This window comes from Pipra filicauda, unplaced genomic scaffold (genome assembly GCF_003945595.2).
Source record: "Pipra filicauda isolate LSUMZ 115617 unplaced genomic scaffold, ASM394559v2 scaffold111_size4109106_pilon, whole genome shotgun sequence".
NCBI classification, from domain to species: Eukaryota; Metazoa; Chordata; class Aves; order Passeriformes; family Pipridae; genus Pipra; species Pipra filicauda.
The window spans coordinates 3,317,192-3,382,404 of record NW_024103563.1 but is presented as its reverse complement, the minus strand read 5'-3'; the positions used below and the strand labels follow the sequence as shown (position 1 = coordinate 3,382,404).

At 41.7% G+C, this 65,213-nt stretch overlaps 1 protein-coding gene across 2 annotated transcripts; it reads left to right on the top strand.

Moving 5' to 3' along the window:
* The first annotated feature begins 25,099 nt into the window (after window positions 1–25,099).
* CDK1 (cyclin dependent kinase 1) lies at window positions 25,100–33,790 on the top strand. 2 transcript variants are annotated; one of them, XM_027714407.2, is made up of 8 exons: window positions 25,100–25,154; window positions 26,020–26,070; window positions 27,530–27,686; window positions 28,767–28,890; window positions 29,282–29,452; window positions 29,989–30,152; window positions 30,280–30,421; window positions 33,443–33,790. In XM_027714407.2, the coding sequence occupies exons 2-8, from the start codon at window positions 26,034–26,036 to the stop codon at window positions 33,554–33,556; spliced, it is 909 nt and encodes a 302-aa protein (XP_027570208.1). In that variant the 5' UTR covers window positions 25,100–25,154; window positions 26,020–26,033; the 3' UTR covers window positions 33,557–33,790. The 2 variants fall into 2 exon arrangements, with proteins under 2 accessions (XP_027570208.1, XP_027570209.1); XM_027714408.2 differs by lacking the exon at window positions 25,100–25,154 and adding an exon at window positions 25,201–25,399.
* Window positions 33,791–65,213: the final 31,423 nt, after the last annotated feature.

The following is a 65,213-nucleotide window of genomic DNA, read 5'->3' as shown; positions in this document are numbered from 1 at the left end:
CAAACATCTTAAATCCAAAGTCTTAAATTTGAGATAAAATAGCTGTTGTCATCTTTGCAGTTTTTTATCAAAATACTTCCCATTTCTGAATTAAAGGACCTTCTCTCACTGATAAACAGTAAGTATTTCACACTTCTTAGCTTCTGTGGCCTCTGGAGCAAGCCAGTTTCTGGTTTCATTTTATTCTCAGGGTGGGGACAACTCCTTTCACAAAAGAAAACCAAAACAAATTAAGAAATACCTACAGCTGTTCTAAAGACAAAAGGCCACATTTCGCCTCTCACGGTCAAGTTATAAAGTACAAATTGAGTATATGTCAAAACTTATGTCAAAACTTAGGGATTACACCTTCTTCTCTGGCAAGAAGATCAAGATGTTTTTAGCTTTTTCTTTTCTTTTCTTTAAAAGCTGGCATCCCACAGTGAATGATCCGAGTTTTTATCGCTAATTCAAACAGTCATACTCTATTTCCTACAGTAAATTTCTTCAGATTCTCTTTCCAGAGTTCTTCCTTATCTATTTATTCACCAAGAAAATGCTTGAGATTTGCCAAAACCAACATGATTGGTGTTGTTCTTTTTGGTAACACTACCAAAATGTTAAGAAGAGACAAGCAACCCTTTTATTTTGTTTCTCCTATCCTGGTGGCATAGAATAAAGCCACTCATTTTGAGCAAAGGAAACAGTTTTGGATATTCTATAAAAATAGTGTGAAGGGCAAGAAGTCTCAGGAAAAAAAATCAAATTATTTAGGTGTGCATACAGAAGGTCAGTTTGTGAAAAGAGGTAAAACCTGCCTTCTTCCTAGAAGAAAGCCCACCTTCAATAAAAGTCATTAAATACCTGACCACATAGAACAATTTAGGATTCCTAAAATTGAATCTGAATGGCCATTTACAACTCAGTAACAGTTTGGATCAGTGCATGTTTGCACACTTAAATGCACACTTTTGCTTAGTTGTGTCCAGGGATGTCCAGAGCCCCGGGGCAAAGAGAATGGAGAGAACTTCCATCACAGGACCTTATTTCCAACTTCTACCCTACATGCCCTGTCTCAGTCTGGCTCTCAGTACACAGCAGAATTTTTTTTTCTCTGCTGGTTCACTTTGGGCTGCCTGAATTCAAACTGACTGTTGAGATAAAGGGAGAAAGAAAGATGCAAGCCCCCCTCCCTACCCTCAGCTCTGGGATTTTCCTACTTCTTTTGGGTTGCAGTTACCTAGAAGGTTCCTCAGCTGCATCACATCCACTGTGTTTGTCACTTATGGGGCAGTGAAAGCACCCCACGATTGTCAGACCCATTTACATTTGCTTCAGACACGAGTTAAACATAATGAGCAAAGCAAGTCTGTTCTTGCCATGTGGAAGTTAAAGTTCTTTAGGGTTTGCAATAGGCTTCCCAAACACACAAAAACCAGGGCTGTATCTGACACCAGTTTCTTTGAAGGCATCTCTCAGAATACTCTGTCCAGGGAGTGGAAAACTATCACAATGTGCAGGTAAAATCTCCCACCTTACTTTCCACATTCTCCTTATCACTGAAACTCCTTGAGTTTTACATTTCAAATAAATCTGAGTGTTAGGTTAAATGATGTAGAACAGCTCTCTGAAAACAGCACCTCGTTCTCTGATGGAGAAACTCCAGGGTTCCTTTACACCTAGAACAGCTGGATGGGCATAGGGAGGGAAGGATGAAAGAAGAACAAACATACTCAGGTGATATGGTTTGAAGCTGGCTCCCTGCCAAGTCTCCAAACCTTACCACCAGAAGTCGTGTGTGTCCCCCCCCCCCAAACCTCAGGGAGAAAAAAAAATTAAGAAAACCTGAAACGAGAGAGACAACCAAAGTGAGATATATAAATATATTTACACTTATATACAATTAAAATATGCAATTTCACAAGGGAAAAGGGAAGGGGGAAGGGAAAGGGAACAAAAACTAAACTAAAATATATATATATCTCCCAATTAGTGACCCAATATCTAACAACTAAAAGAGTTAGCAAAGAAAATAGCTCACTACTCTCCTGGGACAACCGAGAGTCGCTCCGGAACGATCGCCGGCAACCTCTGTCTCCCAAGGTCGGCAAGGCCCAACCAGGCCTCGCTCCCCAACACGGCAACTCAACAGCAGGGAACCTGCACCTCCAAGCCACCAGAAGGAAAGAGAGCGAAGGCCTCTCCTCCTTTCTTCTTATAATCTGGTTTATGTAAAAATCGTAGGGAATACTGGGTAAATGTGGGCACTTCCTTGGTTACAAACTGGTCACCAAGGAAGGCCTAGCCCATACCACCACATCAGGTCTGGTTGGAGAAAAGATATCAAACCAAAACAATCCACAGTGTTCAGCTTTGCAATGACTTCACTGCATCTTCCATGTGATACACTCTAAGCATCAACTTTACAACAGTTCTGATGGTTTGGCACTTTCCAACACATTGCAGTCGGTGATTATGTATACCAATATGGCTTTCAGAAGCAAAACATTTATCACTCATTGAGAAAAAATGGGAAGCAAAACTTATTTTCCTCCTGTTCTCAATTTTCCATCTATTTCTAACTTACAGTGCTTTGACCTGAGTTTTCATTAGCAGCAGGAAATAGATTGTTTAGTCAAATGTGATGCTTCCTTCCCCCTTCTCATTGCTTCAGGATAGCTGTTACACAGCTAGTTCTGAAGCTAATAATCATATGTGTATCTGGCTTATGTACATGTGCTGCACTGACAGTTCTCCAGGGTCACACCATTTTTAAAAATTCAAGTTTTTGAGGACTAAAAAAAAATATTCTGTTCCCTCCCCTAAAACCCCAACCTTTCTCAATCAAAAACAAAGCCCATCTGCTAATTCTGAAATGGTCCGACGTGGCTGACAACACATCCCAAAACTCAACCAGCTGCATTTTAAGTTTTGTAGGGCAAGAAAGAATGTGTAAAAAAAAAAAAAAAAAAATACTCTGCATCACATTTTCATAGGCAGTGGCATTTAGAACTGCCTTACATTGCAAGATGCTTGCTTGGGGGAAAAGCATTGCTATTGCCACTATTGCACGTGATCAAAAATTAAAAAGTAATCTAAGCATCTTGTTTCAACAACAACATATCACAATGAATAGATCTACAGCAAAAGATCATTAAATTAAGTCTCATCTCACACACATGTTAGCTACTGTTTTAAACTTATGACAAACAGAAGAAAATCCCATTATGTCACAAATGTTAAGAGACCAAGTCACACCTAAAAATAGCATAATGTCTTTAAAGGGCTCAAAAGACTGTGACAAGTCCCTAAAGATCCAGTGAAGGGTGAGGGTGACCAGATGCCATCTGGACAATGTGGCCATGGTCAAACACATGTCAGGAGACCAAGGCCCAGCACATGAGCAGGACCTAACATGAGAGACTGTCTTCAGCTACACTTGTGCTCACAAGTCTGACCTTTTCCCTGCCTGCTCTAGTTCTCCACCTTCCTCACATGAGCCAAACCCTGCTTGCTTCCCCTGCACCCTGTTTTATGATACCAACTTTGCAATTTCCCAGTCTTCAGCTCTGTTTCTAACCATGCTCTTGCCTGACCATTTAACAGGTGCAATTCCTTCAGCACTCCATTTCCTTCCCTACACCCTCCCATGCCTGTGGAGGGCTCTTCCCAGCCCTAACCAGTTTGGCATGAGCAGCCACACACCAGTCAAAGCTCTCTGTAGGCACCTAAAGAGACATTGCTAGAGATGACAGGCCCTCAGTTACAGAAATCAGTTGAATGCAGAGACCCACAGGCTGTCCCTGGGAACACCTTGGCTTTGAGAAGTGTTGGTACCTCTATGACAGCACAGAACACCAGTTGTTAAGTCAGTTCAAAACTGGTCTCTTCCTAAATGCCACATGTTAAGACAACCCCTGATCAGAGGAATGCACGGTGCACAGACACCACCTGAGCTCACTCTCAGCTATCAGGCCAGGCAGAGTGATGAGCTTAGCAGTAAGAATAAGGCCTGCACTAACCGCAATAATCTTCAAAATCCTTCTGAGGAATCAATACAAGAATATGTGACCCAAACATCCAGTGTTCTGTGAAACAAGCAGCCCAGACTGCCCTGTAATTGTAACAGAGTGAACATTAGAGGATGAACACGGGCTCTTTGCAACCATAAACATTATTGTCTTCAGGCTGGGGTAATTTGTGCTCTAAAGCACTCTGAAGTCATTTGTTTAGAACATAACTGATGCTCAGCATGTCTTAAGACCAGTAGAAAATCTGAGAAAATTAGTGCCGTCCTGGATAGTTTCTAATTCCTACCTAAACTATAAAGGTTCTAAAAAGGATCCTGAAAGGACTGGGAAAACACATAACATGCCAAAAGCATTTGTTTAAATCTGATAAATAAGTGTTGGTGTGTGAGGAGATAAGCAGTAAGAAGGGCGAGAATACCTAGGACATTTGAAGTTTATACATTTAAAAGATTTCCAAACCAGGAACTGAGTAGAAGTCCCCAGACGTTATAAATGTTCTTAATGTAAAGATTTATTTTTACTTGTTCACTTAAATAAGCACGGGAGGAAAAAGCTATTTGTATACAAATGCAAATTAGAGAACTTTCTGCTAGTACTAAAATACATCACGAAATACACGTTTCTTCAATTTCAAAGTGTTGTACTACAATTAAGAGAAGAATAATATAACAATGTTACCCTCTTCAATTTATTTTTTGTACTGAGCATGCAATTTTCTACTTGGCTAATCATTTAGACATGATTATGAAACAAGAATATACACATCACTGAGTCTCAATTGAAGAGCACAAAGCTCATTTATTACAAGTTAGCCGTGTCAAAAAAATGAAAGCAGATAAATGGAGTTTTATAGCTAACTAGCATCAAAACAAGATCACTTTTCACACAGGGTTTTTTTCCCCCTCCAAGCTGTGGCAGGGGATAGGGAAAGGAAAAAAGAGAAAAATTACTGCAGCCCATTATTTATTTAACAATTGTTATTTAGATTTATTGTTGTTTACAGTAATTGTTATTTAAAAATAAACTACAATATTTTATAATTAATAGCAACCTATGAGTTTGAATACAGATTAAAAACTCCTTATAGCACATTAAGATATACACTAAAAAAGATTAAGCAATGTATTGCTACCTAATTTCTTTGCTCTTAACTGATTTAACGAGTAGTGAAATGAAACAAATCTCTGGGTCCATTTTCAAATTAAACTCATTTTTTACAACTAGCAGGTGTGCAATCTAGTGGCCTTCTCATCTTTAATAAAAGCATCTGCTTTCATTGGATATTCCAATGAGTTTTTCCTCCCAAACTACCATGTATCAGCATACAAAGACCTGTTTAGTGGCACAACTGAAACAGTACAGACCCTGATACTTGGTATAAGGTAAATTAATCATTCACTGGAAGAGTTACTAAAAATAGGAAAGAATACAGTCTTCAAAATGGAAGAGCTTTTATGTTTACCATGATCAGAGCATCACGAAAGTCCAGCCAGTGCTTCAAAGAGATCACTAGTTCAGATGGACAAAGGCCCTACCAGCATTCAACAAGCTTTCTGACCCAGACCTATCAGCCACAGGGCAGGTGGGAGCATCTGCCAGGAGAGCAGAGCAGAACAGTGTGACGAGTGACAAACACCCACCCACCCTTGACAGAGGACAGAGCACAAACCCAGCGGCTGCCACGGGGGCAGCTCCAGTGACAAACCCAAATAAAACAGCACTCTCCTCCGGGGAAGTGCAAGACACCTATGTACAGAGGAGGTTTTTGGAGGAACCACAAGTCCTAGAGGCACTGTTCAGTGTCTGGCAATAAAAATTCAGCCTCCACTTTTGCTCACCTGGCCCCATGCACTAACTGTGCCAAGAGATGTGCTGGGCATTTCTCCATCATAAATTCTATCTCCTCATGTCAGGTTGGGTTGCCTCGTTGGTTACACAGGACACGATATTAAATACCAAAAAATGCAGAGACAGACATTTTTGTTGACAAGTGCCAAGAGACAGTCACAGTTAAGAACAGACACGAAGAAATAAATTTCAGATGAGGGATTGACAGCATTACTGCAACTCGCAAAGAGCAGAAAATGTTTTTTCAACACAGATTTTTAAGAAAAATTTTAGGATTTGGGCAAAATCCAATATCAATGCTGTGGATAGTCCTCTTTGGTTTAGCATTCAGAGCAAGACTTCAGAGCACACAGCAGTCTCAGAAAGCACAGAGTTCACTGATGGTAGGAGTCGGGAGTTCCCTATAACACTAATGGGGAAGAGGATCAATATCTCAGAAGAAAAAGGAAACATTCCTTTTCACTGGTACAGTTTCGGTTTTTTCCTTGGAAGGCAATTCAGTGGGCTTGGGAAAGTAAGACTGCAGCTTACTGCACTAGGACACAAGTATTGCATTTCACTAGAAATTGGGAAATTCCTAGTAAAATAAGTTCTTGGATAGCCTTTCTCCTCCAGGCTTTTTATGAACAGACATTTGAACCTCACAAAATTAGTTTTCAAATGTGTTTTTACACAGAGGAGAACAACATCAAGCAGTGCAAGCTTGTACCATTATCTACCTAATCACTATGAAAAAGAACAATAAATTGATGTTGAAGTAGAAAAGGTTACTGTAGTATCAGTTACCAAGAGACCCACTCCCACACCCATAATCAGCTTTAAAATTTCTATCACTGTCAGCAGGGTTCTGTGCTCCAGCTTTGTTTGGCATGGCTCACTAAATAAAAGACTATTTCTCAACGACTGGTTTTCTGTTCCAGATGAATTGCAGTCACAGCCAAAGGCACTCACAGAAGGAACAGCAACACCTGCATCACAAGCAAAACAGAGCAATAAAGATTCCATGCAACAGCATTTGTATGGGATGGACCTTGACAACACCACAGCTGAGCACCTGGGCCCTGACAGAAGTGCTAGCAGAGGACATACTCAGAACTGCTGGAGGTACCACTGATGGACAGGAAAGACTCAGATTAATTCATTTTCTGCCGAGCCTCTCATCTTCCACAGGCCATGCCCCGTGGCAGCCCCCTCCTTCCTTCATCTACACTCCCCAGTATTCCAGGTTGAAACTCCTGCAAGGTGGTTGCCAAAAACACAAGTCAGCAGGACAGAAATGAGCAGCTGGAGCCTAAATTTCAGGAGCCGACATCATTGTGGTAGAAATAATTTGGGTGCTAAGACTTCCTACCAGTGTTACTGCCCTGGCAGTCTGGCCACTTATACTGACTAGTTATCTGCTCCCCACATTTCATGTTTTGGTGACATCTTCTTTCCCAGTTATTATTATGCAAATGTAGAATATTAACTTAATGTGTATGTCTATATAAATCACTTGTTCTTCTAATTATTTTAACTCTAGAAGTTCCATCAGCTCTGTAGAGTTCTCCTACATTTCAATCTTTTCTCTAATCAGATCTCGAAAAATAGGCACGGCCTTAAAAAAAGTAATAATTATTTCAACCTTTGATACTTCTATCTCTACTTTCCCTGGTCATTATATCACCTAAATTAATATTCCACATTAGAATCATACAATCACAGCAGGATTGCATTGTTTTGTTTCAGCCAATGAAGTGACATAGAGCAGCAGTCACACATTTTCTTTTCATCTTTTATCACAGTCATAGTAACATTTATTACTATTTCTTAGGTGTCACACTATCATTATTTTAACAGTATCTGCTACATGCAACTCATTATAATGTGTGAATACATTTCCAGGAGGGTCAAATTTGTTTGTACATTTTACTTAAAAACACACAGCTTATAGTCAGTGCTTTCCAAGCTGCTTAAAGTTTGGAGTTCTGCTGAAAACTACTGTATGTAATTTTAACTGACAAAAAGCCTAGCAAGGACTTGGAGTGACTGGTACAGCTGGATGTGCTAAACTTCCATTAGTAACAACTAGCACAGACAAGAACTAAGGGGTTTTATATAATAAAGCACAAAACAGTTGAGTGGGTTATTTACAGTAGTATAGAATTTTTTTTCAGATACCAGTGTCCTTCATGCAGAAGGCTTAACATGCTTATTGTGCTAAACTGCCAAAATCATCTGCAGTGTGGGGAATTGGCAAAAAAAATAAGGAGATGATGAAATTACAGGTGTCCAAGACAATTACTTCTCCTTCCATGGAGCAATCTGAATGGTATTCCTTTTTTGTTGCTTAAATGTCACAATCCAGTTAAACATACCATGTTGCTGACTAAACAAAATTATCACATTTTAGCACCATCCATTACAATATTACTGTGTTTATTAACTATAGGGAAAGCAGGGCATAAAAGAAACATTAACCATAAAATGCACAAGCTTTATGTGTACCTTTTTACACATATTCCTCTTCAGTAAAGATTATCTATACTGAATACGTAAAATGGGTTCTAAGCTTTTTTCTCCCCAGTATCAAACCTTTGTAATAACCGTATTTTGTATATTCCCTCCCAACAGGGAATATATCTGAGCTCAGTATGAGGTTAATGATCTTTTTACATTCCCTTTTTAAGCTATAGATCACTACTGAACATTATATTTTCTTTTGTTCCTGTTTGATCAAGGGAATATTGTTCGACAACACCACATTCTTTGACAAGTTCTTTAGGAAGATGGACACATTAAAGACAAGAGAAAGAGACTGCAAGAAAGATACATGCATTTCATTAGAATTATGGTGATTGGAACAAATACAACATAAAATGAAAAGCCCTTAATCACTTCAGAGGCAAGTTGTTACATACTTGTATCCTGTAACAAGCCATTCTAAACTGCTTATAACAATCCAGTATAATTCTTTTCCAGCACAAAGAACAGTTCACTGGGAAAGCAGTTTAAATTTGGCCAAAAGACATGGTTATTTCTATCCTGTAAAACCAAAGCTGTCACAGTGAAACTACACCAGTATGAAAGCAAATACAGCACGATCGTTAAAGTGGGGAGAAAGAGTCACATAAACAATAGTATTAAAAGTGCCAGTCAGGGACAAGACAGCTTTTAAAAGGCAACTACGTAGAACAATATCTAGAATTATGGGTTCTTGGAGAAGAATTGTTTCTTTAGTTCTACCGTAGAATTCCTGATGGGCACATGAATGTAAATAAAATACAAAAATACTAATATGCCAGCAATGCAATTAATAAATCATAGTTCATAATAATCCTCCAAAATGGGAGCTGGGTTATTGTCCAGATGAGGGACAGAAATATTTGGAAGCACAGTTACAAGCAGCGCAAAATTCCGCTGTCCCCTCCCACACGAGCCCAAAGGACTGATATCCACAGAGCTGCTGATGGTGATGGAGAGGGGCAGGAGGAATGTTAACAATCTTCCCCTTTTGACCCACATCAGACTAAGATCACAAAGCGACTTTGCAGGGATGGAGTCCACGAAAAGAAACACAGGCCACACACAGAAAGTATGCTGAACTGACACAGACTGATGCATCTGCATTCTTCTCCCCTCCTTTTTTTTTTTGGACTTGTTTGATTTATGGTTCAATTACAACAGTAGACTGTATATCCCATCTTCATATTGAAACTGTTGCTGTTTTTCAGGGGACTTGATAAAACAGCCTCATTTAGGACTTACTGACCTTTTTATTGCTAGTCCCAGGCTTTTCCAATTACTAACTCAGATGCAGGTAAACACATCACTGTTTTTTCATACCCTTCCAGAAAGATGCTGTTTCCTTTGAATTTCCCTAGAATGCAGGATTAGCTTCTACATGAGGATGGCTGGAAAAGTATACTACTCTTCAGTTGTCACAGTTTCTTAACGTTTGGCTTGCTACCTCTGACACCTGGGTTTTAAACACCACAGTGCTTATTTATGAAACATTATATCACAGAAATCAGAGGCAAGTCCCAATCTATTTACATAACACCTTCTGCAGCAGTGAAACCAGGTAGCAAAGCACTTGCCCTACTCTCTTAGTGCTCCCTGCCACAACATTCCTACAGCCCATCTCTCTTGCTATAGCAACAAAACACTTCCCAGAACCATGCTGTGAGCCACACCAAAATGACTAAAGGCTGGAAAAAGTTCAACCTGTATCAGTAAAAGGATAAACCAAAAACTTCAAGAACAAGAGTACCTTACTGAATAAAAGCCTTCACAGAGTGATAGGAGGAGGGAAGACAATAAACAGGTTTCTTTAGCAAGGGATTGCGAGGATCACCAGAGTACAACAGATTTGACGCACCAAGGGAGGGACAGAAAAAAAAAAAACTAAACCGACAAAACAAAAACCAAAGAAAACAAACAAAAACATGGAAGTGAAAGTTTTCTGCTCTGTTTGGGTATTTGGAACTAAGGCATTGGAAGGAGACATTGAAGGTCCAGGTTGAGTTCCCAGCTGAGGACGCAAGCACTAAACCTAAGCCTCAGGTGGAGCCTTGTGAGCTCCATATGCTGCCAATTGTAAAAGCTGAGCCCCTGCACTGACTGCTGCTGCTCTGCATGGCAAATGTTTAAGAGGTAGACACCATTTAGGAAGTTCTGGCCTTTTCCTTATTCACTCTAACTAGTTTCAAGCAGAGACTCCTATCCCAGAGCAAGGCTGCCTCATGCATTTGCAGAGTCATGACCTGTGAAATTATTTACCTTCTCAGACACATGCATACATGCTCTCCCTGCAACATTCTGTGAAGAGGAGCAAGCAGAATCAAGATGTAGAGAGGAATACAGAAGGAAAATGGTTTTGCCATCAGAGATTTAAAACATTGAATCATGCATTGTTCACCTGCATAGTGGCACAAGAAGTCACTACTTTTACTAATTTAAAGCCCAATGAAATTCAGACACAACCTCTTAGTAGCTATTATGCCTAAAATTTTCCACAGCTTCAAGAGGGCAAGTCTGGGTGCATGTAATGTTCTCAGGTGAAGTGTTGTAAGAGGCTATTAAGAGTATCTTCCATCTTTGACTTCCTTTACCTTACCACACCTTAAAGACAACTTGCTCCACAGTTCTGGGTGATACATGTACCAGTTTATGTACCTCAGATATTACACAAAGGAGTCGTATGAGTAGAGATATGGGGCAATAACACCATTACTGTGCCTTAACTCTAATCTCTGATGATAGTCAATTAGAATTGGCCTATGATACCTACAAAAACAAGTGAAAACCAAACTCACCAAAATTAAACACACCATGTAGTTTATCTTTTTAACTAAAATACAAAACTCATACTGAGTTCCTTGTTTTTACAGTTGACAATATTTTTTTTGCCTTTACAGAAGAGTACTGAGGTCACTGGAGGATAAGTAATGAATTATTTATAAGTTTTGAAAAAGTTACTAAATTTATTCATTCCTATCGCTTTTTCCTTGAAAGGTTATTGTAAAGTCACTACAGTTCTTTCTGGTTTGGCCATGTTCATTAACACCCATCACATGATTACTACTATATGTTACTACTGTTACTTTTTAATACTGTGGAATACTTATGCCTATAATTGGATGACTCACCTTTAGAAGCCTTTTTTCTCACCCTGAATGCAGCATTGATTGTCAGAACAGACGACCAGCTGACTCACCTTTTCTGTTAAGTTTCTAGTCTTCTATTATACCACAAAGATAAAATTTAAAGAGCATATCACATCACTTGACCTTGCATACATCCCCCTTCCCATGCACAACTCATTCTTTACCTCTTCACCCAACTGCCTCAACAAACGCTACACATCAATCCCTAAAACACCTCCAATAAAAGGGTCAGTCCTGCACTACATTTTTTGGGATTCTTCCACTGCTGAAACAGAAAGCTCCCAAATAAGGGGAAACTTGTTAAGAAACAAGGAAAATCTAAGGACTCAAATTAACTGTCCTCAATAAGCAATACCTGCAGCAGCTGCCCAGGGAAGTGGTGGATTCTCCATCCCTGGAGGTTTTTAAGATGAGACTGGATGTGGCACTTAGTGCCATGGTCTGGTAACCACAGTGGTGGTGGATCAAGGGTTGGACTTGATGATCTCAGAGGTCCTTTCCAACCCAGCTGATTCTATGATTCTGCTGCTGACCTCTCCCACAGGCAGAGTGTTGCTTTTCCATTACAAAAGCCTGACTTTAGTGCTTTCAAAACCACCGTGGGTTCACATACAGACCAAATTATCTCAGTGAGAAAAGCTTAAAACTAATTATAATTTTTCAGCATTATCAGATCTGTTCTGTGGTGTGACTGGGAATTCTTTGCACAGTAAGTGCAGCAAATTCAGGATGAATTTTCTTTGACCTAAAGCTGAACAGGTGTTTTGAGGAAACAGAAACTGCTCTGTTGCCCAAGGCTGCACTAAACCATTAGAGTGAGAGAAAAAAAGTCTGAAATTACAGGGTGGAAAAGAGAAATTAAATAAAATCCCTCTCACGTACACACACCAAAAAAAAAAAAAAAAATGAGGACAAGAAACAGAAAAGCAGATAATCTTTTAAGATAAGACACATGCAACAAAAAACCACAGATTAGTAAGCTAAGGCAAAAACAAGTTAGAGTCATTTGAATACTGTTTCTAATGAAAATGGAGGTTTCCCACCACAGAGGACTTCAGACTTCTGAATTTCAAATTCAGAAGAAAAATGGAGACAGCTGCTTGAACATCTTCCTAGTGTTAAGTAATTCCTCACCACCTACATCATCACCATCATATATGAGCAGGCAGAAATTCTGACTCCACAAAAATAATAGCAGAAAAACTTCTCCCCTCCAACTCAGAATATTCTGTGCTCTGTTCTGCTGGTTGTTAGGCCAGCGTGTGGTCACTGATAACCTTGCTGATTTCTGCTTTTTCACAGAGGAAACTAATTGTCATGGGTGCTAGAAAATCCATTTTCCTTTCTTTGAAACACACACACAATATAGTACTAGTAACAACAGCATGCAAAAATCATAGAACTAGCTTACACCAGCATGTCATCTGAAAAAATACCTTCATTGATATTGCTTTAAAAGTATTTTCCAAAACAGATACTGTATCACAGTGGTTACAAAACCTGAAATCAAGTCTCCATGAAGACTCTGGTAAGAAACCAGCTCTCATACGATTTTCATACGCTATCAACTCCTGTCATTGCAGAATGCTACTTAAGTCTCTCCTACTAAAAGGAGCTGTCATCACAACCTGTTTAAGGTACTAACAGCAGGCCAGTGCAGAAACTCAGCCAGGTCTTGCTTTAGCACTTGCACACAGGGCAAAAGGAAACCCTCACATTGCAGCTATGCAGGACTCCTTCCATTAGCTCATAACATTTTCTAAGTTGTGATCAGATGGAATCAATAGCACCTACTGATAAAGTCATGATGCATACTTCAGATACTATATGGAAAGTCTGAACAGCTTCTCTCCTGAAGGGCACCAACCTCAGTATGCCCTTGGAGGAGAATAACTTGCTGAATTTTCAGAAGCAACTAAAGGAAATAAGGTACCTTTTGCTCTTCAACAAGTCAGTGGGAACTGAAGTTTAAAATTGATTTAATTGAAGAAATTACAATCTAATGAAGTAGCTAATGCTAGACTCATTTTTATAGGATATTCCAGGGCAGTGTAGATGGAAGAGCAGCCACTACTCCAAGACTAAACAGAACAGGTTTTGCTCAAGAACCTACTAAAACTGGGCAAGACTCTAAAAGTACACAACCACTACACGAACAATGAGGCAATGACTGGCACAAGCAGAGCAAGGTGTCTCAGAATTTCACAATCACAGTACTAAATATTTTATTGAAGCACTTTTCTTTGCTGTCCTCTTCTTTCTCTTTGGAGTTAAGAGCCTGTCACTGTCTCCACAGCCAGACTGCATCCTGTGGCAAGGGCAGCAGAAACACACAGTGTAAGCTGCTATTATTTTCTCTGTGTTTTATGTGCACACTGATGTAATTGAACAGCTGAGAGCAAGAGCTATCAGCACCAACCATCAGGCAGTACATGCAAGTTATCAAGAGAGGAGCAGAGTTTTGACATTTCTTAACTCCTAAAGATGGGAGTAACAGTTCTGAGTTACTCTTTTTCCCTCTCCTCCCTAGATTAAAAAAAAAAATAAAAAGAGAAAGCAACATTTTCTTTCCCACTTTTGTCCAATTTCCCAAGTTTTTCAGCAAAGAAAGGAATGGAATCCAAACTAGCTTTATCACATAAAAGAGAAAGTATGTTTAAAACTATTTCAAAGGATTTGTTTCAGAAAATTCAAATTTCAAAACTCTCCTTCTTAGACACATCAGCATTGTAAACAGCTATTTAATGCTACCCATGTCAGAACTCAAGCATAAAACCCACAGAAGTACAAAATATTAGCCTCATGCCCCTAGTTCTACATCACTCTGCTTCTCTATTAAAAGCTAACAAGTGCTCCCAGTTGTAAAAAAAAAAAATAAGAAAAGCTTCTTTGGGCCAAGTCATTGGAGCTAATGAAACTTTGCCTGACTAAAGATTGTAAAACCATGCTTTTCTCACAATTAATGCAACGTGCCAGGTCTTATTTTGTCATTCCAAGAGCCATGCCAGCAGGATCACAAGTCCCATTGTCAACAGCTTATCACAAAACCTAATATATATGGGAAATACACTCCAGACAACATAAAGGGGCCAAAGTAACTTTTAATGGGTAATCAACCACTGGATTAGTACCTCAACAGTTTTTACATGATGTCAAGAGCACTCAATTTTGAGAGTAAGAAGAGAACTCCAAGGACTTGGAGGGGAAGGGGAAAAAAAAAAAAAAAAACAAAACAAAAGTTAAGTTGATAAAAATATAGGATAAAATTAGAACAAACAGCAGGGGCAGGAATTTGCCCATACTGAACAACTGGCTAGAACTGAGACTCAGATAGTGTGATCTGAGTGTGATCTGCCTGTTACACAGGCAGAGGACTGGGGAGGGGGGTTCTTAGGAGTTTTTAAACTGCAGAACTGCCATTTTCCCCAAAGTTTTCAATGACTGAAGAAAATTTACTTTTATTATTGTTTTTCAGAGCAGCTGTGATTGGACTTGTGGTCTTACAGATCACACTTAAAAGCTTATTCAGTGAAATAAGTTTTCTACTTTGACAGTAAATTATTTTTGTTATGTGATAACAACATGGCTTTCATATTTGAACACAGTTTGGGGGTTTTTTTCTTCCCTGTACAACAAGACCAGTCTCCTCTCTTCCCACAAACACTCCAGTTTTAATTTAAGTGTCAAGAAGTATAAAAGTCTCTCATTTCTGAAATTCAAAGTCAGATCTCTTACAAGCCATAGACAATCCCCATATTTTCAGTACCTTAAACTGACCAAATATAAACACTCCAGAACAAAACACAGCACTGTCAGTGACCTACAAGCATAATTAACTTCTAGGCATTGACTTTAATAGTACTCATGGTGTTGAGGCCAAGACCTGTCTCAACTAAAGAACTAAAACAAGAAAGTGCATTCTACTCTTCCTGTCACTTTTTAAAAGACAAAAACTTGTGAACAAAACATTTTAGAAAACACTGAAGTGAAATAAAGAGCAAACAGCCATCCTAATAATCAACAGCAAAGTAGTATAGGAATATAAAAAACCTTGATTAAGTTATTTTCGTTCTCACGTCAGTAACAATTTTGACTCCTTCTGCAAAGCTTGGAAGTTATCTTAGGAAAAATTGTAAATAAAATTTTTTTCTAAGAAAGGAATCAATTAGCCACACACAGTTATTCACATGAATTTGCAAATTACTGCATTATAACAGATATCATTATCTCCTAAACCAAGCACATAGCCAATAAGTTAGTATCTTGAAAAGCTGAAAGAGGTGATAGTTTTTTCAGTAATAAAAATCCCCAACATCCTCCTCTGGCAAGAGAGCAAAAGTGTACAACAGCACAGTATCAACTGTAACAGAATCAAGCAATGAGCATTAGTAAATTCCCACAGAAATCAGAGCGAGATTTATGGTGGCAGAAGAGATTTTTGAAAGGAACTCACTAAAAACACTGAACGTTAACAGTATGTCACAAGCCGAGCATCTTACACACCACCACACAAAAACACACTCTGAAAGTTTAGAGCTTGACCCAACACTCTTCCCAAAGCAATGGGAAATTCTCTACTCTTAACTGAAGGATCAGAGTCCAGAGAGGACAAATTTGAGCCTCCCCACTAGTTCTAAGGTTACTCCAAGCCTAAGATGTAACATGCACAACTTGGAGATTTAGAAAATCACCTTCCCTAAGAACTCAGCAATTCCAACCCAGGTAGGTTCCAAACCTTTCAGAGGATAGGTCTGCAAGCTGCCCACTTTGTGGACACACGAGGTAACATTGTCTCCCTTTATCCTTGAGATGACTGTTGAAAGAAAGGCAAAAATGCCCGGAGCACTGACACCACAGCAAGAAGTGCAGTGCAGCCTTCATGTTCTAGGAGCTCTCCTTCAAACACAGGGCTCATGAAATGAAGAAGTGCTTGGCAGGGGAACAGCAGGCTGCTGGGCCAGAACTTAGAGGGCCTGACTGCCAGAGCAGTGATTTATTTCTAGCTGATCAGTCCTCCTGGGGTGTTAATTTACATTCCATTTCAAAGCATGAACACTGGACAGATTTGAGGGAGAAATATGAGAAACAACAATCTACAGTGAGAGAGATAATATTCCGTCTTCTCTGTCCAGTTAAGTGTTTCAAGTAGTAGCAAAACTAGTGTTAAAAGCAGGAAAATTTCATGATTCGAAAAATACCAACTTCACAAAAAAAAAAAAAAAAAAAAAAAAGGATAAAGCTTATTCAGCCTTGATTAATTATAGCTTTAATCTTAAGAGTTTTCAGTTTTAGTTTCAGAAATTCTGGGCATATAGCCCAAAAAAAAAAAAAAAAAAAGAAGAAAAAAAAAAGTAATTCAGTTATCATACTTTCCCAATCCCTATTCCCAAAACTTACTTCTACTGAGAGAAGTGTCATTTTGCTGGTCGGGCATTGTGTAATAGACCAAAATGTGCTCTTTCTTTGCCCTGAGAACACAAGTCTTCACAGTTAAAATGGATTATACCATTTGTGTTCAGCGGGAAGAATGCCGGATCAGTCGGCTCCCTCCTCACACAAGGCAGCATTTGTGAGAGCAACAAACAGAGAGGTCACATCAAATACCTACGGGACACAGACCATGGCAGCAAAGCTCCTTCACCTGACCCTGTGGCCTAGGTCTAACCACGGCAGGGGAGGGAAGACCAGGGAGAAAAACAACTCCTGTGGCCGCTTGTGCCGTGGTGAAATGAAGCCTTCAACAGCATCTTCTCCGTATCCCCCTGCTGCAGGCGAAAGCGACGCCGAAGGTGGTTTGCTGCGGACGCCCCTTCGCAGCCCCAGAAGTACCCAGGTGTGAGCCCTCACCGCGCCCAGCACCGACCCGCACACCCGGGTGCGGTGCCAGGCAGGCACGGCGGAGCCTCAGCCTCCGTCCCGCGAGCACATCGCTGCTTCCCGACCGAGGTGTGAAACACCCGCAAGGCAGACACGCGAAGCGCATGCCACGCACCAGCGCCTCGAACCGCATCATTCCCGGCACGGAGGGGAGGTGTTAGCGTGGGGTCGCGTGTTGTTTTGGGAGACGTTTCTGCCACCGGGAGGGGCAGAGCAGCGCGGCTCTCCCGGCCGAGCAGGGGCTGGGAAAGGCGCTCCTGGCTCCAGCCCTGGGGCCGGGGGGCAGAACCGCCCCGCTCCCCTCCAGCCGGGCCGCCGTCGGGGCCGCCGCTCGCAGCTCAGGAGCGGCGAGGAGGAGGAGGGAGAGAAAAGGAAGAAAAGCAGAAGGAGCTGCCGGCACCGCGCCCCCGCTGTCCCCCCCCCCGAGGGCTGCGCACTCACCTGGTCCCTGCCGGCCCGGCCCGCGGGACGCGAGGAGGAGGAGGAGGCCATGTTGCAGCGCTCCCGGGCTCCGCTCCTCACCTCTCCCAGCCGTCCCGGGCTCGCCCCCACCGGCGGGCGGTCCTGTCCCGCTCCGCCGCCGCCCCCGCAGGTGGAGCCGATCCCAGCGGGGCCGCTCCTCCCGCGGCGGCCCGGGCGCGCTCGGCCCCGTCCCGCCCTGCGGCTGGAGCCGGGAGCTCCGGAGGTGCCACAAGGCGGGGGCAGCGCCTCGAGGTCCGCCCCGCTGGAAAACCGGGAGGGTGGCTGCTACCGGAGGGATCCAGAGGGCCGGGGAGCCCCCCCCCAGACACCTGCCCCGCGGCTCACCTGGACACGGCGGGCTACGGGCGGCCGCTCCGCTCTGCCCGCGGAGGATGCGGGGCGGGGAGCGCAGCTGAAGTTTGTTAAACAAAACTAGAGAAGCCGACCCAGTCCTCTCACTGGGCGCCTGAGAATTCCGTGCCGCAGTTAAAGGCTTCCCGCTGGCCTTGCATCATGAGTACTACAGGTGTAGTGTGTTTACTGTAATGCAAATTCAAAATCGCTCACACGTGTGGAGCAGCGGGAGGATGAACATAGGGAGCTGCTCCCGTGGATAGCGATTAGCTGATACTCCCTGAGCCTGGGCGTCAGTCAGTGCCCGATTTTCTCTCCCAGCCCCAGCTGAGGGCTGTGCAAACATCACACGTTAAGTGCTGTGTTGGCCAAACCAGCAATTAATTCTGATTGTACTTTTCCTTAGTTTAAAAACCACTTTAATCAATCTCAGTAAAGGGTGTTTTATCACAGCGCTTGAAATTGTGAAAGTATTGTAAAACCAATTAAGATGGGTTAGTTTTGACTTAAATTACTTTATCCCATCACCTTACTTTTCCTTCCCTCTCACAGATCTGTTTTGGTGCATCAGCCTATTTTCCTGTTTTAATTAGAACTTGATTTGCCCATTAGCAGTGGTGAAACACACACAAAAATGCTATTAAGCACTAATTTACCTAGAAATATTGCTGATAACAGCTTAATCCAGTTACTTATCCTGTCATAGGCCTTAGTGCTGTACTTGCAATTTACAAAGCACCTACCCAGCTGTATAAACTGTCTATAGGTGTTTATACATCCTTAGATACTGTGTAACTAATTGCTTATCATTCCCTCTCTAATGTGTAAACTTTTTTCTTTGTGTATAGAGCCAAATAAAAATATTTAACCAAAGGCCTTGGCTGTATGGAGAAGGTAATTCCTCAAAATGTTTTTATCCCTCTTGTTTTGGATATGACTCATTTCCTCAGCCCACTCAGGGAAAAAAGGATCACGATAGCAAAAAGCAAGCGTGAAGCAAGGCTGATCGTGTTCACTGATGAGCAGTGGCAATTAGCAGCTCTGTGGCTGGGTCACACACTATTTTTATACAACTCCTGTACCACGCCATCGCTGCATACCACCTTCCATCACTCTTTGGGGAGGAAAATTCTGAAGACTTAAATGGAATTTGAAGATTGTAAAAGAAAATAGCACCTTAAGGAAAAAAAATTAATTTTTTACTTGAAACGAAAAGTGTGTTTTAAGTCTACTCTTACAATTAATGGGAAGAGGAATTTTTAAACAAATTCAAGTGTAATGTGTACATGTAAATCCAGATTTCATTTCCACAGGCTTACATACCTCACTTGTCTCATTTACACTCCCACCTGAAAGACTATAGCTTCTCTTTTGGCAGCTGGAATGATACCTGGAGGGAAGGAAAAATTAACTTCCCTTACTTCAGGAAAGGTTTCAATTCAGGCTTTCCTGACAGAAGTTTAGAATTTAAATGTGCTGTTGCAGTGCATTTGATCTGATCAAGCACAGTAACAGGTGGTTGTTGTAAGACAAAAAAGGATAAACAGGTAAAACCTGAGGCAAGTGGAAAATAAGAGTATAGTTGCATAGAAATGAAACAGCTATACCACGAAACAGATTTTTGGTGTAACTGTATCCATGTGAGGAAGGTTGCTGATAGAGTTATATTGCCATTACTGACAGGGCCTGACATTTGTACTCGGCCTTGGGGATTGGGGCTTGTGGTTGCCACGTTCCCTGCAGGGATATGCTATCCAGCCCTCCACACCTACCTCAAAAACCACCTCCTCCAGCCACTAGGAATTTCTCACCTGTATCCGGGCTGAGGGAGCTCCAAATGTAACTCTGAATGCACTTCTGCTCTCATGCATCCAAACACCAGTTCAAAAGCAGTTTATTTGGTTCTGCCATTTTTCTTCTTGGATTGTAAGCCAAATGAAATGCAAAAACTTATATAAGGAACCAGCCACCTTTTCCTACAGTTAGTTTTGCCGGGGTCAGGAGTGAAAGCTTTGCCCAACTGAAGTTCATGGGAGTTTTGCCAATGACTTTGGTGGAGCCTGGCTTTTTGCCCAGATGTTCTAGAGAAACAAAAGGCACTTCCCCCCCCTTTTTACTTTCTCCCTGTTTTGATATATGTGCCCTGTTCACCTTGCTTGTTTAATTACAATTATTAAAATCAAATCTAGGTTGGGTATTTGTAGGTATTTCTCTAGAGGTTTGTATGAAACCTGCTGTGAGTCCCACGGTGAAGGAAGATCTGCAGTGACAGTGAAGTGTTCCCTACTGTGGGACAGGAGTTTGGCAAAGTCAGAGCTAGGGGGAGGTTTCAGTCTTTACATCCAGCAGTCACACACGTTTCAACCACTGGAAGCCACCTCCAATTAGCTCAGCAGGGACTCTGTGCGTCCCTCCACTCCTTCCCACAAGGTCCTTGCCGCTCCACACCCTCTGCTCGTTCTGCTTTGGGTGCTGCTGCAAAGTTCATGGTAACACTTCCCCTGACTGCAAATTCAGTCGAGCTTTCCTCCAGGAAGATACAAATCCATTAATAACCACCACAGTGACAGCTCCTTCTATCTACAATCTTATTGCTTGAAATGAAGGGGTGGTTTATGATATTTTCATTATTGCAATCATATCAATATTTGGGGGTTTTAGATAAAGTGGTTTGGTGCATATTAGAAAAAAAATACTTAAAGATAATTTCAACCTAAATTCAAGTGCTTTAAATGCATTTAAAATATTTATATTCATGCTTTCAGGAGACATTGATAATTTAATTCTTTTTTCTTAGCAACTTCCATTCTTTTGCTCTATTTTCAAACAGTTCTCAGGAGCTTTTTGCCTTCTGGCATCTTGTCAAAATACTACTACAGAACAAGAGCAGCAGAGGAGCTCTCTGTGTTTCATGATGGTGGGAACTGTCCTGCATAACAAGAGTTTTAATGGGTTAAATGTATCACCTGAGATATACATTAAAGACTATTATCCCTCTGACATTATCTTGCATTCCTAAAAGCTATTACATTTTTCCTACAGTACTTTTGCTTTTGCCATACTAACAAAAGCATCTTTGGTTTTTAATAAACGTTAAAAGAAGACAATCAATGTTTGTATGTATCTGCTTTTGAGCACAGTGAACACAACCCATTTTAGATACCCTCATTAGAATTCACCAACCAGTTGACCTTTTTTTAGTCACATCATTATGTAAAAGACAGAATACACTTTCTCTCTTCCTTACAGTGATTTTGTTGCTGAGGAGAATATAATTAAAATACAAAAGACAAGACGATATTGACTCTTGCAGCTGCCCTCTGCTCAGCAGAGAAGGAGTTGTTCAGAGTATTACACTGGGTTCTTAGCCATGAATACAACTGTAATACTATAATCCGAGCTCGGCATTGTCGGTCTGATCCTGTGTGCCTTGTACAAGCAGCGCTGCAGTTCAAGCAAGGGGAAGTTCTGGATGCCAAATAGGTTTCAATACATGTACCCCTTGGTCATTTATATCAAGAAAATTAATTTAACATCCTGTTGTCAAGGTAGACCTAGATTCCTTTGCTTGTTCACCTCGTTCACCAGTTTTTCCTTGTTTTTGTGCTTGGATGACCCAGGTTTGTGCTGTAAAGAGGAGCAGCAGTCCTAGGGATTCCCACATCCATCTACCTCCATCCGTGTCAGCAGGTTCACTGCTACTGTTCCTTCAAGCAGAACAGCAAATCCCTTCCAACACAAAAGTCACTACAAATGTAGTTGTATGGCTTGTCTCAAGCAGTATCATCAGCTCCTGCCACGTCCAAAGCAATGATCAAGAGGGATAAGCACTATCCAGTTGGAAAGGAGACGTGGTTTGTATCCTAAAGATACACAGAGAGCAGCGGGAGGGAGGAAAATGCAGAGTAAGCAGAACTGTCAGACTGATATTTGACAAATTAATGCCATGACAGGTTTGTACTTACATGCACTCTGCCTCATAAGCAAGGTAGCTTGGAGTCTCCTCACGTGTGAAATAGAAGTAAGGTTATCAGGCTCCTCAGTAAGAGAGCTGTTCTCCTTCAGCCAGCTTTCCTTCTGGTGCCCCCTGGTCTTCCCCACTCAGAGCTCAACAGAAACAGCAGTCTGAGTACAACTAAGAAACATCTGCATATATTTAAACTGAAGCTGGTTAAAAATAGAAAAAAGATGTCACTTTCAAGGAAATTCAGATCAGTGTATTCAGGACTTTCAGGTACAGTTTGTTTCACATATAAATAGAATCTGTATATATCTTAATATAACATACCAATTTATAGTACTGAATATTCATGATACTGCAACACCACCATGATCCCACCAAATTAACTAGGGTTACCATATGTCTGGGATTTCCCAGACATGGTTTTTTTTTTCTCTGAAGGAAAAGGTGGACTTTAGTCACCTTCCTAAGGTCCCTGGACAAGGACTAGTCCAGCAGCAGTAGCTCCAGTCCTGTGCTGGCTATAGAAAGCAATTCCCCCAAAGCTGCAGAGCACCCTGATGGCACTGCTGGGTGCAGAGCCAGGCCTGAGGGACATGTCCCACACTCTGCCTGAGCTGTGCAGATGATACACGTGCACTGCTGATCCCAGCCTGTCCTGGCTGCACTGGACTTGTTACACACAGAGGGAAGAGATTATCTGTGACTGTACAGGGCAGAGCATGTTGGGCCCTTTCTCTACAAACTGCATGAGATGTGAGGCCGTGTTTCCATATGGAATTTGCCAGAGATACAAAAGCCCTGTTCTAGGCAGGTAAAATCCCCAGCAAGTGGTGGGAATACATGATTCAAAGTAAACAGAAACATGCAAGCGTGGGCACCATATGAGGCAAAAATTTGCAGAAGGGAAGGGAAAGTGGAGGGGCTTTACCCCAAAACATGGTCAGGAGGAGGAGCTGGACAAGCTGCCTCTCGCCTTTGCCATGGGGTAGGGGTGAGAAGTAGGAAGTGTACTATAAACAGAATATAAACTATATTCCTGCCTGCTGGAATCACCCTCTCAAAGAAATGCTTTAAGGGAGAAGCTGAACATTTTTTGCAGCAGCAGCCTGCCCTGCTTACATTTAAGACAAGCAACAAAGCCATCTTTCAAGAAGGATGTAAACGAGTGCAATGAAGTAATTAAAAAATGCAGATACATTAGCAGTGTGGAGTGGTGCCTGTGTCTCACTCCTGCAGGGACTGCAGGTTTCCACAGGAGAGTATTGGCCCAGGACTGTCAGTGCTGATGGGAACCGGGTGCCAGAGTGGGTCAGCAGCATCACAGAATCCACAGTGCAACTGTCCTGTAGGGAAAGACCTATAAAACTAGAAGCACATTAACTTTGCTAATCTATTTAGCGTTTAAGTTTCTCAGTAACACAATTTTGTAATGTTTGGAATAGTATTTTCCCCGGCTTTTCTTTAATACATATGTCATCATCATGGCTGGGCTTCGCGAACAAAGATTTGGGAAGGCTCTATCCACGTTTGCTACAGGCACGCTGGTGGTTTATGAGGCCAATACGTGACAGACATATCCGATTGCAAAAGGCACAGCAGAAAGACTCCTTAGATGGTGTATTCTGCAAGACACGGTTCTTTCTGCGTTGCCTTTTTTCCTCGAGGGTGATCCTGCGTGTGTTCTCAAAGGAGACATATGTAGTGCAGTACTATTTCCCTGGGTACCAGTGGAGGGAGGTCACAGCTGGCAGAGCACTCCCTGAGCAGAACCCCCAGGTGCCTCTCCCGTTATGTCCCCGACCCTTCTTTCAGAAGCTGTGATAGCACAGGGACTAATTGTCCTTAATCAGGGAGCAGGGATACAGAACTTTAATTTCCCTACAGACATATGTCCCGGCTTTTGGGGAATTAAGTTATCCAGTGACCTTTTATTAGTGTCTATGCTTTAAAAGCAGCTTCAAAGGCCACAGCAGCACTTCACAGATCAGCACCCATGCAGCCAGAAATAATGAATTTATGCTCTGGCCGGCCATGGCATCCAAATGTAACAGACTTGATTAAAAGGAGCAGCTGCAGCCAGAGCTTAGCCTGGTCCAAACACGATTATGCTCCCCAGACCATGCCAACAGCCCAACGCGTTATTCCAGCAGCAATCAGGGTCCAGCAGGGAGCTACAAAGTTGATCAAGGGACTGGAGAATCTCTCTCGAGAAAAAAGACTGAGGGAGCTGGGCCTGTTCAGCCTCAAGAAGAGACAACTGAGAGGGGACCTCATCAACTGTATCAGTGTATGAAGATGGGATGCTTGGAGGATGGAACTGGGAGGATGGAGCAGGCTCTGCTTGGTGGTTCCCAGCAACAGGACACGAAGCAACGGCAGAAACTGATGTCCCACCTGAACACGAGGAAGAACTTCCTTACTGTGCAGTGACCAAGCACTGGAGCAGATTGCCCAGAGAGGCTGTGGAGTCTCTCTCCCTGGAGATACTCCAGAACTGGCTGGACACAATCCTGCGCTGTGTGCTCTGGAATGACCCTGCTAGAGCAGGGAGGTGGGACCAGATGACCCACGCGGTCCCTCCCAGCCTGCCCCATGCTTGTAATTGTGTGACTGGGACCAGTCCGACCCTTCGCGCCGTCCCAGCTCCCCCGTGTCCCCGCCCGGGGGGCAACGGGGCTTCGGCCTACTTTGAACCGCCCGCCCGCGCCATCAGCTGTGCCTCGCAAACCAAGAGAACGCCCGACGCATCCTTAGTTTGCCGCGCCCGGCCGCGCCCGACTTTTCTTCTTCTCCCCCCAGCGGCGGCCGAAAGCCGCCCTTGCGACCTCGCTTTGGCGCGGGGCGCGCCGATTGGTCGGTTTGAACGGTGGCGGCGCGGCGCCATTGGCGGAGCGCGGCGGGCGGACGGTTCGAATGCGGCGCGGCTCCGCCCCCCGCCCGCTCGCGTCCGTCCCTGTGCGGCGGCTCGTGCAGCGCGCGGCGGCTCCGCAGGTGAGGGGAGAGGAGGGGACGGGACGGGACGGGGCTGCGCGCTCCCGACCCGGCCGGGGCAACCCCGGGCTCACACCGCGGACACCCGCTCCCGATCCGGCCGGGGCAACCCCGGGCTCACACCGCGGACACCCGCTCCCGATCCGGCCGGGGCAACCCCGGGCTCACACCGCGGACACCCGCGCCTTCCTGGCCCAGGGCAGCCGGGCAGGCAGCGGCGGAGCGCCCCGGGGCTGCTGGGCCCGGTGAGAGCGGGGCGGGGGTTGGGTCGGACCGGGGAGGGGGGGCCCTGAGCGGCGAGCGGGCGCTGCTCGCCCCAGCCGGAGCTCGGCGGCCTCCCGCAGCCGTAGGTGACTCGGCCAGTACCTCGTAACCCCTCTGACCTCGGTGCCGAAGCCCCGCCGTGCCTGGCGGAGCGGGTCCGGAGCAGCGCGGGAGGTGTGAAGGGCAGGCCCCGGCTGGGCTCTGCACTTACCCCCTGACACACGGGACCGGTGTTCCCTGGCATGGCTGAAACAGAACCCCGCGATTTTTACATAGTAGGGTTCCTGCGAGTGAGTAACCACGTAAAACTGGTGGGCGGCGCGTGTTTTTTTCAATTCCGTGCAGGAGTTTTCTTCTTCACACACACACAAAAATATCTTTCTCCTTTGAGTTGGTGCCCGCTCGCATTTCGGGATGTAGGTTTTCTAGTTTGAACTCAAAACCCTGGTGTTTGTTTGAGGAGAACGGTGTTTCACATCACACCTTAATTAGTAAGAACTAACGAGCTTCTAAAGACCTGGCACAGTTCCAGCGACTTGGCTGTGGTCAGAACAGCAACTGTTCACCCTCATTTGCTGTTTCCTTTTCCTGTTCGTTTCAGGGATATCCACAGCAATGGACGATTACACAAAAATAGAGAAGATTGGGGAAGGTAAGTATGGGGAACAGTGAGACTTCTAATGCTCCACAATTTGAGCTATTGGGTGTCATGGAAGCTCTGTGCACTTTGGCTATTAAAGAAACCACTGAGATTCAACTATCTGGCTAAATAAGGCTGTGGCTTTCTATGGTAATTATTTCTATATGTAAAAGCTTTCAGCCAGCCCTTCTTTTGAAAATTACATGGTCTCTGGAAACAACTGACCAGTGCAAGAAAGTGCCTGCCTTCACGCTGATGGTGTAATTAATATTCTTCCGGGGGCGGGAGGGGGTGAATATGTTCTGAGTCCTGAAACCAGCTTTACAATTCAGGAAGCTCCCCTGTTCCTGCATATATGAACTTACCAGTTGTTCCTGAAGTTATGCTACATGGCATACTTTTGCTTGGAGCTGCTGGTAGGGAGTAGGTTTTGTGGATTATCCCGCTTTGATTATATCCAAGCACTGTGGTTGTCAAGGGAAAGTGCAGCGTGTAAACCTCTGTGAAGAAGTGAATTTTAACAGTTAATTTACTGTGAGGCACTAAGAAAATGGCTTCAATGCAGATGTTAGTCATAGCCCCCTTTTACTGGAAATCCAACCTATGTTAACTGTGGAAGTCGGGGTGTTTTATAATGCTTTAATCCTATGTAGACTTGAGAATTTGAAGTATGTTGCTCTTAGAATGTGTTCTGAGGTAATTGCAAAACGTGTGTGCTTAGATCTTGCAAACAAAGCTTTGTAACCGAAGCCTTGTGCATGAATCTTTGAAAGAAACTAGTCTGAGCTTCATGTGAGGGATTAATGCTTCAAGAAGAGTAAAAAGAGAAGGTTTACACTGTCTTGGTTTGAGGGTTCTACTTCTGTGAACACTGATGATTAAAATGGATTGATTTGAGATTTAACAGTGGTTCCAGTTTTAGCTTCTGCTGAGACCCACAGCACTACCTTCTCCCCTACATGGAGGATTGAGCCAGAGGTATTTCTATAGATCAGACCCATGGATGGTTTGATCTTAGATTGCAGAAGGAGCAGTACTTTTATTTGCAGCTAAACCTTCAGTGTTTTAATATGATCTATCATTGGCAAAATCATAACCCCTTGGGGATGAGGCAGTATTGTGATCTTGCCTGGAAGTTATTCAACACAAAACTCAAATAGTATTTGATTTTACAACTGCATCTTCCAAATATTCACCTTTCATGCTCAGGCTACTAAGTACCCTGACAGTTAGTGGGTGGCATGCTTTAAACAAACAGAACTATTGCTTGGTAAACTGCCAGAGTTAAACAGTAGGTCATAATCAAATCAGGGCTAAGAGCTGGACTTGATGGTCCTTGTGGGTCCCTTTCAACTCAGTATATTCTGTGATTTGCAAGGACTTTGCCTATGTTAGCAGTTCATATTTGCAATGACTTATCTGTACCTGAAGCTGGTACTTCCTATATGTGTTTCACTGTCTTTTTGTTCAGGTACCTATGGTGTTGTGTATAAAGGTCGTCACAAAACCACAGGCCAGGTGGTTGCAATGAAGAAAATACGTCTAGAAAGTGAGGAGGAAGGTGTTCCAAGTACTGCTATCCGAGAAATTTCTTTATTAAAAGAGCTGAATCATCCCAATATAGTCTGGTATGCATATACTGGTATTTAGCTAAACTTTGAAGGGCACTAGGTCCCTTCAGATAATAAATTATTTTCCCACTGTTTTAGTGAGGTGAGAACCACTTTGCTTAATACAGTATCTGTTTTGCAGCAAACTGTTAAATTCCCAAATCCCATTATTACACCAGTTTTTTAATTAAGCCTTCCTCATGCTGCCTCTCACCATTCAAGGAATCTAACAAATTTTTGCTGATTTAGAAATTTATGTAAATTCTATCTTTAGGGAGGTTATTGTGAGAATGGATGCAGCATCCTTCACAAAAACTGGCTGAAGCTGTTACTTTAGGCAGTCTCAAAATTTAATTTGCTGCCTTGGAATAGAGCATTTGACTTGAGTGTTCTTAAGTGAGCCCCTGTCATCAATCTCCTCCCTGCTGTTCTGTAGCAGGAATTTATGTGTTGTGTATGGTGCTGTCATAGCTGGCACATCTGAGCTACAAGTGAAACTTCCATCAGTGACTACTTGACATGTGGAAATTAATTGCAGCTATTGTCTTCCGCACAAAATATTTGCTTGCTCTTTGATGTAGCAAAATACTTGATCTTGACTGTGCATTAAAACTGGCCAAGTTGCAGCCAGGTAGTGTCTCAATGTATGTATGCTTGGGTTTAGGAAACCTTAAACTCTAATAAGGATGAAGGAGATACTTAGAAATGTGTGCAAATCCTGCTGTGTCTACTAGGTTCCTACTGTAATGTTCCCTTAAACCCTCCTAGTAATCAGGCTCTGCTGTAATAAGCCAGCTTCAAAGAGAAGTCAGGCATCAACACCCACAGGTGTTTGTTTGTTTTTAAAGGCAACAGTATTTTTTCCTCAGGCTTCCTGTGTCTGATATGAGGAAACATAAGTTTAAGAGGAAGCATATAGGTTTTTATCTCAGTGATACTCTTTCAGATAACAGTATAACTCACTAAGTCTGCTGATGTTTGAAAACTTTTAAGACTTCCATAATGAAGACCTGGAAATGTTTGTATCCCTGTTGAGAGGGGAAATGTAATTGAGTCCATGCATTTTGCAGTGGAGTTAATTGTATACTCAATTTTTAGTCTTCAGGATGTTCTTATGCAGGATTCAAGACTGTACCTTGTCTTTGAATTCCTTTCCATGGATCTGAAGAAGTATTTGGATAGTATTCCATCTGGCCAATATTTGGAGCGTTCCCGTGTTAAGGTAATGAGGACAATTTCTTAATATAGGAGGGAAATTAATCTAAGGATAACCTAGTAAGCTATAAGCAGCTCTTATTTTCAGTATAATTAACTCCTTGAGGAGAAATGAAAGGTTAAATAAGCAGCTGTGGATAATAAGATGAAATGTGAGTTTTGCTCTCAAATGCCACTTCAAATTCTTTTAATTACTGAGATTAAACTGCCTTAAACTAATCTTAAAAAATAAATTGTGTGGCTTTTTGGTTGATATTAACTCTATCTGCAATGCTTTGGATCTCCATTTCCTAATACTGTGGGGTGAGCTAATGTAAGGGAACACCTTTGTGTTGCAGACACTGAGGTATACTAAAGGTAACTCCTTTGGTTTTTTCCTCCCACTTCATCCTTTCTAGAGTTACCTGTACCAAATCTTGCAAGGTATTGTCTTTTGCCACTCAAGGAGAGTTCTGCACAGAGACCTGAAACCTCAGAATCTCTTAATAGATGACAAGGGGGTGATTAAACTGGCGGACTTCGGATTGGCTCGAGCCTTTGGAATTCCAGTGCGGGTCTACACTCATGAAGTGAGTTGGAACATACTTTTGGTGGTTTGCACAGTGCTCACTAGATTACTACTAAAAAAGAATTTGAAGTCGTAAACTAACAAAACAATCAAAAAGTTGTATTTTGGTTTTCCAAAACAGTTTTCCACCTCTTTGACTGTGGTTTTATTCTGAAGTTCCAAAGCATCTTACAAATCCCACTATTACCTTGATAGTGATTTAGATGGGCTGGAACTTGTTGCTCACTGTCTCATAAGGGCATTTTTGCTTCACAAAGCACTCAAGTCTGAGGGTTTTACTGGATGGGTGCTAAAGGCTTCCTGCCCTTTGGGAAGTAGTGTAGGCAACTGCTTGGATTGCAGCAGAAACTACTGCAATGGAACTTGTTTGTCTACAAATTCAGTTTTAAACTAGTATTTTCACTAAAACTTCTAGCACCAGCTATTATTTTAACCAAAGAAACTGAGAATGCTGCTTAGTAACAGATGAACTGTTGTGCTTGCTGTCAAGGAGGAGACCTGATTTTACAAACTTAAACAACTTGCCTTGTTCAATAGGTAGTGACACTGTGGTACCGGTCTCCAGAGGTGTTGCTGGGATCTGTTCGTTACTCTACTCCTGTAGATATATGGAGCATAGGTACCATATTTGCTGAGCTAGCAACTAAAAAGCCACTTTTCCATGGGGATTCAGAGATTGACCAGATCTTCAGAATCTTCAGGTATGTTAGGCTGAACCTTCCCTGCTACCTGTGTGGCACCACACGACAGTTGTGTGCTCATTAAAAGCATAGTCATGCATACACATTTCAGACTAAACTGCTTAATGTTCTGCTTATGCCTGCACAGAGCTTTAGGGACCCCCAACAATGAGGTATGGCCTGATGTGGAATCCCTGCAAGACTATAAGAACACATTCCCAAAATGGAAACCTGTCAGCCTTGAAACACATGTCAAAAACTTGGATAAAGATGGACTTGATCTGCTGGCTGTAAGTATTCTTTCTTAAACTGCTGAACCGAAAGGGGCTGTTTCACATACTCCAGAATACAGAAAGCTACACTAATCAGCTGTGGCCAGAAGGGAGATACGGAGATCTTCAAATTATCAGCAGTGGGGTGAGCTTTCATTCTTGTAGAACTGACACCTTGTGTGACATTCACTCCTTTCATAAATAATACCAGACTACTTTTCACATTAACAAGTTATGCCTCAGCTTTTTTTACACTAATAGGCCAGGTACAACTTGACAGTGAGGATGAGCTTTTACAACCAGATCTAAAGTGAAGGCTCCTGCCCATAAACTATCACCTTGCTGCTGCCAGCACTAACTGTGATGTGGCTGTATGTCTGCTGATCCAGTTGGAAATGTTTTTTATGGTAGCATATGGATTCATCTTGGTGGGCTTATCTTGATTTAACTTCTGTGATGGTCTTAACTGAATAAACAGTGATGGAAACAGCTGAATGTATTAATTAGCTGTGAGACCAGAGACTTAGTTTGTCTGTCTGTAATGTCTGTCTCAATTGCCTTTAAATTTTGAGTTAAAGATTTTTGGCTGTGGTGTATTAACTTCTAATTGATATATTTTGTGTCAAGTGTGAGTTTCCTTTAGTTCTGTGGCCATGCAGTTAAACTACCACACCAGGCTTTTAATTGATAAGCTCTTCATCAGATTTTTCCATTTCGTGCTCTCCCAGCTGCTGCTGTGGACTAATTTAGGTCACAACTTAGGTGTGCTCTTGGATATACTGAAGTGTAATAATGTATCTTGGTTGTCCTTTGGCTGTTCTAAAGCTGCATTTACACAGTGCAGTCTTACCTGTGGGTTGTGGGGTGGGTGCTCTGTGTGTAAGATAAGCTGACACTTCAGAACCACCTTGGTACAGGGGCAGCCTTGTACAGCCATTACCTGTGCATGTGGCTCATGGTTTTAAGCAGTCACAAATCACTTTTTAACCACATTGGTATGGCTGTGGCAAAAGTACTCTGAATGAAGGAGTGTTGTCCAAGAGGCTCAAATGACCACAGTTTCTCAGTTCTGGTTTTTTTTGTTGTTTTTGTTTTTTGGTTTGGTGTTTTTTTGGGGGGTGTGTGAACAGAGCCACAATTTACATTGACAACCTGAACATTTGTTAAAGATGTAGTTGTCTTGGGAAGCTCTAAATGTTGCAGCAGAATTGTCTTATACAGATAGGTGACTTAGGCTGACACATTTCCCCCATGACCACTGACAGCATCATTATTAAATCAGTTTGAAATAGAATTGTTACTGATTGTATTTACAAACTAAAATAAATTGTTTGATTGGCAAGAGAATCTCTTGTCCATACACTTAAACTGACCTGCTAAGCACTCATCTGAGCTTAGGTGTGGCTTCACTATGTAAAACCAATGTTTTGGGTTGCTGTGAGTAAAGGCAAAAAACCTCAATGCTAGTCTCAAAGCATATAAAATTCTCTAAGATCTTGTACAGTTTTGCCTTAATTCAATAAGTGTTGATATTTTAGTTTGCTAATAATGCTTGGTGACAGTGGTATTCCTGATGGGAATCCCTTTGTTTCCTATGGCACTTTTAAGCCTGAAGCAGTAACAGAACACATGTAAATAATTAGTGTGTAAAGTAGCTGTCTTTGAAAATGTCTTAACACAAAAATGTGTAATTCAAGTTGCTCGAGTGAGGTTGTAAATTTAAGACCTTCATAAGCTAAATGATTTCTGTGGCCAGCATTTGAAGGTACTTAATTGCTGTCATCAAAAGCTTTGAACAGACAATAGATTCCAGAAAAAACTACGTTCCAGACTGCTCACGGAAGAAATTGTCACTTAAACCAGCAGCTGAAGTGCTGTAGTCTCAGTGTCACACCATCCCTTTTACAGAGAAATTTGCCTCTTTGAGTCGATTTTAAGGGACCCTTTGATATCAGTATTTACTATAGGACACTGTTCTGGGTTACAGCTAATGGGAACCTGTCACAAGGTAAAACTGGACCTGCAAGGTTAAATCTAGAGGCAGAGTGGTATTTGGCAGAGGTTCAGAGAATATAAATGCAAATTCAGAGGCTTAAATCGACTTGGAAGGGTCCCTGTAGGAAGAAGTCTAAAGATAGTTAATTGTTAAGACTGGATACTGGGCAGAGTAATACTGGTTTTGTTCTGGAAGACAAATTTGTGGGGATGAGGGAGAGGCAGCTGGTAGAATCCTGATTACTTAAATTTTTGAAATGGGCTGTCCTTTATTAAGGAGACAAAGACTTTGCAGAGACTTTGCTAGTTTTGGGTCTAGTAGAAAAGTGCTGAATGCTTCATTCCTTTTTTGACCCCTTGTATGATATAAACTGTAGATGCCTTTTTTTTTTTTAACTGCTAGCAAAACAAAGTTTTTGCCTGAATTAGAAAGTTCTGGGGCTATGAAACCCCTTCTTTGTGCTCTCATCCCCTTTACTGAAGTATTCAGTTGAAATAACTTATTGCAAAGAAACTCAAGTTTTAACTCTTCTTTTCAGTTCTATGTGCTTGTAATCTACTTTCCTGTTTGAATTTTGAAACTGTGATCACTCTCTTGTATTTTAACTGTAAAGTTCTTCACCAAGCTGAGTAAAAGCAATTTGACAGCACTTTCTTCAGTGTCAGTAATGAAACAAATATAAGATGTTTGGGGCTTTAACAACCTAAAGCTTATTAATTTCCCTTAGTAAGAAGGTGAGACAAATAATTATTGCCACTTGATGCTGGTTCTGGATTTAGTCAGTGCATGTGGAACCCAGATCCAGGGAAGGGCTTGGTCACTGAACAGGGAGGGTATGTGTGATTCTGTTATGCACTGCTACTGCCCTACCACTGACTTGTAGGTGCAAATAACCTCTCCAACTGTGAGAAATCATGGAACAAAGAGGGAAAATGTCTTTATGGTTACTTGATGATTATTATTATGGTAATACCTACCTGTTTGACATGATTTTAGTTCACATTTCATGAAGGAGTGTTTCTTTTTTTTTTTTTTTCTTTCAGAAAATGTTAATTTATGATCCTGCAAAAAGAATTTCTGGCAAAATGGCTTTGAACCATCCATATTTTGATGACTTGGACAAATCCACTCTTCCTGCTAGTCTGATTAAGAAATAACAGACCTTTGGACTAAATCATTCACAATGAAAAAATTGTGATTACTTTCACTCTTAAGTCTGTAATCTTTGTCTGTCTTTCTGCTCTAAAACTGTGGCTGTTTTCAGTTTGTTTTGTTTTAAGTGTTATCTAAATGTAAATATTAACCTTTTAGTGCTGAGTTCAAATACAATGCAAATATTGCTGCAATTAATGCAGTCATCTTTCTATAAATAAAGCTTTAAACCCAGTGAAGGACTGAATTCATTTCCAGACTATGGTTGCTCTGCAAGAGGACTCGTGTTTTCTTTGGAATGCGCTTGTAAGGTTCCACTTGGCTAAGAAAAGCTGCTAACACTACATTGTTGTTCTTGATAGGATAGGAAATTCTTGTCAAGTTTGAGTTGTTTGTGTGTGATTTCAGCTCCAATTTGACCTGAGCATGGCAACTGATGTGCCAAGGGATGTGTACTTTGAGATGTTGAAGAATTGCAGCTTACTACAGTTAAGTAAATGGCCACAAACTAATTTTAGGGTTTGAGTTTTTGAAGGCAGCTGCAAGTCTGTATTTAAGAAAAATCCCTTGCTTTTCTGGAAGGCCCAAGAATGTACCTAGATGATGGCATGCGAACTAGTGAATTGGCATATTTCCAACTCCTAGACCATTTAAGGTATGTTATCTTAAATTTTACATGGACTATCTATACAAATGTATAACTGCCCAGCAGGGCCCCTTCCACCTGCTACTAGTAATGCAGTTCTACTTTAATGAGAATCAGAGAATCCCCTGGATTATACTTGAATTTGGAAACTAGTCTGTCTTCATATAGGAATAGTCAAGTAAATGTTGACTTAACGTGACTGCAAGCAATTGCAATCAAAGACTCAGATACTACAATGGCTATAGACTTTCCCATAATTACAACAGGAGCTTTTTAAAGCTCCCCAGCATTTAACTGAACAGGTGAGAGTACTGTAAAAAGTTCAAATATGTATGTGCTAATAGTTGATTGTATTTTACTTTAAAAAGTTGCTTAATTGAAGGCAGGGGGAAGAAAATTGTGATGGCTGACTTTTTTTTTTTTTTTCCTGTTAACACCAGTGATAGGATGCAATTTTAAGGCCAAGTATTAGGGACCTAATTGGTCTGCTTTTGAATTTAATGACTTGATATGGGCTTTACAGGTCAAGGGATTGTGTTGCTGGTGCTAATTAGTTACCTTGGTGTGTGGAAAAGAGGGGAACCTGCCAGTGCTCTAAAAACCAGAAGTTAATGGACAGGCAAACTAATTTTTTTGTTTGCAATACTGGTTAAGCCTGATTTTTCTTCTGTATGTAGCTGGTGCCTGTCTCAATTTCATGTCATATGGTGAACTTTAGTACTTTGGTTTGTTAGACAGGCTAAAGTTTCTAAAGAAAGCTGCTTTTTAAACAATAATTTGAAGAGTCTGCAATCCTTGTCTACCCAGGCACTGTTACAACTGGTGGTGTAACATCATTGTAGCTCTGAATGAACTGTTATAGTGCTCCAAGCAAATAGGAAGGGGGAAGGAACATAAGTGTCCATCTGTGCCTGAGGTCAGATCAGGTGGCAAATGCCATACTCAGAGACATGATTCCCTGTAACAGCTCCACTCTAAAACATTATCAAAGTTGTCAATGAGGCAGATCACTCCCTTTAGGGAAAAATACATCATTGACTCTGTAACTGCCCTGCTGCTGGACCTGGCATGTGGAAGGTTTGTGATGTTCAAGTTTTGGCCATTTAAGATTCCATTTTATGCTGGTAAAAACTGGTGGTGCCTTGCACATTGAGGGGGAGTGGTGGGGTTTAACCCCCTGGGTGATCATCAGCAAACCTATTTATTGCTACCTATTGCAGTAGCTTTCTTCTAACTTGTAAGAACTGGGGGTGGAATTACTTTATTTAAAAGTGGTCTGCTCATGTTTAAAATAAGGTTCCATAATGTAGTGTTATTTTCAGTATTTCCTCTGGTGCTGTGGCTGCTCAGTATCACGTGTTCTACCAGAGCTCAGGAAAACCCCAGCTGGCAATGATAAACTTATCTTGGTGTTTTACTTAACTTGTGTGTCCTCTATCCCATTAGGAAGTAATGTAGATGAAAAAGCTTGGCATATACAAGAATAGGATTTTACACAGGATCAAATTAGGGCTTTGGTGATGGGGTTTTTTAAGTTGCAAAGCAAGCTTCTTTTTTTTTTTCCAAACAGCCAACCACCTACTAGGTACTTGTAGACTGAGTTCAACTGCTTTTATTTTCCTCAGACGTAGTTAATTTCAGTGAGAATTTGGTATTGCCATCTGCTGCTTTTAAAATAAGTGGTTCTTAAAAAATTAGTGATTTCTACGGGGAACAAAAAAGAACAAGTTGACTTTCTAAATCCTTGATTGGGATAAATATTGCAAAAGCTGTTGCAAAAAAAAAAAAATCCCTGTACCTCTTCATGTTCTGAGGAGGTGTTGGGGTCAGAAGTGGTCCTTCCTGGGCCAGTACTTTTGCTGCAAGAACTCAGTGAATCCATCCTTTCTTTCCTTTGGACAGGCAGAGCAGGGTTGGCTGTGCTGCAGACATAACCTGTTTCAAAGTTTCATTTACAATCTGTTCTTTCCCAGGGACTTATCTTCTCATGTGTGTTTTCGTATTGTTGTTTAGGTGCCTTTATGGCACCTGGAGATGGAACAGGGTCAGGAGATACACCTTCTCCAGAAACTGCTGCTACTAACCATGCACAACTCATCTCTCCATGCATTTTCTTCTTATCCAGTTTTCACAATCCCCAGCAATTTCATCATAACTGTGGTTATCTCTTGCTTATTTTTTTTGTCTTAAATATTTTCTCCTGTCATACATTAGCCACTTCTAGGGTCATGCTTGCCCTTGAAAGTGTAAGTGTAAGTCTGTTTAGTGTCCTCAGAGGCTCTCATTATAAACCCCCCCTGGCTGGGTGTGCTGTTACAAATCATATTCTCTGCCCAGGATTTACTGGGGTAGGAGAAGCAAGAAGTTTCATGGAAGAGAAAAGATGATGTTTCAGGTAAGGGCAACGCCAGGAAGATTAATACCCAGCACTTCCCACCCAGAGGTTGGAATGCTCTGCATTAGCATTAACCAGATAGATGAGTGTATTCCCTGCATCTGGCCGAGCTCAGGCCTCTGGAGCATGGAATGTGCTAGGAAATGAGGATGTTACCTGCTGTGGGACACTGTGTGCAGTTAGTGTCAAAGAGAATAAGGGTAAGACATAAGAATAATGTGTATGACAAGGGGAAGGAAGTTAATTTAAAAAAAAACTTATTAAATGAAGAAAAATGCTGCACACCTCTGAACAATCAAAGTTGGAAAGTGTCCCTTATATAAGCTGGTTTCTGAATGAGGACTAAAGCTGCTCTTAACAGAACAGCCCAGGGAGATACCAGGCTTTAGGGGCTGGGGAGGCACTGCCTTGAGACAGTCCTGCAGCAGCTGGGAACTACAATTTTGGTTTAATCCCTGTGGTGCTAAAAGAGGACTGACTGCAGCTTTTCACTGTGTGCGGATCTGTTTCCCATATCTGTAAAATCGGTTTTCTCTAGGAGGGAGGGGATGTCAAGCCATTGTGCCATTGCTAAAAGGATCATGTAAACAACCTCCCCTTATTAATTACCTAAGGAACCTTCAGTTGCTCAGGAACACACACCACAAAATGCTCCTTTGCCACTTCATCTGTTGAAGCATGGGTGAGCGTAAGATTTATGTTGGTCCAGTGGGCATGGGAAATGTACCTAATGGAGTTAGAAAGAAGATACCTATTCAGTCACAATGCAATTGCATTTGCTATACTTAAAACTACTTTTAAGCAGCAAATAAAGCTTCTGCAGCAAATGATTGAGAACTTACCAGTGTCCCCATGTCAGTATGTAGGGTTGCTTCTGAAGAGCCAGTTTTGAACAGCAGTATTTCCTGCTTGGTGCCTGCAGACCTGCATGAAAGCACAGCACTACCACTGGCTCAGTTTGATTTTATTTTGCATCAGCTTTGTAAAGACTAAGTAGGAATAAGGAAACGCTGATATAGAGGCCCTACTTCATTAAGCTTCACTCGCATCCAAGCTCCTCACCTTATTTTCGGACAAGCTGCATCAATTTATGGAGTAATCTAAAAATTTCCCATTGCTTGGACCACCAGCTGCTCTGGTTTACATTGGCTGCATCAATGGCTGATTCCAGGTAATGGCTTTTGATTTTGTTCCCACTGTATTCCTGTATAAAGCATTCTCTCCTCGCATGGAAATGTCAGCAGGGTACTCAGTGTTCCCCTCTGTTGTTGGGCATATTTTACTTCAGCCTGGATATTTCAATATATTCTCCTCATGTTTGAATCAATACAGTCTCTATTGATGCTGCTGCTAACAAATTAATTGACTGATCATAAATTTATATCTCCTGTAGAGGTGGCTGGCTGCCTTTGCCGCCTTTAATGGAAGAATTGGAGGTGTAGCTGGGCTCTCCAGTTGCTAAAGTGACAGGAATTATGCCCTTGGGGATAATTAGTGGCTTTACAAGAATAGTTATATTCAGTTCTTTGAATTTAGTGAAAACCTTTCTGCTGACCTCTGTAGGTTTAGACTAGACTGTTGGAGGGGGTTGTTTTAGGAAATATTTTCCAAGACTATTTTAAGTGGCCATCTATTGAATTTAATTTTTAAAAGGTCCTGCCTACAACTCAAAAAATATCCAGTGAGTGCAAGGCAATGTGTTTGACTGAGATTCCAAACCTGTGATCTGGGTAATTTCCAGCCGGATCCTTAGTCCTGGAGGAACATGTATTTCCCATGATGACTTAGACTTGCTTAGTAAGTGATGCTCGTGGGCCCTTTTAACCCAAATCAGGCTAAAAGAGCTTCTCTCTTTTTGATTTGCTCTGCACCTACTGCTTTTCTTTGCACAAGACCCATTAACTATCACTTTTCCTGCCAATTGTTGGTCTTTAGGAAGAGGTTTTTTGTGTTATAAAGAAAAAAAAAGAGATTGTGGCTGTAGCTCTAAAAGTCCTCATTGCTACTCCCTCCATTTCCAACTACCCTTCAGTGCTGTTTTTCTTCCCCTCTCATCTAATCTGTTGCCTTAAGAGGCACCGGAGATGGACCTTTTTTAAGGCTATTCTCCTTCACAGTCATTAGAGGAAGAACATCATAGCCAAGCCAAGGCTGACTCTGCTTCCAGTGAGGACTAAAGACATTGAGGAGGGTTATCTATAACCTGAGGTTGTCCCATCTTGACTCTTTCTTATCAGAGGTAGGCTCAGGCTCTAAAATACTCTCAGTTGGTGGCATGGGGGGATAAAAAGAAAGGTCAGTCCTTTTCACCCTATAGGTTCTCTTAATGGATTGAAGACTTTACTGCGGTGGCCTAGCAGGTCTTCAGGCCCCTGTGGAGATCAGGAAGGATTTGACTAGGGGAAAGAAGGCAGGGAAAAGACTTAAGTCTCTTAATGTCCCTCTTCGTGGGTCTCTTCGATGGCTTCCCCACAGGATCTTGACCTTTTTTGTGTTACCTCAGATCAGCCTCTCATCACTCAGCGTGAGCAAGTCTGAGCTTCTCTGCTCCATTTCAACCCTTTGCTGTGTAAACCATGGACAGCAATGAAAATATTTCACAGCTGCTTTTGAACTATGTTTGCTCTGGGCTCTGAGCGTATAATATTTTGGATTACAAATGTGCCTGACACCTGCCAATTTTCCCCCCCACAATATCTTTCTGAAATATCTATTAACTCACTGACTGCAAGAAAAGAGGAGATTCTCTTCTATTAGATTTATCTTGATCTATTTTGATTTTAAAACTGTAATCTTAGGACAAGGAATTACAGCTTCTTCTAATTACTTCACCAGCTCAGAATCGCATCCTGTGATGTACTGAAACTACTGACTTGCTGGGAAGCTAAAAGTTACTCAGCATCCTTTGGTGACAAGCAAAAGGATAAAAAGAAACAAAACAGTGTAGAACATATAAAATCAGCCGATGGATGAGAAAGCTTAAACTACCTTATGTTCCTTCTGAGGAAAAAAAGTCTTTCTTAAAAGTCGTCAAAGAAATAATCACGGATAGTAAAATAAAATCTAAAATACTCCAAGCAAGTGTATTATTATTTCTTTTTTTAATCTCACTGTGAAAATCTGGTACTTTTCCTTGGATCAGTAATTAATAGATTTTGTTTTCTTTCTTAGTGGTTGGGGTTTAATATGAAAATAAAAGGAGTGGAGCTATAGCAAACATTATTTTAGAAGGACTGCGACAAGACAAAGTCCTGATGTGTATTTAGGATAAAGTTCTATTCTCTTATTTCTGAAGTTTCTTTGTGTTGCCCCTCCTGTGGCCACGCGGTGTCACTCTGGCACCTCGGTACCGGTAGCGAGGCAGGGGGCAGGGAAAACTCTGTGAGAGTCTCCTGGTTCCATGAAAAATTGAAGGGTATTTATTTTCTGGTAGGCAGCCAGGCTGAAAATACTATCTGAATTGAAAGCCTTTCATGAAACATCTGGGCAGTTAAATTTTGCAAACTTCAAAGATGTCCAGTACCGCACTAACGTACTGATTTCTTTCTTTAGTGAAGAATCACTTAGGCTAATGCACAAAAGTCTGTATAAACCATTCCATGCTGAAATTAATGATCCGAATGACTATGCTTAATGACTTATGGAGTGCCAGTAAATACAGTTAAACTACACCAGGCTCATAATCAGTCTCTCAAATTGCTATCAATTGTCCAGAGTGACCAGTTTTGCAGTGTGGTTTTTTTTTGTTTGTTTGTTTTTGGTTTTTTTAAGTCTGTGTGCTTAATCTCTAGATTTTCCATTCTGGATTTGATATGTGTGTGCAAAATTGTGCCTCTGGTTTTGTTTTGCAGTCTGTCATTTTCTAAGTACCTTTCATAAGCTTGAGTAGATTCTCTGCTGGTAAAAAGTAATAATAATAATAGAGTCAAGTTTATAGCAGTTCAAAATCTGGTCCTCAACACTGACTTTAAATATAGGATCTTGTTTTTACTTGTTGATATGTATTCTCCTAAATGCAAAAGCTTTTGGCTAAAAGCAGGACTATGTCAAATACTTCCCGGATGACTCAATCTGCTCTCAGAGGCATGGGATTATACAGCCACATGCCTGGTAAAATTCCTCCAGTGCTGCTACATGAAGCCTTAGGATTTTTTTCTCTCCTCTCAATGTACAGAGTGATGTACAGCTACATAACTAGAATAAGTTTACACAAATAATTCTGTTCACTGAGCTGCCTGAGGCAGAAATGCAAGTGCTAATGTGTGTAGGATAGTTAACTTCAATAGTTATCTTTGGGAATGAAAAAATACATTCATAATTTCCCAGTTCTCATTCAAGTGCTTATAATATGGTCTAGGTAAAACTGTATTTTTACACATAGTCAAAGAGCATAAATAAATGTAAATACACAGCAGGTGTCCTCTCTTATGACACGGGGACATGTCGGGGTCCTTGTTCACTTATGTGGGGAAAAATACTGATGCAGTTTCCTTATAATGGGGTGGTTTTCAAAGAGAAGCAAAAATCACACATAATGTACCCATCTCCACAAGTAACATTAATTTTAAGGACAGAGATTGAGTACAAAGAAAAAGAGAGTCTTTTTAGTAAAATCTGTCATTGACTTAACTCAGAGAGTCCCCATTTATCATTGTTCAACTCCTGGAAACCCTGCCAGAGATCCACTCTATGATTTAACTCCTACTGCACATCCTCAGCACCCCAGACCATAAGCCAGGCTGTGCTCCTTTCCAGCAGGAATGCTAACCTCCCAGCTGGTGTTCACAATCACAACACATTGCACTGAACACACACACTCTGGTGCAGGAGAGGCACCACCAGCCACTGCAGGTGGCAATGACCTTGTGCTTGGGGAGCTCAGACAACACTCGACTTCTTACTGAAAAGCTACAGGAAAGAAATCTATGGAAGATGCTTTTGTTTTTGAAAATTACTTGATGTTTTCTAGCTAGAGTCCTCAGACTGCTCCTGCCATGTACAATAAAAACTAGACTGGTCACTTAAAAGAAAAAAAACAAACTAGAGGAATAAGGTAGAGTTTAATTTGCTCTCATGTCAGTAAGAAGAAAAAAACATTAGCTCTGACATTATGGTCTGCTGCAATAGAGAAATTATACACAGAAATTTACCTATATAAAATAATTTTTCATGTAATATATATATACTTGAAAATGCTTTCTTAATTAAGAATAGTCCTGACCTGGAAAAAGACAAGTTTATGAATAACAAAAAGCAGTGCTTGTTCAGGTTTTCCCTTCTTCAAGCTTTGAACAAACATCAGCTGTTTAATTTAGCCCTCAATACCTTTATATTGTCATTTGAACTGAGAGCATTCTCTGCATGTATCCAACAGTTATTTTAAACAGAGGGAGTGTTTTGCAAATCATTTGCAAAGCAAATGATTCCGTTTTACCTCTCTGCAGCCAAGCAGCATTAAAAAATGGTTTTGCCTTGGTTCCATTGCGTGTTTGGTTTGATTTCTTTAATTAGAATAGGAGTAAGTGGCCTTAAAATCCATTTGGTATTTTGCAATCTGGAGAGTATCTCCCAGCTGATGAAGCCAACAGTCTCAGCAGATGTGACTTAGAGAAGCCCATAGTGACTAAGGAAGATGTGAATTTGAGCTTTGGTGTTTCCAGCACCATTTCTGCAACAAGTTTTGTGTGAACATGGCTGTTTGCCTGGGAGAAGCTAAAGCAAAGTTGCAGGCTCTGGGCCTTCTATTTGTAGACCACACATGACAATTTTCCTCCTAAATGTGATTATTACATTTACAACACAACACTGAGCTGAAACTACAAGAAAACTGGAAATTAAGCTGTTCGGTGTTACCTCCAGCAGAGAGCAAAATAAACACATTCCTGCAGTGTGCTTTTCCATAGCCAGACTCAGATTTCACATCAAACAAATCTAGCAAGTGACAGGTCACAACACATGCCTTTAAAATACCAGGGAAAGGAAAGCTTCTTCAGCAGCACCCAGATAAACAAAACCAAATCCCAAAATTCTGAACAGCCTCAGAGCGTGTTATGGGCACATCCCAGGCAGCTGTCGGTTCAGTAGCCAGCTCACATCCAGCACTGGTTATTCTTCCAGTCATTTTTTGTGTTTGTACAGGGACTGTCCTGCTGCCTAGATCTTAAGCCCTGTCCTGAAAGTATTCTGTTAATTCATATCTCCTGGGGGAAAAAAAGACCAATAAAACAAAACCAACGTGCCACTGTGTTACAATTGGGGCTTGTTAAGACTGAGGAGGAACACAGAATGAGGAAAAAGCTTCCAGGCTTCCTTGCTTTACCAAAGGCACAGTCAAATGAAAAGGTTATTCTGGGATGTGACATTACCATGAAGCACCTGATCTATATTAGGTGATACTTGCTTTGAGCCTATGACAAATGGGGGGTAACCCAAGTATAGTTCTTAAAAAAACATATTAAATAATAATAATAATAATAAAAATCAGCCTGGTCTGAGTAACTGAGCCTTCAGAAAGTTCCCTGACCAGCAGGCAAGTTTCTCACCTTCTGCCTCTGCAACTTCAAAGTGACAGGCTCACAACATTTGCCATGATTTTGACAGTGCTTGACTTTGCCATTTTAATAACTTGGCTTCCAAAGGAAAGATTGTCGCATTCAATGAAATCTCTTATGAGGGCCCAGAAAGCCTTTCACCTCTTGAGGAGTTGAAGTCAGCTTTTCAGGTTTTACCCCTGAGATTGTGGAACTGAGGGCATAGGACTTATTCAGAAGAGTTTCAGGCTATGGGAGTTATGTGCAAGCTGGAGGAATCATCAGTGTCAGAAAGATCTGACATTAAAGTAAGTGAAGGTTTATTATTATTACTTTAATTATTTTAATAATTTCTGGCTATAAAATTACAAGCTATGTGATCTCAACTGGCCCCATAGGACTTTCTGACCAGATAAAATAGTCCAGCTGAGACATCAGTACTGGAGGCTTAATGTCCTATGACTACCTGAGAGGTCCCAGCCCCATCAACAAACCCCACTCTCAAAAAGAAGGGCTGGCAGGAGCAGTGAAGTGAACAGACCCAGCCAAACCCATACAGACCTGTTTCATGAACTACCAATCACCCTCCTGGCAGGAGGAATTTCCCTACAGCAGGTAAAATTACAGCACAAGGAATGTTTGCCTGGACCACAAACCAGATTGACAGAGCACCCCCAAGAGCTTTCATCATGCTGAAGAAAGCATACAGCTCCAGAGAGCCTCAGATGAACACATGCAAAGCACAGGAACAGCCCTGGTAATTCTCTCATATATTTAGTCACATGTATTCCCTACAAAACTGTGAACAAATGCAGTGTGTGACATGGACAGAGGGAGCATCAAAAGAATCGCTTCCCCAAGGAAGCTTGTTGATGGAAGGCAACAGTTGTGCTCAGAGGTAAAGGAAGCAAAAGGTAAAGTGCTTCACGCTTACGTGGCTTAAACTCATGTTTTTTTTTTCTTTTATGTAAAAAGTTGAAACTGGAAAAGGAGATTTTTATCTTCCAAGACCTATAGGAACCTTTTTTTCTTTGCATGAAATCTTCCATCCCATGGCACTTCAGTGGTTACCCGCTGTTAGCAGTTTAGGTCCATGTTTGTTTAACCTGTATGTTTGCTCCTAGACTGACCCAAGTGTTCCTTGCAGCTTCTTCTGTCCAGTTTTGGCATCTAAGACTTTGGCTGGCTATAAGCCTTCTTCTGGTTTAACTGGGGTTGGTTTGTACTAGTTCATAACATTGCTAGATGCCTCTGTTAAGAAAATAGTTGTAAATTCCCATCATCTTTGGACTTCAGTCTCTGCTCCCTGCTGCTATACTACACTGTTGTGCTAAAGAAAGAGGTGTTTAATTAAGAAGTGAGTAGTAAAACATCTAATAACTGTAAGGATGAGCTGCCATGTGGGATATCATGATCACAAATCCCACCTGGTCACTAATAGCAGGGAAAATGCTTTGCTCAAAGCTATGGAGGGTGTTGTTGTTGTAGCTTTATACAGTGATTGAGGACAAATAGGTGTGGGGCTCTGTGCAGCTGATGTACTTACAATTAACTTCCACAGAGTACTCCTTCCTATTACTTTTTCCCTATTCAGTGAGGTAATCCAATACTTAAAAGAGGTGTTATGGTGCTAAGTTAATTAATCTTAGTAATATGCTTTTATAGCACTGCCTGGTCTACTACAGAAAAGTTAATGATCAGCCACTCCTATTGCCTGAATTAGTATTTCAACAGCCCATTCAGCTTTTAATTTACCCTCTTTAGATGTTGTAATGCATTTTTTTGTTTGACATATTTTCCTATTCTCCTGGCAACCTTCAAAACCCTCAGCAAGCAGGTAAAATACCCCAAACCAGAGGAAAGGAGCCTCATACTTATGAGGGAACATGCTCTTTCACAACTAGTCACAGAGCCCTGTTTTAGCTAGCTCTGCAAAGGCAGATTTGATCTGAGGTAGGCTCTAATAGGTCCAGCTCAGCAGAAAGCAGAGCCAAAAGGAAGCCATCTGTGCATGTGGCACTCATCCAAAGGGAAGGGTGGGAAGGTTGTCCGAACGACTCACCTGTGGTCCTGCCTAATGAGCTGCTCCAGTGCTTTCCTGCAGCTGGAGGTCAGAGGGTGATGGTACACGAGGGAGGACCTGGAGCTGAGTGAGTGCGTGAGGCTTGCAAAGTCCCTTCTCAGTTCAGGTGAATGCAGGTGAACCCACTCACGGTGATGATTGTGCATCTAACAACAAGCCCTCCTTTCTCCTGGTGTTGCCTACCACGCACTCTTTAGCCTCCTCCAAATACTATTTTCCTTTTTCTTCTTACCAGTCCAAAAGGTGGTGAAGTACGCACAGTACTTCCAAGGGTCTAATCTGCCAAACAGGATGCCACTGAGGGAGGGCAAAGACAGAAGGTGCTCTTCTCCCAGAACTTTAAATGCTCTGAACTTAGCTGTAATTTTTGTTAGCCAGCTTAGTTTAGTACCAATAGACTCAATGCTTACTCTTTTGACAAACATAGGTGTTCTGTCAAGGTTTGGGTTTCTATTAAGAAACCCAGTCCCTAAGCCTCACATAAAAATGGCTCTCAGTTGAGCCTGGGCACTTCCCAAAAGGCATTTATGGTAGATTAAGTGATGTGCTGTGACTGCAATCTGGGAGGAGTGTATCCCCTTCTTTCTTTCACAAGAAATAGTGGGAACTGGGCAGTGCCTGATGGCTCTGGCTGTGCCTTGGTCTGTCCTACCCGAGGTGCTGCACAAGCTCTCAGTCACCGTCATTTTCCCTGTATTCTGATATGAATACACCCACAGTCATCTATAATCACACTTAATGCCCACACTTTGCTACATAGTTTACAAAAAGCTTAAGTTTCAAGAGGGAGGAGGATATATGGGGAAGAAGGAACCATTTCAGTCTTAAAGGCAAGAGTTAAGAGAGACCAAACATTTAAAACTACATATAAAAATATATGTAAAAAATACGCAACTTAAACTACAGGCATGAAGCCAGAAAACCAAAGGACAGCACCTCAGAGGGAAAAGTTGCAGTTTGCTCTCTGAAGGGTCCTCAGCTCTGTTCCTGCTGCAGGGAGGATGCCAGGCTCTACTCAATCTGCTGGAGCTGAGAATTGAACTGGTGTGAGATGGCAGAAGTCAGCAGGTTTTGAAGTCTCATTTTTAGGTGAAAAATTGCATTGTGAAAGCAGAAAGCTACATTAAAAAAAAAAAAAAAACACAGCACTGATCCACTAGCCAGGAAGGAACTCATCAGAGACATATAAATAAAACTTCACACACTTTAATGTGTAAACCGCTCAACAAAATAAATTATGCTACGCTGGCAAAGTGGTAAAAGGCCTTAAGAAAATTGAAAAAGCTTATAGTAATGAAAGATTATTCCCAGTGCAATCAAAGAAACGTGTATCACACTAAGTGATGGTGCTTTGTCAGCTTTGTCTGTGAAAATAAGCCAAGTGAATAAGAAGCAAGACAGAGGGCAGGCAGAAGTGATGGCTGGACACAGTATTTACCTTGGCTCTCTACAGTCAGCAACAGGCTGATGGCCACACTCAAGGCAAGACATACCTCCAGATTTCCCTACTATCACTGCTCACAGCAGTGGTTTCTTTTTTTAATATACTACTGTGCAGCTCCAGAACTGGAAAGTGATTAATTCCCAACAGGTAAAAGGGAATCCTAAAGAGCAGGGCAGCGTAGGTGACCCTGGGGATCACAACACAAAGAGCTGAATCTAATGTGTTATTTGGGTGCTTGGTTAGGGCAAAATGATCCAAGATGACCTAAAATCCCTGGCAGACACTGTATTCATGCTGTGTATTCTCATATGATTTAGCATCATCCAGAACAACAACCAGCATTCATTGGAGACTGTGAGGCCAGATTTCATCATTAAGAATATAGGCAGGACTAATCTGTCTCAGTCCCAGGAGCTGATGCCTGAGCCTGGCTCCTGTGTTCAAAGGGTGTCTGTTTTGCAGTCTTTCCATCTATATACTCAGTCACTTCATGGATCTGGCCTCTTCTAAAGGACTAATATAACAACGGAATACTACAATCTTCAGGAAACATAAAGCAAAGGTAATAACAAAATTATATTTGGTGGTATGCTCCGAACTTGCAGTGCCTTGGATTTAAGTCCCTGAAGCAGAGGTTATGATCTGTATTTGACAGGTTTCCTCCCCAAAGTTTTCATCTAGGAGCTGTGTGACTTTCCAGCCAGTGTTCTCTGGCAAGAAATTTTGCAGCTCAGTTAACACTGGTGTGGAGAGATGCTCTTGGTGGTGAACCTGCCATGTACTAGTTTCATTTGATGCCATTCAACTCTAATACTATGGGAGTGCTCAATTACTCCCTGATAGCCTTTTCACCTTCCATGAGTTTGGACTTCTCCAATTTTCACCCCAGGCTGAACAGCCCTTCATGTGCTACAGACACCTGCTCTCCTGGCAGGCTAGAAGGGCTAACTCTTCCTGAGGAGTCTTCTGGTTTCCTAGTGTATGTCACTCCCTACAAATGCATAGACAACTCACCACAAATACAGAGGTTGTGCCAGTCTGCCCTCCCTGTGCCCAATTATAGCCTGTGTCAAAGAACCAGGATGCTCCTGAAATGTCAAGTGCCCATGTCAAATGGTTTTGATTTGATTAGTGCTTCACTCAGATGCTGCCAAATCAGAAGATGACAGTGTGGCTGACTGCTGAAGGGCCAAGGGGAAAATTTTACTCCCTAGGTATTGCAATTAAGGCCAAAAGGGAATTCAAAGAGAAGATCTGACTATGTGTCCCTGAAAGAAAATAGCAGTAGATGAAGCAGTGAGAGAGAGCAGATTACTTGAGGCTGTAGTTATGCCTGACAGTCCATTCAAGATTTGGTTATGATTAGTTATACACCTAAAGGAGAGAGACCAGGGGCAGGTCTTGATCACTTGCATGACCCTGATGAAACCATTTCTGTTTCAACTCTGCTGCAAAAAAACCATAACAATCCGGAGCCACCATGGTGGATGGTGGACAGCCTGCCAAGGTGTGGCTTAGTGAATAGGCAATAATTCCATTCACTACTGTATGTTAACCTGCCACCATCAATGTCACACGGATTTATTATTAGCATTTATAACAACGGCGTTAGAGGATCATAAGAATGTTCAATAAAGGAAGTTATTAGCAAAAGGGCATGGAAAGAACCCTATTAGATAGGGTTCTTAGGCAGGAAAGAACCCTATTAGATAGGGTTGTTAGGCAGGCTCACTGCAAAGGAGCCCACAGAAAAGTGGCAAAAGCTCCCCTCTGCTTCATCCTGGCATTTTTGGAGCATAGAGATCAGCAGTACTGAGTCAAACCAAGGATTCATCTGTCCCTTAGACTGCCTCTGACAGAAGCCAAACCCCAATGCCTAGAGGAACAAAGAACAGCATGACCAGTTAGCAATACCTCTTCTGGAAACCCCCAACTATTTGTTTGACTTTGGAAACTGCTCAGTCAGGCATATTCTCTATGTATTTATTAACTCCCAGTGACTTCTCATCCATGATCCTTTCCAGGTTATCTGGGAACTCATGCAAGCTCTTCACATCCCCAGTGTCGTGTGGCAAGTTCTGCAGCTTAACTGCTCTGTGTGGGCAGGCTGGCTGACAGGAACTGAAAAAACGGCTCATAAGTACAATGGGAAGTGCAGTGGGGAGAACTGGATTTCTGTTCAGTGTCTGGGTACCAGGTTTAAGGAAACAAGCTTTTGAAGCCAAAAGGGAGAATGCAGTTCTAACTAAGAAGTTTCCCTGTGTTAATGGGCTGGGAGGGTGAGCAATGTCAAAACAAAAGCCATGGATCTAGAAAAATGCAGAGAGGTCATCAAATGCTGCCCCTATAGTTGCACCCCATGCAGCAAGTGCCTGCATTTTACAGGTACATGGCACATGTGCTCTATGTACCCCCACTCAGTGCAGGGCACAGAACACTTACTGGGGCCCTACAACAAACTCAGACCAAGAGCACCTACTGGAGTGCCTTGCCAAGAGGCAGCAGAACAAACTGAAAGTGCTTCATGGCTTCTAACAAACCCTGAGGCACCAGCCTCCTTGCCCCTCTGTTCAGCTACAGAGGAGCAATCTGTTCTATTAACAGTCTAGAAAATTCTGCCCAGCAATCCCTGCACTGACCTTCAGTCCCCTCCTCACCTTCAGACACACTGGAGGCCTTAAGCAGAAAGGAAAGCAAGTCCTTAACTTAATTACCCAATTATCTTCAGGTAATCACCCAATTATCTTTTGATGCAGTCATTTTTTATTTCTTATTCCTCCTATCTTCTTAACAAATAGCTTCTACAAAACAAACCTTGCTGTGACTACAGCAAACAAACAAACAGACCCCCTGAGCAGATTAAAAAAACCCATTAAGGGCAGACATCAGTCTACAGCTCGTTACCTTTCCAAGCCCTGGAAACCTGAGAAAGGCAAGGCTGTGCAGCTGTGGGAGCTGCAGCACCTGCCAGAGATGCACTCTGCTCAGCAGGGTGGAAATCATTCCTGCACACTCCCAACTTCACAGCCCTTGGCCAGCCAAAAGGAAGGGGGAGCGAAGCTGGGGAGGACCTGCCTCAGCAGACCAGCCTGAGGGAGTCACCCAAAGATGAACAGCAAGTCTGTGGGTACTTACACTTGGTTGAGGCTGTTTTAGACTGCTGTTGGATGCCTTACACACTGCAGCACTGGTGACACTTGATCACATCCCCTGCAAGCCGACACAGCTCTTCCTGCAGACTCTGCTGTATGGGACTGGTGAGGATTCACAGAGTTCCCCTGGCTCCCCAGGGGCTTCTGAGCAGCCCCCTTCCTTTATACTGCTTGTGGGAAAAGGCATCATCATCTAACAGACTTTCATCACTTGGTGAGATCTGCCAATTATTTAAAAACTAACCCCAGATACACTACAATTGAAAAATGTACATGTAATAGAAAGAGCACAGGGATCCACAAAATTTTACAAGGCTGTAAGTCTAAGTCAGCACCCAGGGCAGAAATGTAAACAAATTTCTTTGTAATATGTAGTGCGCAACTAATATTTAAAATAGTTTGGAGGTGGGGGCAAGTACATCTGATCATCTAGTTTGAAGGACCAGCTTACATTTAATGACTAAGATACAAGTTTAATCATATACTCATAAACTGCTGCTAATTGTAGGGGATTTTTTTAAAACCTGTGAGAATAATTTGAATATGCAGCATTAATACTTGGAATGCCACGTAATCCTTATTATGCAGCCATAACTTACAAAAATATGAATCCCAATGGGGAATAAAGAATCCTTTTTTTTTTTTTTTAATGTCAAAGGCAAGAAAATTTCTTAGGAAAATCTCCACTATGAATTAGCAACGTAATATGTTTTCACTGTAACCTCTGGGGTGGGATGCAGGACCTGCATCTTGGGAACATCTGTTGCTGCAGAACATCCCAGTGGGATGTTGTATCTATGTGCCCTGCTTACAAACCAAAAGGTAAGGTAAGGCCGAGCAATTACAAAGGAGCCATCACAACTCTCTTGAGGTTCCCGCGCGGTTCTCGCGCGGCCGCGGGGCCACCCCCGGTCCCCTCCCCCCCAGCAGGAAAGGAGAGTGGGAGCTTCGCCGGCGTGGCCTTGTGCCCTCGTGAGAAAGGAGAGAGAGAGAAGAGTGGAAGCCTCGGAGTACACAGAGGTTTGCCAGTCTGGTTTGGGGGGGGGGGAGGGTGCCAGGCAGGCTGTGGGGGTCCTTGGACTGGAGGGTGGTCAGGTAAGTAGTGCGTGGGAAGTTATGAGGAGACACGGTGGGGGAGGTCAAGATCAGGGTGGATAATAGTTTCCTCTGAGGCTTGGAGATCTTGGTCGGGCTGGGGCCTGGAGAGGTCTTCGAGCCCTAGGTGGGTACGGTGGCCAGAACTGTTTCACTCGTTTGTCTATTTTTGGTTCACCCGCGGCTACTGCCCAGGTTTGGTATGTCCTGGACTTATTTGTTACATCCTGAAAGGTTGGTCAGGACAAAGGGCTGATCCTGGGTGCTTCCCTGGGATGAATATAGACAGATGGCAGAAAACTAGGTATTGTAAGATTTGACCTAATCGTTTTTAATAGTAGGAATGCAGCCTGTATACCCCTATGTGGTTGCGAGCTATGCTGGCGATGGTACATGCCTTCGGTAGGGTCGCCCATGCCAGACAGGTCAAAACTGTAGGGTTGGATACAATAAATCTGTGGGCAGGATGAGCTCATTAGCCTTCTGGCAGTCATCCTAGGAGAAGGACAACTCTAATCCCAAACCCGGGCAGGTGGAGCTCGTTTAGCCCTGTAAGTCCATCCATCTAAGAGAAGGTCACTCTAATCAAACCTACATCCTGAGGACCTCACTGCCACCGTCCAAGCTCGCTCGGCCCTGGCAGATGAACCTCAGGATTAAAGGGTGGGTTCAGTTCCGCGCATACTGCATCTCACCTAAAAAATCCATTGCGCAGGCTTGAAGGCTTTACCCACATGCAAAAAGTCCTGTAGCGACGGGCGAGGGTCAAAACGGCAGGTGAAAGATGCACTGGGAGCCGCAGACTCAACCCTGCATGCAGGCGGTTCAGGATATTGGTCAGTTGAGACTGACCGGAGATGACAGTCTCTTGAGGCAGCACCCTGAACGACCAAGCAGCCTTTCCAAGGACAGCACTGCTTGCTCCACTCGGAGAGGGGCCTAGAAAAGGTGGCCTAAACAAAGCTCATCTCCACTTTCACCCGGTTGGTTAACCGCAGGCCAACGGGCATCTTCCTCCAGTGCGGTCGCACAAAGATCAAAAGACAAAGGCACGCACCTGCCTCCAAAGGTGTACCTAAATTAACTCTAGCATGTTGGAACATCAGAACCATGCTCGATTCTGCGGATGGCAGACGCCCTGAGCGTCAGTCTGCCCTAATTGCCCATGAGCTGGCTCGTCTCAACATCGACATTGCCGCTCTCAGTGAAGTTCGCCTTCATGAAGAAGGCAGCCTCAGAGAACATGGTGCCAGTTACACACTCTTTTGGTCAGGCAAGCCCAGAACCGAAAAACACCTCTCAGGAGTCGGCTTCATGATCAAAAACTTCATTGTTCCTAAACTCGAAAATCTGCCGACAGGTCACTCTGACCGCATTATCTCCCTACGCCTTCCACTAAACAACAAGCAACATGTTGTCATCTTTAGTATATATGCCCCAACTCTCCAAGCTGACCCTGCTGAAAAAGAAAAATTTTACACTGACCTGCGCCTCCTTACCCAAAAGGTTCCTGCAGATGATAAGATCATTATCCTTGGTGATTTCAACGCCAGAGTAGGCAAGAATTTTGAAGCCTGGAAAGGAGTATTAGGCAAGCATGGTGTTGGAAACTGCAATGATAATGGTCGACTTCTGCTAGAATTCTGTGCAGAGCAACAGCTCACCGTCACTAATACTATCTTTCAGCAGAAAGATAGTCTGAAGACAACCTGGATGCACCCCAGATCTAAGCATTGGCACCTCATCGATTATGTCCTGGTGCGACGGAGAGATGTCCGCGATGTCCACCATACCCGCGTGATGCCCAGCGCAGAATGCCAAACAGACCATCGACTTGTGCGCTGTAAACTCAATTTCAAGCTCAAATTCAAACCAAAAAGGGGCAGCATCCCAAGGAGAAGACTCCAAGTTAACAATCTCCAATCAGCCACAGTAAGAGACAGTTTCCAGGCAAACCTTCAAACTAGGCTCAAAAACATTCCCACAGTTTCTGCAGATTCCTCTCCTGAAACAATCTGGCACCATATCAAAAACAGCATCCTGCAATCCTCTGAAGAATTCTTAGGGTTCTCCCTCAAGAAGAACAAGGACTGGTTTGACGAAAACAACCAAGAAATCCAAGACTTGTTGAGGAAGAAGAGAACTGCCCACCAAGCACACCTTGCACTGCCATCCTGTCACGCAAGAAAAACAGCCTTTCGTCTTGCATGCAGCAAGCTCCAACAGAAACTCCGTGACATCCAGAACAAATGGTGGATTGATCTAGCTGAAAAAGCTCAATTATGCGCAGATACAGGTGATCACAAAGGTTTCTATGAGGCCTTGAAAACAGCATACGGGCCTACATACCAGGTACAAAGCCCTCTACTCAGCGCTGATGGTCAAACACTTCTGACAGATAAAACCTCCATTCTGAATCGATGGTCTGAACACTTTCAGACTCTCTTCAGTACCAACCGTGTAGTCCAAGACTCAGCAATTCAGTCCATCACACAACAACCGGTGAAATGCGAATTGGATACTGCCCCCACTTTAGGAGAAACCCTCAAGGCCATACAGCAGGTGAAAATCGGCAAGGCAGCTGGGGTTGATGGAATTCCACCCGAAGTCTGGAAACATGGGGGCCTTGCACTCCACACCAAATTTCACGAGTTTGTGGTGCGCTGTTGGGAACTCGGCGAACTACCATCAGACCTTCGTGATGCAGTCATCATCACCTTGTATAAGAAGAAAGGAATTAAATCTGACTGCTCAAACTATCGTGGTATTACTCTGCTCTCCATTGCTGGCAAAATCCTGGCAAGAATACTCTTGAACAGACTAATACCCACTATAGCAGAAGGTATCCTTCCTGAAAGCCAATGTGGTTTCAGAGCCAACAGAAGCACCACAGACATGGTATTTGTCCTCAGACAACTGCAAGAGAAGTGTAGGGAACAGAACAAAGGTCTCTATGTAACCTTTGTCGACCTCACCAAGGCTGTTGACACTGTGAGCAGAAAAGGTCTGTGGCAGATTTTGGAACGTTTAGGTTGTCCCCCTAAATTCCTCAAAATGATTATCTCACTCCATGAGGATCAGCATGGCCAAGTCAGATATGGCAACACACTTTCTGAGCCCTTTTTAAGAATGGTGTGAAACAAGGCTGCGTTCTCGCTCCTACCCTATTCACCGTCTTCTTTAGCATGATGCTCCAAAGGGCCACAGCAGACCTCAATGATCAGGACGGTATCTACATTCGATACCGTACTGATGGAAGCCTTTTCAACCTAAGGCGACTGAAGGCCCACACCAAGACCTTAAACCATCTTGTCCGGGAGCTGCTTTATGCTGATGACGCCGCCCTTGTTGCCCACACAGAAGCAGCCCTGCAGCGTCTAACATCCTGCTTTGCAGATGCTGCTGAGCTCTTTGGACTGGAAGTCAGCTTAAAGAAGACAGAGGTCCTCCATCAACCAGCACCTCAAGAAGTCCCCCATCATCCCCACATCACCATTGGCCAATCGGAGCTCAAATCAGTCCAACAGTTTAATTACCTCGGTAGCCTCATCTCCTCAGATGGCAAGATCGATGGAGAGATAGACAACAGATTAGCAAAGGCATATAGTGCTTTTGGAAAACACAAAAGAGTGTGGCGTAATAAACACTTGAAGAAAAGCACCAAGATCAGTGTTTACAAAGCCATAGTGCTGTCTACTCTCTTATATGGCTCCGAATCATGGGTCATCTACCGCCACCACCTGCGTCTCTTAGAACGCTTCCATCAACGCTGCCTCCGTACAATCCTAAACATCCACTGGTCAGACTATGTGACCAACACATCTGTTCTAGAGCAAGCAGCTGTCACAAGTATTGAGGCCATGTTGATGAGAACACAGCTGCGATGGGCAGGGCACGTCTCCAGGATGAAGGACCACCGCCTCCCTAAGATCTTGCTTTACGGTGAACTTGCCACTGGCTGCCGCAAGAGAGGAGTTCCAAAGAAAAGATACAAGGACTCCCTGAAACATCTCAGCCTTGGCCATATTGATCACCACAACTGGTCTACTCTGGCCTCCAACTGGGAGGTCTGGAGACACACCATCTATAACGCAGCTGTCTCCTTTGAGAACACACGCAGGATCACCCTCGAGGAAAAAAGACAACGCAGAAAGAACCGTGTATTGCAGAATACACCATCTAAGGAGTCTTTCTGCTGTGCCTTTTGCAATCGGATATGTCTGTCACGTATTGGCCTCATAAGCCACCAGCGTGCCTGTAGCAAATGCGGATAGAGCCTTCCCAGATCTTCGTTCGCGAAGCCTAGCCATGATGATGACATTTCATTGTATTTCTTAGAATTACCACAAAAAGAAACTTCCATTATTTGAAAATATCTTATCTGTTATTTCATACAGAATGCTATTTAAGAGTGGGTAGAAAATATGAATGTTGAATATATTAAGAAAAGAGACAGGAAAAGTAAAAGTGTCATTCAGCATTTTTAAGTAGAGTATACTATTCTTTTTTCCTTTTCTTTTGCTCTAGGAAGCACACTAATCATTTTAATCAGTGAAGAACTGTCTTCTAGTTTTGCTATGGATCCTTTGAATAGGTTTTTTTTGTTTTTGTTGGTTGCTTTGGCTTTAAATTAGTTACCACTGCTTCTTCAGAGTAAGTATTGTTTCTTAAATATGAGTGCTTAAGAGTACTGCCTCACAAATTAACAGTAATTCACACACAAAAATGTGCAAATACTACCCCGAATACCACCAGCAAAAAGAGAAGATTTGGGCAGAGCACAACAGTTCGCTCCAGTGTAAGAAAATATAAAATAACTGTCTTAAAGATTCTTTAATCTTCATCTTCACCGTAGTAGGCTTTTATGGCTGTCCTCTGACCACAGGGATCAGAGCATAACTTAGGCTGGAAAAGACCTCAGGAAATCTCCAGTCTAACCTCCTGCTAAAAGCGGGGTCAGCTGTGGGGTCAGTCCAGGTTGCTTAGAGATTTATCCTCCTAGGTTTTGAAACCTGCAAGGATGGCACAACCTGCCCGGGAACCTGTGCCACTGCTTGAGTGTTCTCACAAAGAAAATGTTTTTCTTTATAACCAGTCCAAATCCCTCTATGCTCAGTTTAAATTCCCTTGCCCAATGTGACAAATAGTTTTGGTGGCAGAGGGGCTGGAAATTAACCTACTATGTGTTTTATTTTCCTTCCTTTGTTCTTCTGTGCAACTCTTTCTTCATCTATACAATCGGGATAACAAACCCATTTGTGTCAGTAAAAAAACATTAAAAATACCCTAGATAGGCAGCAGGAAAGGCACCAGCTTTAGCCTGAGGTAGATTATCTGCCTATAGGTACACTGAATGAATTGTGATTAGTCAGGGAGATAATTCCGCAGCCCTGGGGAAAGGAGGAAAAAGAGGGACAAGAAAGTGGGAAATGTATAATGCTCTCTTGCTTTATTTGCAAAACAAAGTCAATGGAGTACTAATTAGTGTTGGCGGTTATTGCATGTCAGAGATACCATCACGGTACTTTGCATATACTTGCAGTAATTAAAACCTGCAAAGGAAGATATTGTTTAAATGTCCCTTCTCTTGCAGGACTATCATGATGAAAATTAGCAGCCATCAGGCAAAGTGCTATAAAGCAATGACAACCTCATCTTAAGGCAACCTCTGTTGATTTCCTTGTGTCCCTTGTTAAACAAGAGATTGGAGTTGCATTTCTCAAAGGTGAGGAATTTTAAAAGTGCAGTAATTTGACACCAGTACAGTGTAATTGGACAACATAGGCAGGACTAGAATTGAACATTAAATTAAGATAATGATATAAAAAAAGAAACTGTTTATTTCACTTGGTTTTTGGGAAAATGATAAGAATTAACTTAATATTTTTGTGTCTCAGGTCTGTATAGTTTTTAAATCTCAGCGTTGGAAAGTAGTTTTACAGCCAAGTGCTGATTGTCTTTCTGTAGGGGTTTGAAAATGATCTCATATAAGGGAAAAGATGGGACTAGTATCGACATGACTGATCTGTCACTCTACAGGAAGATATGCTTATTTGCATTAGTATAGTACAAACACGTGTTTAATGGAATACTGCGAGGTAATTATTATGAACTCTACAGTGTTACTGATAGCAATGAAACATGCTTATGAATATTTAATTTCCTATGCTGTGACTTTTCCCAGTGAAATTAGCAAATCTAATCCTAGCAGGTAGAATTAGGCACATGAGAGGGCCTTTTCAGACAGTGCCTGTAAGAAGAAAGTGCAGCATGGTTGGCTCCATAGTTGAGAGTTCTGGAGTTGCTGGATCTGTTGCTGAGAGCACTGGGTCTTTGTGATGAACCTTGGCCTCCTTTTTTCTTTTTCTTTTTGGTTTCTTGAGGGTGGTGAGGCACTGGAACAGGTTGCCCAGAGAAGCTGTGGATGCCCCATCCCTGGAAGTGTTAAGGCCAGGTTGGAGCAACCTAGTGTAGTGGAAGATGTCCCTGTCCATGGCAGAGAGGTTGGAACCTTCCAATCCAAACCATTCTGTAATTCCACAGAAATGTCTTGTTCCCAACAAGTTACTGCACTTTATGGTCTATTTTCTTGCATCATAAATGTTATAATGACAAACTGTACCAAGACAGTAAAGGTAGGTGACTTGTAGCTATGGAACTGGAGGAGAGAGGGGGTTCTCTCCAGCTTAGATAGCACTGGTTTCACACAAGCCAAATATTTAACATCTCAAAAAGTTTTTGTCAATTAATTCCTCTTTTCGAACTGAATCAGAGTTTAGAAATAGAGACAGTAGACAGGTGGCCATGTTTATTATAGAGTAAAATTCTTTGCACATTGGCAATATTTCTGCAATTAAAGTAGTGTATACTGTATTTCTTGCTAATACTAAAATACTTCCATAGAAAAAACAGTATTGCTTTATAGCTGCCTGTTCATTTAAATCCTGCTCTAATCTGGTAGGTAGAATAAAGCTATATCCTTGAGTTTTGTGCTTTAACATGTTTCTTTTTCTCTTGGTTTTTCCAAGTGAAGGGTTGAGTCTGTTGCCATAGTGTTTTGGGTATTTACAGACGGAAGTGCTATACATATGTGCAAAATGTAAATTATAATTTCCTAGCTCCAACTTTTCATTGATGTTTTTGTTTCTAGTTGTAGAGCGCTAGATAGAATTGCAGGGGTTTTTTTCCTATTTAATTGAACCTTGTTGCACTTTGCTGGCTTTGACTACTTATTACATAAGTATCCAGCACGGCAGCCTACTTCTGATGCAAAAATTCCACCTGTGAAGAGATAAGACAGAGTACAGAAGCATGAGTTAGAATGCTTCAGTCTGTTTCCTCCATCTGCACGACACTGGGTAAAGTCTCTTATAGGATGAAATCACTTCAGATTTTAGTTCTGTAGTAAAGATGGGGGAAAGAAAAGAGCAAAGTATATTTGAAAGACTAGAAATACTGACCCAACCTTGTTTCAGATTCCTGTGCTGGGAGTAGAAGACACATATGATGAAGAGACAAAAGGGAATTTATGAAGGTGATGATGAATGCTGGTCAATTATCCGCAATTTTTTCATGGAGAAGATTTTACAAAATTAACCTGGCAAACAGCTATAGGGCAGAAGAAAAAATTTTTGTGAATGAGGCAATGGGGAAAAGCAAAGATGGGGAGAACTCAGTGAGAGACATCTACAGATGTAATTCTCATATCAGCTTTTCTTCAATTCTGAAGAATGGAGATTAGTTAGCATCCTTGTTCTATGTGGATGAGAACACTTTGTCCATGGCTTTTAGTACCTTCAAAGTCTATTGCTGTTCATGGTAAATGATGGATTTGTGCTTTAGTTGATAGGTAGTGCCAAGACATTTCCCATCATGAAGGGATATTCTGGATACATCAGTGTGGTCATTTTTTTAGAGTTAGTTTTAGTGGGATTCGTACCTGTAAGTTTATCTTACTTGAAAAGCTTTTAACAGGAAGATGCTCAAATGTTTTGTAGGTGCATTTTACTTGTCCTTCTAAGATGTACTTATTCTGTTTTTTCTTTCCTTTATATAACTTGAAGCATTTTAAAACTTCTGATGGCTTCTTATATGCAAGTTTGGGGCTGTCTTGTTTCATCTCTATAAAATAATATTTGGTACTTGGAAGAGAGAATGATATGAATATGTGTCTGTGAATGAAAACTGCAAAATCTGGATCTAAAACTATAGTGTTGCTGTTAATGGGCTATATTATGATATGTATGCTCTTAAATCCAGGGCATGAAATAGATGACATATTCCTCTCCCATTCCTTATTACTCTTCAATAAAATAGTGATTCACTTTGTTTCAACTTGGCAAAAAGATTAAAAAAGTATGATGTAGTCCATGTTTGGATTGGTCATTAGTTGAAATAAACATGAATATTCACTGTTTCCTCATTTATACATCAGAATAGAAATGGAAGCACTCACTGTAGCAGGGTTTATGTTCAATAAAATGAAGTCTATGAGGGAATAACATTAACAAAAAATATACTGAGAATATAGTTGCAGTAGGTATATTTTACCTAAAAAACTTGGTAAGAGTAGACTGATGAAGCATCTCTGCCAGTTATTCAAGATTGTTTATAGAAATAGATTAGTTCCTTCTGAAGAACAGGGAGTGAACTGCACTGGAAAGTCATGACATTGTTTATATTTCTCAGATACTTATGGTAAAGCAAACATTTCTTTTGAAATGTTCTCTTTTCATCAGAAAAGAGAACATCAAATTCTCTATGCGTTTTCGGTAATGGAAAGTCAATTATTTTGCATACAAAGCAAAAAAAAAGTCTAAAAAATCTGAAATGCTGCCTTTCATTTTTCTAATGAGCAAAATGAGGAAACAAAGCAGACTTTGACTGATAGGATTTGGTTTATCAATCTCATGAAAAGATAATGTTTCAGAAGAAAATTACCAAGCAGTTCAAATAAGATGTTTGGATAACGATATGTGAAGCAGTTGAAAAAAACTGGAAGTCCTAAGGACGGGCTATTCCTGACTCTCCACTGAAAACATACTTTTCGTAGTTGATGTTATACTTGTTATTTCTACTGGGATTTGATTAAGAAGTGTTAATAATACAATAGCATATGGTGCTTTTCCTTACAATTCCCATCCAGTTTTGCAGCTCTAAGGAGTGGTAAATTGTTCTCAGGAAACTAATGCCTGGTGAGACCACTGATGGAGATATGAGAGAAAGAGAACATTTTTAACGGAAAGAAGAGATCCCAAATATTTTGGAGTGCTCTGTCCAATAAATAGTACTTTTAGTTCCATCTGCTGTTATTGACTTCACTAGGAATCTGACATGACTGTAAGGCAGGGCACAGGGCCAAGATCCCTTGTCAGTAACGAGGGGTGTAGCCTAAAGTATAACCTCTGAACTGGTGAAAGCAATATGAATTTCTACTAGCAGAGGAAAGAACTTGTTCCCAAATGACCTGTTCTGACACGCAAAGCCATAATTTTAAATATAAATTAGTTGCACCCTTGAAGATCTTTAGTAAAAGGAGCGTGGTGTTTATTTATATTTCAGTAGGTCTGAACCCTGAATCACTAGCACTGTCAGATGCACAACCTGTTGCCCGTATGCTCTGATTCTTACAGGATTTCCCATTAAGTTTCTACAGTTTTTGGAAGTTTTTGTGTCCTTCTGTATATTCTTCTTGCTTAATATGATTTCACTCAGAAAGAAAATCAATTTGTGTATTATTTTAGTGTTTTCCTTGGAGGATTTATGCAGTATTGTATACAGCACACAGCACAGTCTATGGAAAAAAAAAATCAAATTCAGTAGTTCTTGTTTCCTAGGCACTCTTACATCTCCCAAATAAATGAATAATATGGCAGAGCAGAGTCTTGCTAATCTGTACTCAGGAGAGAAACTGCAGATTTGATTAGTTGATTTGAAGACTGTGCACCTTGGATAGGGTCTTTTTGGGTGGGAGCAGGGAATTTTTCAACTCAAAAACTTTTTCTGATGCAACATGATGTTTTCTCAACATTACCAGGCTTCTCCTGGACTGCTCTGATAGAAGATTATTAGTGCTTTCACGCTAATTATGAAGTTGTCAGGGGCTCTTGCCTTCTACTCCAATACAGGCAGAAGATTTGCCATGTAGATAGTTATCATCACTAACCACCACACCCCCCAAAAAAAAAAACCAACAACCCATCTTCCTTCACAAAGCCATACCAGTGCTTAGAGGAGGATGAGGAAGGGTTGTGAAATATTGTGGAATATTTTACGTCCTTGAGGAAGGATGTAGCCTCCCTGGAAACCTGGTAGCACAGCTGGGAATCTTACGTTCAGCCAAATATCTGTGCTTGGAGCAGATTTGCAGAAGCTCAGTTTGTCCACACTAGGGGCTTCTGTCTCTGCCTGTGGCATCCCCTGGTCTTTTCTGTCAGTGTGTGGTAACCGCTAGTCATGCAACATCACTGAGGCAAAAGCAGTAATCTTACTTGCTAATAATGCCTGCAGCCATCAAACCTTGTATTTATGCCTCAAGAACAAAGCACAGCTGGATTTAGTCACTCCTAGTTAGAATTACAGCAAGAGTTCTTAACCTGTGATAGTAGTACTTGACTACCTTGCATTCAGCTGTGAGGTTAAATATTGAGCATTGTTATTGACTTTGATTTAATGTGCTTTTTAAACTGACAGCATTTAGAAAGGCAATAGGTGGAGAAAAATGATAGGTGTCAGTAAGGGATTACTCATATTATTATAAAAGGAATGAAATTATGATTTCATATTAAACCATTGCTAAAACCATCATTACCTTTTTCACCCATACAGTGAAAGTGAACTTTGTCTTTTTAGAAACAGGAGACATGATTCTTCCATTTCACTGGAAAAAAACAAAAGATCCTGCCAGCAGCCAGACTGTAATTTGGGGGTGTTATCATTAATTTTGCATACTACTGATTTGGGGGGTTGTTGGTGATTATGAAATGTAACAAAGACAACAAAGAGAAAATAGCTATAACAGGATGCTTTTTTCTTACCATGTACTTATACACTGATATACTTGCTGCTATGATATGTTCTGCAAAATTGGGCATTTTGCAAGAAACAAAGCAAAATGAATAAAATGCTTTAATACCGCAACGCTGAAAATCAACAAAACATTCCTTATGAAAGCTGTATCTAGGAAAGGATTTCATTTTTACTAGCAGTAGCATTTGAAAAGCTTTGTCCATTGAATAAAAGTTGCAATTCAGTTAAACTGAGGTTAGGTAGCTGTTCTGCTGTGCTTTCTGTTGTTATGATCTGTTTTCCCATGCTGTCTTACTTGTTATACTCTTCTTGGGTCTAATTTCTTGCACTGTAAACTGCTTGGGACAAGCACCATCATTTCTGTATGCCTGTGATATATCTTGCAGGGGGTGCTGGTCCAGTGCTAGAATTTTTTGGTTATTATCTATAATTTGAGTAGTGTTATCTCTGTTGAATTATTGCGGTTGTAAAGCAATAGTTTTTGTGAAACATGCTTCCCTCGTACCTGTAGTAAAAATTAGGCTAAAATTACTTTTAATTAAACTTAACAGATGTTTTTTAGTAAGGCTGCTAGTCACAAATAGTCTTACAGTAAACTGCACACATCTACAGAAGAATATATAGTAGTTCATCCCGAAATCGCAGACATCAGAAACCAGCAAATTTCAAATGACTAATGGGAGTTGCACCCAAAAGCATTGCTGCAGTAAGCATAGCAAAAATTGGTGAACTGTGCAGAGGTCTTACGATTTATCCCAGAGGAAACCAATGGGATCCTTTTGGTTTTATGAGAAATATTCTTTAGGATACAATAGCAGAAATAAGTTCTAGATTATATTACTCTTCCAGTAGTTCTTTTAAAATTCTTTGTTAATAAAATTAGGGAATTGCCTTTTTTTTTTTTTTTTTTTTTGTACTAGCAGAATGTCTTGAAATAGACACAGCTGTGAAATGGCACAGAAGCTGTGGGGAGAATGAATCACATCCTCTGTTTTTGAGGGTTTTTTTTGAGCAAGATGAAGGGTTTGTTGGTAATTGCTATTACTGCAGCCAAGATGGTGCCCTGTACTGGAATTCTTACATTTTTGTTAGAAATTATCATGTATTACTTTAGTACAGAAGATGAGATTTTTAGGAGTTTGATTCCTGTACTTTGATTCTTGGCATCTGTTTACATTTTTCTGTATTTTTCAGTTACAAATACATCTATGTAACCAGCCATGCATACTTCTACTTTCTTAATGTATACAAAAAATAGAATTGTTCCCATTCCTAATGCTTTTGCAAAGACAGATATTAACACAACTCATACATTGAACTTGCAGCTGCAAAATAAGGAAGAAAATGTGTGCTGTTCCAGCATTTTGTTGGCATGGGTAAAAGCTGAGTAGAAACCTTATTTACATTGAATTATAATATTTTATTGCTCTAGGAATTTCTACATTTTGATCCAGCCTTGGATGCCATTGTTTGAAATACAGGCTTTTACAGTCAAATTTGTGGTTCATGTACATCAATCTGTCTTAATAGTTTGAAAAACAATCTTTTAAAACAACCATGTAATTAGACTTTTACAACTATAAGTGCTAGTGATTATCAGCAAATGACATTGATTTCACTAGGCCATCAGTTCAAATAATTGTTTTCCGTGGAAATTAAACATTTAAGCTCTCTAATTTCTTTTTTCTTTACAAGTTATTTTCCAGCTTGTAAGAATTATCACAGACAAAAAACAAACTGGTTTGACCGCAAAAATTAGATTAGCCCAAATTCGTGCATACTGTCTGGAGTATCCCCTCTGATGGGGATTTGTCCAGTTAGTTGGGCACATCTTAAGCTATTTTGTTTTGCAAGAAACTGTGTATTTTTAAAAAAATTATCTGTCCTGGATATTCAGCAGAAATATGGGAAGCCGCTGGAAGACTACTATGAATACCTTTGAAAGTGAATAGGTTATCAGCTGAATGCATGTGTACCCCAAGCCCTGTCCAATACATCCAGCTGAAACAGACTTCCTGAGTTTGGATTACCGTTAAGCTCAGCAGGTGGTTGTTGAGGAGGTGGTTGAAAGGAGTAGAATATTTACAGCTGAGTGAGAGACTGGATTGACTCTCTAATGGAAACAAAACTTGCAGGAGCCTGGAAACTACTGGTTTTACCTTGCCCATCTGTCAGGTAGCATCACTGTATTTGACAAAGATGATTCCATACAGAAAATTCAGAGACACAACTGGGCTTGGGATGGTAATAAGAGCTGAGTGATAACACTGGTTTCTAACCTGGATGGTGTTTGTTCAGAACAGCAGCCTGACAAGGAAAGGTTGAGCATTTCAGCAGACAACTTGTTCTGCTCTTAATACTTTATATTCTCTCTTGAGAGTTTAAACTTGCATGGACTTTGCACTTGAATTCATTCCTCCCTTTGGCACTCTGGTGTTTTCTGCCACAGCCACTGTGAGCTCCTTGAGATTTCCTGGCCCCTTTTGTCAGAGTTCTGCATGCAGGCTGACACTTGGCTGCTCTACATGCTATTCTGAAGGTTGTGGCATAATGGATAGGAAAGCTAACAAGTGCTGAAGTTTCTGGAGTAGCAGACTACATAAGGTATTCTGCACAGACAGATCTAAAAATATTATTTCAAAATTGATGTGAAATATTTTTTTTCAAATTATCAACATTTTATAAACTGTAGATAGCTTAAATATCCAAGTAATAATTTGTTATGAATATAAACAAATTTTTAAAAATGAACATATAAGTCAAAAATAGTACATAATGCAAGTCATCCCACACTCATGAACTCATTTAGTTTTCATGAATAGCAATTTTAGACTGAAAAAACTCATTCATGAAAGGTCTCTGACTAGCTGTAGAGCCGGGAGGCGGTTTGTGATAATTTAAGCTGAACTTCCAGGCTGAATTCCCTTTGCTTGTGGTAAGAGTGGGATTCTCCTCTTTGTTCAACAGGAAAAACAAATATTTTGTTTACATTGCAAATACAGCAGAGAAGAAGGCTGTCATAATTTACCATCACCTGAGCTCTACCAAGCCTCATACAGCCATATCGTTAGAAATAGTCAGATGATACCACTGAGAGTTTGTGTTGTTCTTCCTCATCAGCCGATAAACCCCAAACTGTCTCACAGTGGACAAGAAGCAGGTACTCTTGCCTTCTGCTGTTACCTGTCATTCGTTATCCACTTTATCTTTCTGAAGCTTCCCTGTTGTTTGCAGCTTTTATTTTCTTCTGTCATTTTTTTCCACAAAATTGTTTCTGTAACATGCTCTT

What these genes read in the sequence shown, in the direction of transcription:
- CDK1 (XM_027714407.2), top strand. Translation starts at nt 26,034, where the DNA reads ATGGACGATTACACAAAAATAGAGAAGATTGGGGAAG. An exon ending in TGGAGCGTTCCCGTGTTAAG is followed by an intron (nt 28,891 to 29,281) that starts GTAATGAGGACA and finishes CATCCTTTCTAG; the next exon opens with AGTTACCTGTACCAAATCTT. An exon ending in TGCGGGTCTACACTCATGAA is followed by an intron (nt 29,453 to 29,988) that starts GTGAGTTGGAAC and finishes CTTGTTCAATAG; the next exon opens with GTAGTGACACTGTGGTACCG.